General features: G+C 41.3%; 1 long non-coding RNA gene across 2 annotated transcripts; it reads left to right on the top strand.

Moving 5' to 3' along the window:
* The first annotated feature begins 2,457 nt into the window (after positions 1 to 2,457).
* Positions 2,458 to 30,177, top strand: LOC135321596 (uncharacterized). Of its 2 annotated transcripts, none has more exons than XR_010381464.1 (3): positions 2,458 to 2,498; positions 28,616 to 28,700; positions 29,493 to 30,177. It is a non-coding gene; the product is annotated as an uncharacterized LOC135321596 (long non-coding RNA). The 2 variants fall into 2 exon arrangements; XR_010381465.1 differs by lacking the exon at positions 2,458 to 2,498 and adding an exon at positions 15,383 to 15,513.
* The last annotated feature ends 30,771 nt before the right edge of the window (positions 30,178 to 60,948 follow it).

The following is a 60,948-nucleotide window of genomic DNA, read 5'->3' as shown; positions in this document are numbered from 1 at the left end:
ATGACTCAAGTCTCTAGAATTGGCACAACTAAGTGTTCTGCTATCCAAGGAGATGGGCTCTTGAGAGCTAAATTTAATTTCAGGCGTAGACAAAGAAAATTATATCCCTGCACATCTGGACTCCTGTGCTGTGGAAATGTATTCTCACCATACCTATTTAGATTACTCCTCATTTAATTCCAAATTATACATATTTTGTGTCATATATGCATTTAATTGTATAAATTACATACTCTGCAAAAAAAGGAGAGAAATATTCTTTGATTAGTGTGAGAGGGTCCACCCACCATTCTGCTCAGTAAGCATAGATCCCTGATTGAATGTGAGCTGAGACATGTGAATAAGCCATTCTCTAACTCTGCTCAAGTACTCAAGGGCTTCTCATAGAGGGAAGATTTCACCAAACTGAACATGAGTCTATTGCTGAAGACACTTACTTTTTTAAAATCCTAAATGCATGGCAGTAATTTCATCTGGTGCTCAACTAAAGAGAGAACAATCTGTTTCAACACTGGAGCAAAAACCATCTCCGTGGAATTTACTGAGTGTAATGGTCTCCAACATGGAGCCTTCCTACAAGATGGTCAAGGGGAATTTGCCTACGCGTGCTTTTTTCTGTATTTGCTAACATTTGAACTTAACCTCAAGGTAAGGTAAGACGTCATTGTAGGTTCAAGTTTTCGGCTGAAGAACCAGAGAGCAGCTCAAGACACACTGCCTTTAAAGAGCTTACAGTGGCTTAATGTTTGTAGCCTAAATTTTCTTTAATAATTTCCCAGATCAAGTTAAATTAATATTTACCTTTCTCAAAATTTTGGGATGATCACCCTAAATTAAGTTCAAATGTGGTAGTTTAATATCTTCTTGCAACAAAGTCCAAATGTTTGAGGAGAAAGATTGCCTTGTGGATTTAGTTTCATATATACTGGGGTCTCTCAAAGATGAACAAACATTCGGAGGCAACAGGAATTCAACGCTGAGTTAAAGCATTCAGCTAGCTAAGCACAGTTGCCAAGGCCTTGGGCAACGATCCTGAAATGGGGGACCTTGCAAGTGGGGCCGCCCTGTTTCTAATTCTCAATAAACTCTAGAGTATAGCTAGGTATTTCCCCCTCTTCTATTGGTCAAAAAATTCAAAAAGGGGAATTCAGCATTGACCACCGCCCCATTTTTTGTAGACTGATTAGGAAGTCTTTGTTTAAAACTGAAATTTAATTTTTTTAAAAAGTAAATACATGTACATAATTTTAAAAGTACAATACTATTACTGAGCTACGTCTCACTGCATCTCCTAATTCTCTTTTCTAAGAAGTAAAAACTTTCAAGCACCTTTGAAAACAGATAAACTAGCAATTTTCAGGTATTCATTTCTATAGGTTTAAATAATATACTGCTATTGGTTTTTCAGCTTTAGATCTTATCTATAGACTTCCCACTATGAAAATGAGGATTTAGCTATCTTACTGCCCACTTCACCACAATACGTGCATGGGACCTATAGAGAGCTACAGAGGTGGAGAGGTCACCAGGCAGGAGCTGTGGCCAATAGGCCAAGGAACATAGCTGCCACCAAAATGCTACAGCCTGGACGTGAGGATGGGGTAAGGGTGGAATCAATATTTCAGCCTCTCCTGCCCTCTGATTGCTTGCTGTAGACACTGATAGCAGTGGGAGACATCTCACTGGCTGAAGCCATCTAGAAGCCAGAGGACAAAGGGGCCTGGGTCATGCAGTTTACTGCCTGAAGCCAAGATGGAGAGAGAACAGAGAAAAGCTAGCATATATGTTTTCCCTGAAGTTAATCATTGCCTTACTTTTTTGTTGTTGTTTTTTGTGAAGTTTTCTACTGCACTACTGAAACAATTAATGAGATATTTACCTTAGTTCCAATAACACTAAGAACTTTTCCACCAGAGACAATCCCAAAATAACAGGGCCTATCTGGTTCTGGTCCCCCAAATAATAAAACCTTGACTATTTCTTGTAAACCTGGACTCCCTAACAAAAACAATTTTATCTCTGATTCTTACTCTGTGGATGTCTAAAGATAAGTCATGACCTTTGCAAATGAGATAATGATGTGAGAAAATTATTTTTCCTGTCATGAACAGATTAATGTAAACTTGGTACCTTGACAATTTTGTGGGGTTTTTTTTCCCTTTAAAAATATGTGTTTTAATTTTGTGAGCCAGTCCTTATGGGTCTAACTTCCCTGTCTTCTTCACAGATAACATTTTCTTTCCTTTTCTAAATGCTCCAAGTCTTTCCTTTCTGTCTCCAAATCTTTTGATATGACCTATCAGTAATTCATCCAGAAACTTGCTGACAGCAATGAAAATTTATCCTGAACGCCTAAGCACATTTGGTATTCAATCAGTTTCTACCTTTGGAATCTGTCTGATTCAACCTTTCCAGAAAGTAAACAACAGTCTTTTGTCAGGGGAGGGAAAGAGTGATTTTCAGCTGCGCAGGGCAGAGGGAAGTAACGGCGGAGAAGGGTGAGGTGTTCTAAATCTTTCTTATACAGCCTCATGTGATGATCCTGGTCTCTGCCCTACCTCTCTGCTTGCCTTCCACGTTTCCTGGTGTCTTCAATTTCTAAGGCTACCAGGGAAGCTCATTATGGACTCCCTTGCTCCCTCTTGAAAGTTTAGCTTTCAGTTTTTTCACTCTGCTAAATTAGTTACTACTTATCCATTTGTATTTTAGCTTCCAACATTTGTGTTGATCTCTTTTTGCCTGCTTTCATTTTCTCTCTCATTTTCTTTGTTTTTAGGGAACTTTTCTACTCTTTTATTGTCATTTGGTGACACTTTAGCAGGGAGAGAAGTAAAATACACATGTTCAATGGGTTGTATTTAATCAGATGTCAGAACTGCTTCTCTGGGGGTGCAAAAATGTTAAATTCCAGGATTCAGCATTCTTCCACGCACCAGTATTTCTGGTTTGAGTCGATTTGTTTTGGTGTATCAAACATCATTGTTTTTGAACACTTCTGGTACATACCATACATCCTTCTTGGTTCACCTTGTACTCTGGGCACGGCTGTGGTAACTAGTTCTCTGCAGGTTAAGACTAGCTGCGTGCAGTTTTATTCTGATAGTGCCTTATCTCAGCCCCTGGTTCTGCCCTGGAGCTATTCTGATGCTGACAGGGTACAGCCGCAGACTCTCTGGATGTTCTTGCATGGGAAAACAGGAAGTCTGGGGGAGTTAATATCCATGGGGTCATCCTTGACCCATGGAGGATGGGAGCCAATGAGCAAATGCTTCCTCTTTCTGTACTTGGCAAACAGTTCTGAGATGCCTTTTAGGAGATCTCACTCTTCTAGTTCCTCCATCCTGTTCATTAGGACCACTTCCCAAATAACTCCCCGCAGATCAGATCTCCAAGGGAATCTGAAGTAAGATAGTTGGTGTCAGAAATGACACCAGAAAGCAGGCCCTCATGGGATTTTAGAGCTGGGTCACTCACCAGTCAGATGGCAATATGAACCCCATCGCTGGCACTAGGTAGACAGTGATTAAGCCTGGTGTGTAATAGCATCACAGTTACTGACACTCATCCATGGTGAATTGGAATGAGTTGCCAGTGGAAGGGAAAGAACTAATTGTGGTTGTGCACTTGTGGTAGAGGGGCCATGTTAACTGCAGAGACCGTGGAACTTGTATGGACCGCTTTGGAGGCCTTGAGAAAAGAATAAGGCAGGCATGGGCCAGCCAACCATTAACTCAAGGCAAAAGGCCTCCATGACACAATGTAAGGAGAATTTTATCTCCTGCAGTTAGGCGTGGGGGTATACTCTGCTGAAAATTAGGACTAGGATTAAATTGTAAAGGGGGCAGAATTACAAGGGAGACTGAATGTGGGGCTTTGGCTGGTATCCTAGGTCAAAGTCAGGATCCTGATTAAAAACAGGTGTGATGATGAGCTCTATGATAGAGATCAAGACTGATCTTGGATAGACATCAAAGGTGAACAAGACGGAGACTCTTGAATCTTCCAAACCCTCTTAAACGTCTGGGTTGGCAAAAAACAAACAAACAAACAAACAAACAAACAAACAAACAAACAAAATCAACCGAAAAACCTAAAACTCTTATTTTCCTTGCTAAAGAGAGGAAACTTCGCTTGCTTGGAGACGATGCAATTAGCTTACCTGAGGCAGGTGGCTCCGTTCTCATCGAAATCGTCCTCTGCAGGCCAGTAACGCAGGTGAGGTATCAGAACATCCCTAACAGGGAAGCCCAGTCTTTGCTCCAGGAGAAAGTAGCTTATACACTGGGGGAATTCCTGGAGCTGACTAATATATCTGAGCAGAAACTAGGGGAGCATGTGAGGAAGTGAATCTTGAGGGAATTGGACCATGGGGAGCAGAATATGAGTCTGGATAGCTGAGAGTTTATTGAGGTCTTATAAATTTGGGGTTTCAATGTTATATGAAGGACACTTGCAGCTGTCTAAATAGTCTGTTCTGTGCCTCCTTGAACCAGAGTTAACTGAAGTTACCGAACTGCTTTGGCATAACATTGAGGAATGGAGCAGAAGATCAGGAAAAGCCTGGAAAGATCTACCACCTGATTATGTCATCCAGAGAATCCTGAGAAGACTCCCTTTGTTAAGACAATAAGTAATTCATTGGTGACAGGAGACCCATCTTTGGGAAACTCAATTGCGGTCCTCCTCTGTAGGCCACATTACCGTGGAATTATATCTTATAATATCAACGGGATGATGGCATTCCAGAAGGGTAGAGGTCAGATGGTGGTGCTTGACTGTTAAAGGAAAAAAGGCACTTAACTATCAAAGGAAAGCAAGACGAGAGTGGCAGTCACAGTGCCCTGACCCGTAGGTATCTCTAGCAATGGCTGAACTGAACCTGCTCTTCTTAGAGATGAGATAGTTAGATAGCTAATTAAAATGTCACTCAACTTGCTAATACAAAAAAGAATTGAGAACTGATAAGTGGAAGGCTAATTTTAGCCATTGAAAAAGAAAAATATGGTACCTTACTCAGTTTCCAGAATTAAGTCAATTCATAGATTCAGATTCTTTTGTTTGAAAGGGAGGCCAGGTCCTTTTGAGGAAGGATCTTACAATATAGCACAAGCATTTAGGTAAATGTTTTCCCCCTCTCCTTTCCTGGACGGACTCGTAGACATTTGCCAGGGCAGTTCTATACTGAGAAAAAAGTGGAATTCTCAGATACAAAGAATGTTAGCTATAGGATCCAAGTTAACACTGATACAGGGAACACAAACACTGTCATGGACCCCTGATAGAGTGGGTGCTTTTGGAGGCCATGTGTTAAATGGAGTTCTGTATCAAGTCTGTCTCACAGTGAGTGAGTCCAGTGGGTCTGTGAACCCATCTTCTTGTCATTTCTCAGTCCCTGAGGGCATTATAGATACATGGAGCATTGCAGGAATCCTCGTATTGGTTCCTTAATCAGTGGGGTTAGGGCCATTAGCATAGGAAAAGCCAAGTGAAGCCTCTGAAACTTCTTCCTCCCCGCTGTTCTGTCCCCTCAGCCAAGATAATAAATCAGCAGCGTACCGCATGCCAGGGGGAGTTGCAGAGACTGGCACTACTGTGAAAGACTCAAGAGATACAGGTGCTGTGGTCACCATCATTTCCTCTTTCATTTTGCTGGCACAGTTTCTGCAAACTCTGGATGGATCACGTCAGATTATGGACGCTCATTGACTTAACCAGGTATTAATCCCAATTGCACCTGCTGTCCTTGATGTAGTTTCTTTACTGGTTCAGATCAACATCACATCTCGCACGTGATAAGCAGCTGTTGATCCGGTGAACTCATACTTCTCAATCTCCACTAAAAGGGGGGTGGGGACCAAAAGCAGCTCACCTTCATATGAGGACAGCAGTGTACATTCATGCTTCTGCCCCAGGACTGTGTAAATGCTCCTGCTTTCTATCGCAGGGATGTCAGTCATGTGGATAATCATCAGATCACCACGTGGCATCTTGCTAAATGGATCTTGTGAGCAGGAAGTAGAAGGTACCACATACGCCCTAGTAGAATCATGTGTTCCAGAGGGAGAGAGAGGAATCCTATGATTCAGGGACTTGCCACACTGGTGAAGTTTTTAGGGATCCGACATTCTAAAGCATGCCAGGACATCCCTCTAAGATAAAACACAAGAGGTCTCACCTTACACCTCCCACCACCAGGAATGAGGCACAGTGCTGGTCACCCTAGCAGCTCTGCCTTTTGGTGACAGGAGATGAGAATATTCTTAAAAGTCACCTCAGAGGCCCTCTGGATTTCAAGCAAGTTTTAAGTTGGCAGATGGTTGGCCTGAGTCATTTTCTTTTTTCAGGTCTTCCAATTCTGCCAATAGCAGCAAGGCCAATCCATAGTTTTAATAGTTGCAATTACTCCCATGCTTTTCAAGTACCACATCCATTGCACATCCACTGGGTCTCCTTCCATCTCCACCTAATATCAATTAAATTCAGGGGGGAGCCTTAGGTCTTGTGATGCCATTGCATGCCAGGAATTTCCACTCCATTTACTGCCAACAATTTGTGGTATTTGCAAAAATTTACTCTGAAAGCAATTTTCAGATTAGTCAGTAACCTAGTACCCTAAGGGTCTGCTTTCTAGGGCCACTTTGGGTGCCAGCGGTCTCTGAGTTAGGCACAATTTTAAGATGATCTCCAGTGACCCTTGTCTTTGTATAATCCACATCTGTTTGGGAGGGGGTGGAAATCTATGAATATGGTACATTATATGGCCAAAGGAATTTTGCAGTTGGGATCCTAAATCAGTTGACCTTAAGATAAGAGGATTGTTCAGATAGGCCTGACCAAACGAATCACATGAGCCACTTAAATCTGGGTTTAGAGATCAGAAACAGAGGTCGGGGAGATTTGAAACACAAGGACTATCTGACATGCTGCTGTTGGCTTTGAAGTTGGAGGATGCCGAGTGGCAAGGAATGAGGTTTCCGCCTAGTTGCCGAGAACAGCCCCCGGCCTACAGCCAGCAAAGAAAGAACCACAGTTCTTCTGCAACCAGGTCAGCCTGAAGGGGACTCCAAGCTCCTGCTGGGAAAGTCACTTGGGCTACACCTGGATTTCAGTCTTGTGAGAACCTAAGCAATAAACCTAGCCACCTCTGCTAACCTTCTGACCCACAGAACTGTAACCTGGTCAGTGGGTATTGTTTGCAAGTCACTCACTTTGTGGTAATGTGTTACACAGCAATGAAAGATGAAGACGGTCTGAGGCTGTGTTGCTTAGGAAGCAGAGCCTGAGGCCAAGGCTTATGCGCTACTAGTTTATTAGGGAGTGCAATGCCCAGAGAGCAGCAACAAGGGCAAAGGGGAGTGAGGCAGGGAGGGAAGGAAAGGCAATGTGAGAGTGTTTATTAAGAGCAGCTGATTCCAGGTCAGTCCTCCCAGGGGAGAAGGGAGAATTATTTGTTGGCTCCTGTGTTCCTACTGCTCCCCCCCCCCCCCACTTTTTTTTTAATAGAGGTACTGAGGATTGAACCCAGGACCTTCTGCATGCTAACCTACATGCTGTACCACTGAGCTATACCCATTTCCTTGTACTTCCCTTGTACTTCCTGATTAAGTATATACATGTAGGTACCGAGTGTGTCCTGTCGGGTCTCACACCTCAGCACCAATGGGAAAGCCACAGGTCAGGAAGTGAGAAATGTGAGTGAAGTGGGGTGCTATTGGTATGCCCCAGAGTAGCTGGTAGAATTTACACAAAGTTGGCTGCCATGATGTTGGCTGCCACGATGTTGGCTGAGTTGGAACAAGAGGCCAAAGGCCACAGAGAAAGGCAAAGCTGAGAGGATCTGAAGGGGCACATAAGACATGATTAATACACAAGGAATGATCTCTATTCATGCAGAGAAAGATGAAGAAGTGCTTAAAATTCTACTCTATCTTGTTTTGACCTAGTACTTTCTTTGACAGAGATCACCAACTGCACTTGCAAAACCTATCACAATATTTGCTGTAAACAGGCTATCTAATCATGCCATAAAAATTGTTCTGAGCCTCTCTGGGGGAACTTTGATGTCCCAGAGCAGACGATTCACTGTCAACTCTTTTCTGAACATAACAGTTTTCTTTCAGAATTTTAATTTTTTCCATCCACGGTTTCTTATTTAATATGGAGTTTGATTTGGAGAGTGTCTGAAGAGATAGATACAACCCTTTGATCTGTAAAGCATTCTCCAAGAGTAAACATAGATTTCTAATAGCAACCCTTCTGAAATTCAAATTATGCTGACTTTTGTGCATACACACTTTGAAGAGTTTTCAGTTTCTTCCTTAGCTTCTGGACCCAGGGAAGAGAGGAAGCTTTCTTCTTGTGATTATTATTATTATTAAAATTTTTTTTTACTGGAGGTACTGGGGATTGAATCCAGGATCTCATGCATGTGAAGCATGTGTTCTATCACCGAGCTATATCCGCTCTCCCATTATTATTCTTATTACAGAGAAAACTTTTCCCGGAAGGCTGTCGGCAGTTTCCCCCTGTATCTTCTTGGCTAGAACAGTATCACCTTTCTTAGCTGCAAGAGAGGCTGCGAAAGGTAGTCCCTGGCTCTTTCACAGCCTATAATGGGAGGTAGGTTCTGACAGTGGTGAAGAAGGGGAAAGAAATAGCTATTGCAAAGGCAGCACAGCAAATACATTTCCTTGTTTTTAAATTTCCATCAGCTATCTCTTTGAGACTTCCTCTAGATAGCTAACAATATGCGTAGTACAGACCAGTTTCAGGGTAGGGGATTCCTACTGATGGTTCGTCTCATCCATTATGTATTAATTCTCACTACGGTTACTTTCAGAGGGTGACCTTACTTTTAAGTTCCAGGGATACCTTTCTCTCTCCCTAAACATTGCTTAAGAGTCACAATTTTCAAACAGTTGGAGTTTCAATCTCTACTGTGTTTTGGGTTTGAATCCATATGGCTAGTTTACACATTTGTTACTTGTTTGACCCCTGAAAACTCTGAGCTTGCAACTACTTGGAAAGAAATAGATTACAAAAGGCATTTATCCATCACTACTGGGTAAATTGCACATAGAGGAATACAGGTTATTTTCTCAGAATAAAGAGATTTATTTCTTCAAGCACCAAACATTTCTAATCTTGATTCTTTTGAATAGAAATCTTTCTAATATATACCCCAGAACCTACTGAATATAATTTAAACATATGTCTGAAATATGGAGCATGAGCATAACTACCTTTTGTTTCCCATCTATTGTGGGAGGCTTTCAGGAATATTAAAGTGAGGCAGACCCACTGTGGTCTGTCACTTCTTGCTCCTGGGACTGCATCTATGCTCTTTTCCAATTTGCTTCTTCATACTTGCATTGGCTTCAGGAAAGGGATCACTGAGCTTAAAAGATTCTTGTCTGAAAATAAAAGTAAGCCATTTGCAGCTACATGGATGGATCTAGACAATATTATACTTAGTGAAATAAGTCAGACAGGGAAAGGCAAATACTGTATGACATCCCTTATATGTGGGATCTAAAAAATAATACAAATGAATATATATGCAAAACAGAAACAGAACCACAGATACAGAAAACAAACTTGTGGTTACCGAAGGGGAGAGAGAAGGGAGGAAGGGCAAATAGGGATATGGGATTAACATATACAAACTACTGTGTGTAAAATAGATAAGCAAGGTGAATATACTGTACAGCTCAGGGAATTATAGCCATTATCTTGTAATAACCTATAAAGGAGTATACTCTACAAAAATACTGAATCACTATGCTGTACACCTCAAACTAATATAATATTGTAAATCAACTATACTTCAATAAAATAAAAAAGGTAAGTGGCATTTGACTTGTAGATTCTTTTAAGTTTCCCATCAGTGTCTGCCTGGGAGAGCTGCCAAACGATACAGGCTTGCATTTGATTTCACTGTCATCCAGGAGAGGATCTCTGTGGGAAGACCCAAGGGTGAGGGTAACCTTTGAGAACTTCAGTCAGTAACCTGTATTTCTAATACTCTCCCCTCATTTGATGGAGGCCTGGGAAAGCTTTGTCACATAGTCAATTAGTGGCAGACTGGCCACTGGGCAAGAACTCGGATCTTGAGTGTTTTCCTCCATATAAGCGGAGATGGACCTCTTTGGGCAGCTCACCCTGGTTCTCCCACACCAAGTGGACGCCCCGTGGGAGGGAGCCAGGACCTTGTCTCATACACCACCATATTCACATATGTACATACTGGATGTTCAATGAAAATTGAATGATTGAATACTCAATTTTTTCTGTTTCCTTTTGGTATATTCTCAAAAAATTTTTTTTGGTAATTTTTTTTTGTGGGGGGTGGGGAGGTAATTATATTTATTTATTTAGTTATTTATAATGGAAGTACTGGGGATTGAACCCAGGACCTCATGCATGTTAAACACATGGTCTACCACTGAGCTATACCCTTCCCCTACTTTTGGTATATTCTTACTGTCATTATATTTTTCTAAATGGGGTTTTGTTGTGATGGGGAAGGATTGTGTAATAACCTTGCAAGGAACAAAGAACTATGAAAGTGAAAGCCTTTGAAAATGACCATCCCTGTGTGCTGGGACTGAGTCAGTACAGAACACTGGGAGAGCAGCTCTGAACCTGGGGAGGAAACTCAGAGAGTCGTACCTCAGAGGAGAAGCAGCAAAAAAAGAACAAGAGTGAGGAAGGATGTCTTGGAGGAAGAGAGGAGTTGAAGTGTTTTGGCAGAGCAACCTCAATAAGAAAAACCCATTCTTGTAGGGGGTAGGGCACCATGAGAACATTCTCCCTATTCTTAATTTTTCCTTGGGGAGGAACTTCAGTTAGAGTCATAGTCCTGGCCTCTGCCCAACCCGCAGAGGGAAAAACTGAGTGTGCTCTGCACAGCCCCTTCCTTTCTCTTTCAAAGACCCTCCTGCCTCTTCTACTCTCTGCTGTGTTTTAAGGGGGTGTATCCTTGAGGGGAGGCCTGTGGTGACCCAGCTGTGCTTGTCTGTGTTGGAGGTAAAGCCATACAAGCCTATTGTGGTCGCACATCAAAGCTATGTCCAATTATCCCCACTTGTATCAGTCATCAAATTGATGTTCCAATCTCCACCCGTCCGACCTCTCTGTCTACATCTCACTTAGTTCCAAACGTGGGAGAGGGAAATAAGCTGTTACAAACTGACCCTTAACATCCCTGGGTTTATGTTTTGGTGGCTGGCATTGATTTTTTTTTTTTTTTTTTTTTTGAGGAGCCGGAATTTCTTGCTTTGAAAGAGAATTACAGTAATTATTACCGTTTATTGAGAACATACAGGTCAGGTACTGTGTTAAAACACTTTACGAGTTTATGTTGCTGCCATCCTAAGAGGAAGGTAGCATTATCATCCCATTTTACAGATGAAGAAGCAGGTTTAGAAAGTTAAGAATTTTCCCATCTTCAACATGGCTAGTAAGCAGTGGAACCAGCTTTTGAACTCACTTTTATTTGATTATTAGTCTTGCTCCAAGCCACGGGGTGATCATGTCTGCCATAGCTATGCAAGTACAGAACTGTGAGAACAAGGAGAAAAAGCATGTTTTGGAAGGGAAAGGAAAGAGCCTCATGAAAGGCAATTGGGGATACTCTTAGGGTGCTGTCAAGCAAGAAACTTTGTCTTCTAGAAAACACTGGCCCAATTTGGTCCATTTGTATGAGTACATTATCTGCAATAATTTCAAGGGAGAATATTCTATGTAAAAAACCTGGTCTTATATTCATTAAAAAGAACTAGTCTTATATTTATTTTAAAACCCTGGTCTTTTAGTCACTTCCAGAGGGCAGTTTAGATTTTAGAATGGTTTTTTTCCACATGTATCTCCCTGTCTCTCTTTTTTTTTTTTTTTTTTTTTCTTTCCACAGTCCTTTGTCTGGTGTTGACCTCATTAAGCAATGCCTGCTAATTCATACTGGGTCTTTTTGGACAATTTTTAAAGCCTTACTGTGGCTAAGTTTTCCATATGAAAATATATGGAGATTGTTAATACTGACGACAATCTGGGTGTGGGTTAAGATTAATTTATAAAGTTCACAGCGTACTCTGAAGGCATGTGATTAAGCCCTAAGCTTTCGAGTCTGTTCAGACTTAAGTATTTTTATATGGTATGCACATTTACACTTTAGGAATATTGCTTATTTTTCTCATGGCTTCTCTGAAATATCTTAGGGCTGGTTGTGTCATACTGAAAAGTGGGATCTTCTAAACTAATCCCAATTTCTCTTTCCCACGATTGTAAGATGTGGAGCATTTGTAATGATCTTTGCTGAGTCAGTCTCCTTGGGGGACAGATCAGTTTCATCATTTCAAAACATCCTAGCAAAACTCCAGCCCATTCACGTGTGGTAACTTGCAAAATAGGGTCGTTCCCAGGCAGCAGGGAGGGTAACACAGGCACGGGCAGGAGGAGAAGCGTTGGAGCATTGGGAAATGCTGATGGAGGCTGCCAAAGATAGACACGTTGGGAAAACCTCACAGCAATTCACACACCTTGAGCAAATCCAGCAGGCGCTAGGAGAGAATGAAAAGAAAGGAAGCCCTTCCAGGAGTAGGATGAAAGATGGATAGAAACAAGGCTGGGAAGATTGGTTTTTTAAAGATTGGGACTCCTGCCTGGATTCTTGTTTTCTTACCTAATGCTCTGTTCAAGAGCTGAGCCTGGTCCCCAGGATCGCTCAGGGAGCGAATCAATGGGGGGGGGGGGCAGAGGCGGGAGAAGTCACCTCCGCACTGCTGGGTTTGTGGGCTACCTGCGGGCTTCTATAAGGCTTGTTTAACAAGCCTCTGGCTAGTGTAGAGAGGTCCAGTGGGGAGCAACGAATCATTCCTGGGAGCTGTGGCGAAGGTCATCTCTGTGGCAGTGGGGAACCCAGGAGATGCAATATCAGCTTTTCTACAGCGCGACAGCAAGCATCGTATTCCGCACCCCAAAACCTTTGTTTTTCGGTGCACTTGGCATTCCAGCTAAAGCTACCCAAAGAAGACCTCGTCCTTTTGCTAACGTTCATCCTAACCTTCGAGGCTGCTTTGCATTCTGCTCAAGTAAAGCTTTGCTGAAAGCCTAGAGGCCAGACACAAAATTCCTCCAGATGCCCCAAATACCCTTTAGCTTCTCTAAAATACTTAAGTGTGCTGGGGTAGTCACCCTCCTCACAGCCAATCTTCACCTCCCCCTCTTCACCCTCACTTCGCCCAGCATTCTAACCCTCTGGGTCAGTGCTTATTTAAACTTATTTTCACAAAGGAATAGCATTTAATTTGTTATGGTAATTTGCATGGTAGTTTGTTCCAGCTTTTGGGGCATCTGCTAAAATGTCGTGGGAGGCCTCGAATAATACGGACTCATTGTTAGTGAATGTTGAATAGGAAACGATCTGTCAATATATTATTATATATTGTTCCTTTCTGAAGAGAGGCATCAATTTGTCATGTAGAGTGCATCCTCTCTTTAGCAAGAAAGGGAAATAGATGAGCAGAATGCTTTTTTTTTTTTTTAAACATGCTTAATACACCAGGAGGCTTGGGGTTTTTAGATTCTTTCCTTCTCCGTCTTCTAAGGTTTTATCATCACAACTTGCCCCAACTGAATTTGAATGAGTTGCTTGTCAGCATTATTTTTTATCATTCAAATGTGAGAAGGAATTAAAAAATTAAAGAAAGAACAAACTGATACTGTCCAGAATAAAAATGGGGAGGAGTCAGGAGCAGTGGGGTTAGCAATGCTTTTGGATTGATTCCTTGAGACAAGTATTGTCAACAGAAACATAATGAAGCTACACCCATAATTTCAAATTATCTAGCAGCCACATTGAAAAACAAAAAGAAACAGATGAAATTGGCTTGAATAATATACTTTATTTAACTCAGTATATCCCGAACAGTACATTTCAACATGTAATCTATCTAAAAACAATTAATGAGATTTTTTTTTGCATTGTTTTTTGTCCTAAACCTTTGAAATTTGATGGGCATCTTCCATGTACAGCATGATCTCATTTGGACTGGCCGCATCTCAAGTCTCAGCATCCACAAGTTGCTAGTGACCAGCAGATTGGACACCCTGACTCGAGGCTGTTACCAGTTGCCCTCCATGTTGATGTCTCCCTGGATTTGCTTTAAAACTCAGCCCAGATCTTCTTATGAAAACCCAGGCTTTGCTCGTGTATTTTATTTTATTTTATTTTTAAATTTTTTCCTTATAAACATATGTATAGTTGGTTTACAATGTTGTGTCAATTTCTGGTGTACAGCATAATGCTTCAGTCATACTTGAACACGCATGTATTCGTTTGCATGTTCTGCTTGTGTATTTTAAAAACATGCTGTTGGTTTTCTTTATAGCTTTAATCTTCATTTCCTTTTGGCTCAGCCCACTTGGAATCATATCCTAGAAACTGATACTGGGTGAGAGGGGTTAGAAGAAATTGGACTGTGTCAGGGAAAAGGATCAAAGCCACACTCCCTAAATGGGTGGTTTTCTGTTTGGACTTGAGGTTTCTTTCACATGAAGGAGGTCCTCCAGCTGGTCTGCTGTCGAAAAAAAAAATGTTTATAAGTGTAACCAAGTCTGTACTCTAATTCCTAGTCTGAACATGGGAATTCACATCAGATAGTTAATAAATAACACATTCTTTCACACTTTACTTCTCAAAAGCAGTGTTCATTTCCCACATGAAGAAGTACTTTAAAACTGCCAGTGACCACGGCTTAGAAGGCAGGCTCGTTCCCGTGAGAGTTTATGGAGTGGCCAGTAGCACTCTATGCTGGGGAGTTAATCCAAATGGGTGGGGGAGTTAGCTCACAGGTCTTCACAGCTCCCAACTGTCCAGCGTTCAAGAAAGTTAGGAATCTCTGACGCTGCCTCCATTCACTTTTCTTAACTTTAAGGTCTAAGCAGGGAGCTCTAAGTCTTTCTTCTTTCACCTCCCCTGTCACTGGGTACAGGAACCCTGTATCAAATCCTTAGCCACACTCTTGAGCACATCTTGCTTGTGACCTAGGGTATGGCAGGAGGCTGGCCGTCGGTGAATGAGCCCTTCGCTTCAAGTCAGAAGACCGAGGTTCTGTCACTTCTTTGTTATATGACTGTACAAGTTCCTTGACCTCTCTAAGCTACCGTTTCTTTGTTTGTGAAGTGGCAGTAATAATGTTTACCTCATAAAGCTGTTGGAAGGATTACATGAGGTAATGCATGTGAAACCACTTTGGAATCTGTAAAACCCTGTACACACTTCAGTTGTTAAAAGTTATCTGGTCACGTTCCAAGATATAGTCCTGCTGAATTCCCTTACTGTTCCAGCTCTTTTTTTTTTTTTAAGTTCATAGGGCTCTTAACCTCAGCCTCTCCTGAATCTCAGCTCTGCAAGTGTTGTCCGTCTCTTCTCAGACTCTCTAGTCCCATGATCGTTGCAAGGTGGACAACTGTCCTCGTGAGCACATGCCTGGCCACACTGAGGGCTAGGAGCAGGTACCTACCCCAAATTTTCTCTACCTAGATTTGGAAATCGGGACCCAGAGAGTTTATTGCTTGAATTTGAATGGCTTAGAATATCAGTTCTCAAAGTGTGGTCTGTGGACACCTGGGAGGTTCCTGAGACTCTCATGTGGTCCATAAAGTTGAAATAATTTTCATAATGATGCTTTTTTAACTGTGCTTTTTTTTTTTTTTTTTTTTTTTGTGCTGAGGGTATAAAAGCAAAAAAGGTAGCCTCTTAGCGTGAATTAAGGCACTGGTACTTAACTGTAGTCATTATATTTTTTACCATCATGAATTCACAGTAAAAGAAGAAGAAAAGAAAAGCAAGTCAGTTTCACTTAAAAGTGTTCTTGATGAAGCAGTAAAAATTATTAGTTTTATTAAAGCTTGACCTTTAAGTACATGTCTTTTAATATTCAGTGTGATGAAATGGGAAGTTTGCATATAGCATTTCTACTGCATCCTGAAGTAGGCAGCTGTCTGGAGGAAAACCACTTATGTGATTGAGCTGTCAACTAAACAAAGAAAAATTTTTAATAATTTTTTAAAGGAGCACTATTCTCACTTGAAAGAACAAACTGTGGTTTCTCAGCCCCGGGTATTTGGCAGATATTTTCTTGAAAAATGAATGAAATTTTCCTATCACTTCAAGGAAAATAACTAACAGCATTTTTTTTTTTTTTTGCCATTGATAAAATTTGAGCTTCCAAATGAAAACTAGAATTTAGAAAAACTTGTAACTGTCACCATGAGCTCAACAGCTTTTTCAGTACTTGAAGATTTTTCTAGTGGGATCAGTGGTGATGTTAACAATTGTGATTAAAAAAAAAAAAAAATATATATATATATATGAAATGTGTCAACATTTGGAAGATATGAATAACTCAGTGAATTCACATTTTCCAAATAACAAAGACATAGGTAAGATCTATTCAAAGTGGATAGACTAATGGATTTTAATGCAACAAGAAGAAGAGTTCATTGATATAATTTCAGATTCCACAACTCATCTAAACGTTAAGGAATTACTGCTTGTTGAGTTTTGGTATAGTTATCAAAGGTTATCCACAATCAATGGAAAAGCTTATTAAAATACTCCACTCTTATTTTAGCTACATATCTCTATGAGACTTTATTTCCTTCATACGCTTCAACCCAAACAACATATCACAACAGATTAAATACAGAAGGAGGAATTCAGCTGTCATCTATTAAGCAGGTCATTAAAAGGACCTACAAAATGTTGAGCAATACTGTTGTCATCACTAACATTCTTGGTTTGCTTGTTTTTGGAAACTTGGGCAGCTATGTTTGGCCATGTATGTGTAAGTAGAGGAAGTCGTATTTAGAGAACAAGAGAGAAGAGACGGGAGTACAAAGAGAAGCAGAGAAGAGAGACCCTGTGCAGAGATAGAGGGACAGGGGAGAGAGGCACAGAGAAGATGCTCTGACTCCTGATGGCATCTGGATCTGGTTTCAACCTCTCTGGAAGCCTGGCCCTGCCCGGTTCAGAGTTCTAGATTTCTGTGTATTCTTTCAGCGACGCCCCCTTTCTATTTAAGCTGACTTGAAAAGGATCTATTCCTTATGTGGGGGTCATCAGTTTCAGCCCACAGACTCAGGTGTGCAAGAGACAGGACCTTTTAAAATTTTCTATAAACTGACCTAATTTTATCTTTGTGCCTACATCCTGCTGGGTTGGTGAGTCATTCCTGAGGTTTCCCTGCCCACTTCCAGCTTGTGTCAAAGCACTGGAGAGCTCAGTCTGAGAAAGCTGCTCCCTCGAAGCCTCTAAAGATAGCCCAGAAAGACACTGGCCATCAGCCTGGAGTGGCTTCTCCCAGCCATGCGGAAGGAGAGGGTAGAGGCCCCTGCTCAGTCTTGGCGAGGTGTGTCCTGATCCTGCAGAGAAAACCTGAGGCGTATTCACTTGGAATCTTCCCATTTGATTTTCTGTAGCTGTTAACAGAGGGGAAGGGAACTGTGGAAGTTCTAATCCCACAGCAGCCAGGGCAGGGAGAAAGGGTGCAGCTCCCCAGGGGCCACGTAATGCACTTTCACCTGCTGTCCCTACTCTCTGCCACACCTTGCGTTGTTAAAAACTAGTCTCTACAGGGCTCTCTTTTGTCTGTGAACATGTGATCCTTCAGCCCTCCCTTCACTATGTCCCTGGCAGCGATGATGGACGAATCCACATGAGCTTTGACGGCCTGGGGAAGAGTCTGGGGGACACCACTATTCTGGTCTACACACTCTTCATAGTGGGAGCAATTCTTCCACATCTGCTCCTTTCTCCCTTCATATTCCCACAGCCGTCACCCGTGATATGGCCCTCGTTCTTGCCTGCCTGACTCCAACTGACCTCCCTACCTGGGTGCGCCATTCTGCACACAAATCCTCAGATGAATCCTCCAGAGAAGTGATGTTCAGCATGTCACACCATTTGTTGAGCACTAAGTGCATTCAGCTCCTTTTCGCTGGTCATTTCTTTCTGTGAACGGCTTTCCTTCCCTTGAGAGTAGGGGCTATTTTCTCTTTCTGTTCACCCTCCAGGTCCAGCACAACATACAGTGTTTGCTGCCACTGCTGCTTTAATGGGAACCTTAGAGGAGTCTTTGGGGGGTGAGAAGTGAATCATTCGATAACTTTTATTTAGCACCTGCTGTTGGTATACTCTGCGGGGACCTGGGGTCTCAAAGATGAACTGGCTATGTCCCTTGTGTGCTCATGATCGTGCAGCACGATAAATGTCAGACGAGCTCAGAAGTGGAGGGCCTGTCTCCTTTGTCCAGCTGTCCCTAACGGCCTCAGGCTAGTTTAAAACCCTTCCTCTCTGCTCCCCAGGCGCCCTCAGCATCTATCCATTAGTGTACTTAGCATGCAATCTGTATGTTAAAAGACCTAACACTTTATTATGAAAAAGTTCAAACATGTGCACAAGTAGAGAAAAGGGTGTAACAACAGTCCCGCCTGCTTTGACCATTATCCACATTTTGCCATTCTGGTTTCATCTATTTCTCCCAAAAATTGCTCTGGGAGAGAAATTTCAGGCACATCTCAGACACTGCATCACTTCATTCACTAATACTTCAGGCTATATCTCTAAAAGATAAGGACTTTTGGAAAATGTCACTGCAAAACTCTTATCATGCCTAACAAAATTAATAATAATTCTTCAATGCCATCTGATACGGGGTTCATGTTTATTTTCTCTCCAGTTGTCCCAAGAATGTCTTCATTTAAAACAGTTTTTGCTTTTAAAGTCAGGTCTCTAGATGCATTTGATTGACATGTTTCTTAAGTTTCTTTGAACCAATATCAGTTCCCATCACCGCCCTCCACACTCCCCATCCCTATGTTTTTGTTGAAGAAATCAGCTCAATTGTTCTTTTTCCATAAGCTAGTTCTGGCTGACTCCACCCTTGTAGTGTTCTTTTTTTTTTTTTTCACCATGTTCTTCTGTCCTCTGCATTCTTGTCAATTGGCAGTTCGATCTAGAGGCTTAGTTACAGTCAGGCTCTATTTTTTCTGACAGTAATATGTCCTAGTGGCATATCTTCAATTATATCACACCAGGATGCACATAACGTCTTGTTATCCTGTATTCTCACGGTCCATTTTCTTGTCTTCCCTGTTTGACTTGCTTCTGGGGCAGGGGACTCTCAGTTATTTCAGCCCCCACTGTGCTTAGCAACTCCTCAGTCCTCAGGAACTGAAGAGCTGGTGGGTAGCTCTGCTGAGGGAGCTGGGAGAGGTTTCCTGCAGGAATTTGGTCTTGAAGGATGAGCAGGCATCGTCAGGTAGATGATGGGGTGGGCATCACAGGGAACAGACTTGGGTGAGTTCAGGAGTCTGCTTAACCCTCGTGGGCATGGTCCTGCTTAAGACAGAGGAGGCTCAAGGAATGCAGTGGCGTTCACACTAGCCCTGGGAGTTACGTGGGCAAAGAGAGTATCTCACAAAACAGTGCTGAGACCACGTTTCTATTGTCTTTGGGTTAATTTCCACCCCACTAGCAAGTAGCCAACAGATAGTGAAAAACCCATGAACCTCAGGCAGGGGTTGCTGGAAAGCAGTGTTAGTAGCACTTGGGGCATTTGATTATCTTGTAGACACCAACCCCATGTACCCACTCATTCACAGAGAGAGAAGAGCAGGGATCTTGCAGAACAACAGTTTTAGACTCAAATCTAGCTCTGACTCTAGAGGACTGAGTGCCCTTGGGTAAGTCTTCTAAGAGTTTCGAGCCTTGCTTTTTCTCTGTGAAGTAATAACACTCCAGAGACTGATTGTGAGAAGCTATACAATAAGCATCTACTCTGGTAACCGGTATAGTTCAGAGATTAATGTGGGTGGATTCTCTTCCTTCTAGTCTACAAACATTTAGAGGGACTGATGACTGCAGGGCATCGTGCCGGGCAGGGGCTGGGGAAGCGACTGTGTCTTCTGGGTGCCTGCAGCCCAGTAAAGGAGATAAGGTAAGTGGTCAGTTCACAGATAATTGCAACATGAGATAGAGAGTGAGATGCCCCAAGCGACTCGGAGCTAAAAGCGCATCGGGACAGCCATGCCTTTGCCACGTGTGTCTGTGTGCCGACTGACTTTATCCATGGCAGGTGGTGCTCCTCGCTCGATTACAGCTCGTTCTGCTTCCCATGTAACAACACAATCAGAGTCTCTAATGTGGATGTTGAGAGGAAAAAGAACAGAAAGGCCTTTTTTGCTTCTCTGAGAATGGGGGCAGTCTACCGCCTTGACCCGACAACATCCCTGACCTGGGGGTGAGGATGCACCTGACTCCCCCATATTTGCTGGGAGCTCAAAGTACCTTGGGCTGGTTGGGTGCAGGTGCCGTAGAACCCAGCTCTTGGGATCAGCAACCTGAAATCTGATTCATTTCATCTGCGATGCCACAAAGCTCAGCTGAATGATCTGATAGGACAGAAAGTGTACAGCATAGCCAGAGCCTGAGGATAACTGGGAAGAATCCCGTGCTGTCGCATGCTGGGAATCAGAGGGACACATTCTGCCCTGCAGGGCCTGGAGGCTCTGAAAGCAACACTTTCCCAATCAGAAGCACAGACTCTGCAAGGATTTGTCTCCAGGCAGCACTAGAGCCTCCTCTTCTGGCACCATGGAGACCACTCTTCCTTTAGCATTTCTGGCACCAGCAGAGGTGAAAGGGAGCAGGGCCAAGCAGCTTCCCTGTGAAAGGTGCTCGGCCCTCTGCCAGCACCTCTGAGCCACTGAGCCCCCGGGGCTGCTGCTGCACTGGTGGAGGGTGGGCGGCCAAGGGCAGCTTTCTTTTTTGTGCAACCTTAACGCAATGATCCATCGTCACTGCCTACATCGCGCTCACACTTGGTGCATCTGACAGCCTGCGGGTTTGGGCTGGATTTGTAGCTTTATTAGGCAACACAGCAGCTGAGCAGACTTTTCTTTCTTTCTTTTTTTTAAACCCTAGTTCCCCTGAGCTAGTCTTAAATTTCTCAGGCTTTTCTTTCCTTTAGGAAACCCTTTTGTTAAAACTGTGTGGTCCAGCTACTGAAAAGATCACAGAAAAACAAGTACAGCATAAGGAAGGGAACACCCACGTAACCATCACCCAGATCAGGAAGACCATTTCCAGCTCTGAGAAACTCATCTCTCCTCCACGTGTCCCTTCCCCAGCACACTCCTCCCTCCTCCCTGATTTTAATGTCAATTGTCTCCTTGCTTCTTTTTATGCCCTCGCCATCTAACTATTCATCTAGAAACACTATAATGTAGCCCTGCATGCTTTACAATGTATATAAATGGGATTATACAGCATCTATGATTTCCCTGCTGGTTTCTTTCCCCTCTCGCTATGTCTGAGTGGCATTGGCGTGGTTACCTGGAGCCGTAGTCTGCCCATTTTCATGGTTATGTAGTATTCTATTGTTAGGACATGTAACAATGTATTCATTCTGTTGGTGCTGGGTATTTGACCTGTTTCTAGTCTGGGCTCACTTGAACAATGCTGCTGAGAGCATTCTTGCAAAGGTCTCCTGGTGCGTGAGCTGTTCTTATAAGGAAAGCCGTGCTCTGATTTTAAGTCACCGGGGACAGGAGCCTTTGGCTGAGATGCAGGGAGCTGACAGTGGATTCAGGCTAGCGCTCCAGCCCCTCTGCTGCTCACCACTGGGTGGGTGGATGGGGCTGGAGGTTACTCTTATTAGAATTCTTCCCAGAAATCAAGGGGAAAAGAAGCAAGAACTTTCTGGGCAGGATAAACTTGAAAGGGTACTGAACTGGAGATCAAAGAGCCCGCCGTGCTGCGGGCTTTTGATGTGAGCGTCACTGCACACCCTGCAGTAATGAATTAACTTATCTTCAGAGCTTGCTGGGTTCCCTACCTACCACCTCTTAATCAGCAAGCCTCCTCTTAAGGCCAGCAGCAGCATCATTAACAAGTTCTGGGACTCGGATCCAGGGTGCCCTTGGCTGCCGCAGGCACTCAGCACTGCTGGAGCTACTCTGGGGAAGAGCTTTGAAGCCCACTTGCAGAGGCTGTAAAATCAGGGAGAGTTGGAACACGCAGTCTTCAGAGATCGTCCTAGGCAGATTCTGTGGCTGTTTTCAGGCTTGTGGGGGAAAGTGGAGTTCTAATGGAAAAGAAGGTCTGTTTGTTTCCATTCTGTGGAGTCGGTAGGCTGGACATGTTTATAAGAGAATCCCTCTTCTTCTCCCCTTTCCACATCCTTTTGTCTTCTTCAGCCTCATGCCACCTGTTTCAGAAATAATTTGTCTGTTCTGCTAGTGTTGAGGAATAGCTACACAGCTCCCTCTAATAAGCCTTTAGCAGAGATGCTGATCAATACAGCCTGAACGATAACAAGAGGAGAAGAGAGGACCAAGGGGTAGAGGAGGGAAATACGGAAAGATGTTACCACAGGTTCCACTGTTCTGTGGTGATGGAGGTGAGAAAGGTGGCATCAAATGGGGGCATGAGGGAACCTTCTAGGGGAGCTGGAGTGTTTTAAATCTTGATCTTGGTGGTGGTTACATGGTGGTTATGTACATATATATATATACACACACATAAATATGAATATATATAAACATATATATGTGTGTGTGTGTGTATATATATATCATCCAGCTGTGCATTTAGATGAGTGTACTTAACTAAATGTAAGTTGTACATTGAAAAAAGGAAAAGGCTGTCAGGAAGCCTCCACTGCACTGATTGTCTGCACCTCAACTTCATCCTTTATGCTTACAGGTGTCATACTTCTCACCTACACATGTGAAATGAACCCCACAAAACAACGCTATATTTTTACTCAAAACAGTAATACATACTTTGAAGAAAATAAGAGCAGAAAGATTGTTTCTTTAAAAATATTTACCCACATATTTGTCATTTTTGAAGATCTTTTTGGGAGATCAAAATTTCTATCTGTTATTTCCTTTCAGCATGAAGAACTTTCTTAAGTATTTCTTGTAAGTGCTGACAACATTCTTAGTTTTCATATATATGGAAATGTCTTTATTTTCCCTTCTGTATCAAAGGGGATTTTCACTGGATAAAGAATCTTAATCCATCCTTCCTTCCTTCCTTCCTTCCTTCCTTCCTTTCTTTCTTTCTTTCTTTCTTTCTTTCTCTCTTTCTTTCTTTCTTTCTTTCTTTCTTTCTTTCTTTCTTTCTTTCTTTCTTTCTTTCTTTCTTTCTTTCTTTCTTTCTTTCTTTCTCCCTTCCTTCCTTCCTTCCTCCTTTCTGTCTTTCTTTCTTTCTTCCTTCCTTCCTTCCTTTCTCTCTCTTCCTTCCTTTCTCTCTGTCTTCTTTCTTTCTTTCTTTCTTTCTTTCTTTCTTTCTTTCTTTCTTTCTTTCTTTCTTTCTTTCTTTCTTTCTTTCTTTCTTTCTTTCTTTCTTTCTTTCTTTCTTTCTTTCTTTCTTTCTTTCCTTAACTTTAAAGATATTATTCTACTCTTTTTTTGGCTTTCTTTTTGGTCTCCATCAATTGCCATTTCTCTTGTATATGAGTCATATTTTCTTGTTTCTCCTTACGTCAAGTAATTTTAGATTATATCATACACATTGTGAATAGCATATTGTAGAGACTCTGGATTCTGTTAGTTTACTCTAAAGAGTATTAGTTTTTTGTTTTAGCAGGCAATTAACCTGGCTGATCTCAAATTCTAAATTCCCCTGTGGTACGAAGCAACTGACATTTCTGTTTAGTTATTTTAGCCTTAGCTGGGCTTCTTGGTATTTGGTCAACACATGCTTAGTTTAGGGTTGGCCAGAGATTTGGGCAGAGTTTATATGTAGAATTTGGGCTTCCCCTCTGTGGCTCTCTTCTTGCCAGTATTTCTCCCTTAACTTTCCAGCTGCTATTGTCCTGAATTTTGTCTTCTGAATACTGAGCCAGTGAGGATTCTATTCAAGTTTTAGATACTTTCTAGTGGCATCAATCGTGGATTGCCCTCAGGCAAAAGGATGTAAAAAATGGGCAATGCCATGCTTTTCCTATAAATGTTGACCACCTCCCATTTTTGCCTGCTTTTGGCCACTCTAAACTGGCTTCAGAGGGGTTTTTTTTGCACATTTTGTCCAGAGTTTACAATTGTTACTTTGAGAGGACTGATCTAATATGAGCCACTCAGCCATTGCTAGAAATGGAAACTTGTCATCTATCCTAGGCTAATGAGCTTATGGTTTGATTTCTTGTTTTATTAAAATAATATGGTAAAACTGCTGATGAGAAATGTTTTCTTCAGCATCAGAAATGTTTCCAGTGTTAAAAAGATAGATGATGATAATAATATAAAATAATAATAATAATAATAACAATAATAATAATAATAATAATAATAATAATAATAATAATAAACAGTCATTTTAAAGTCATACCTTAATAAATATGCTCTAGACAAAAGATCCAAGGATAATTTTTTTTTTTGAAAATTGGATAGTTTCCACAAACAAGCAGCTTTGGAATGACGGGAAATTTTCAAGAATCTTTTTCTAGTGATTTATTTTTTCTCTTTCCATGGAAGAGTGAGTGAATTCTTACCTTGTTCACTTCTAAACTTCATCCTCCACAATTCTCTTTATAATAATTTATTCAAAATGTGGGTGCTGAAATCGATTTTAATTTTTATAGAAAATGATGGCAAAAGAGTAGAGTTGGGTCTAAAAAGAGAAATTTCATTACTTTAGGGCATGATCTTGGAAGAATTCTCCTTGTCTTTATTTTTGGGGCATACCAGAAATAAATGTTTGTGCATTAAAAAAAATCCCATTCCAAAAATCTGAATGCTCCAATCTATCATTCTATCTGATTGATGAGTACTTAGGTTTTCATGAAACACTAGAATTACCACGATTGTTGGAACACAGGAAAAGAAAACGCTGAAATCCTTGATGGCTCTGCTCAGCAATGAATCCTGGGGTACTAAGGCTCCCAAACTCCTATTTTATAAGATATAAAATGAGCAGCAGCCTCCACCGCCGCCCAGCTACAGCCCTGCTCGGAACCCCCCAGGGGCCAGCAGCTACAACAAGAGCAGCAATATCCCCGGCTCAAACGCAAATCCCAGCACCCCTACTGTATGCAGCAACAGCCCTCCACAGCCCAGTTACAGCCACCCTGCAACCAGGGAGGTTACAGCCAGGGCCACACAGCCCGCCGCCCCCAGCTCCGCCACCACGTGCCTGCAGCTATGGGAGCCACGCGGCTACCACCCAGCCCCGTACCCCACCGCCGCCGCCCACCGCACCGGCCTCCCCTCAGGCCGGCTGTAACCAGTGTCAACAGTATGCCCAGCAGCGGAACCAGTACTGTCAGATCCAGGGCCCGTGGCCGCCATACCACGCGAACTACGCCTACGGGAGCTACTCCGGGAACACACAAGAGAGCACAAGCACACAGTAGCCAGCGTGTCCCGGAGGCCCCTGCCGGCTTCCGCCACCAGCGCCCACCTCGGCCCCCTCGCCCACCCCGTCACCGGGTCCCGTGGGGCCGGGGGCCGGGTCCTCCCAGGGCTGCCTCCCTTCTGAGGCGCTCTTCTCCCACTCAGGGCCGGGCATTTTCCTCTGGATTCAAACAGGCAACAAAGACCTTTTATTTCCTGTTTGTCCCCCGACCCCTGTCCTCTTCCTCCCTTCCTCATTTTTGCCTAAAGACCCCCTCCCTTGGCCTTACAGTGAGGCTACAGGGCTAAGGGGAGGGCCCCCTTCCTGTCCTCTCGGGACCAGCCCTGCTCCATCCCCTCAGCTTCCCAGACCCTTATGCAGTTGGTTGTAAATTCTTCCAGGAGCTGTTTTACTGTCTACTTTCCAGGATTAAAAAAAAAAAAAAAATTAAAAACTTAAAAAAAAGTGTTTAGAAAAGCAAAATGCAGAGGGAGGAAGCAATGACAGATTTTTTTTTTTGGGTAATTATGCTTTATTTTTAATTTTTAGTATTTGTCTTTTTACTGTGGGTCGGCTGTTGATATTTCATCAGGAACCATTTCTTTGCTGAGTTCAGGTGACCGAGGAAGAGCCACACCCTCAAAACAAAACACACACAAAACAAAACCACAGAATCATCTTTAACCTAACTTTTTATACGATGTCTCAGTTTCCCGTAACTTTGCACACAAGCTTCTGTGTTGAGTTGAATTGTACCTGCTTTTTGTATTTGGAGAGAGTGTGACTATTGAACTTGAAACCTTTTATTCCAGTCATCTTAGTAGTTTCTTGTGGGATAAAGTGGGTGAGAGGGAAGAAGGGAGCTGGGAGGCTCCTTCCCTTCAAAACATGAAATTTCTCCCACCGACTCCTCTCCCAGAGTCTCCCAGGTGCCAGACTTAAAGGTTTTTCCTACAGTGATCCTATGATTATTTTTACTGTCCCTTGATCTGTATGTTTTAACAGGATTTTAACAAACTGCTCTTACTAAGAAAAAAAAAAAAAAATTAGTGGAGCCCTGGTATTTTAACCATGGTTAAACTTGCCCAGGAGACTTATGGGCAACTCTAGATCCTTTGCTCTTAGGATTACACTTGCTAATTAGCCTCTCTTCCATGCCATTCTCTAGTAATATGAGACATTTATTTATATTGCATTTTATAAAAGCTTGAATATTAATTCCTCCAGCTTTTTGAATGATTACCATTTTAACAAATAAAATAACAAATATTGCTATATATGATAAATAAAATTTACTAAGAAATATAATAAATTAAAATATTAGTTTTGAGACCTCAAATACATGTTATTTAATTTTCCTTACCCAATATCAGTCTTTTCTTATACAATGAAACAGGAAAGTATGTTCTTGAAGCATGTGCTAGGTGGCTTGAGACAACAAATATTTTTTACAGGAGGCGGTGCATTTACATAAATAAGAAAGAAAGAGGATACACATGATCTTATGTGGCCACTAAACAGTTTTATACGAGTCCTATTATCACTATATCCTGCCAAAACCCTGACCCAGGAGAAGCTGGAAGGAATGGACTCCAAACTATGAAAAGCATCTAACAAAAATGTAAGCCTAAAAGATTTATGAAAGCTAAAAAAATTACATAAATAAACATTTCGTTATTTGATCCAAACATGAAAGTCTATGTAAGTTATCAGTGTGTGCTTTGTTATGCTGCTGATTATTTTTTTTTCCCAAAATATTTTGTTTTATATAATCCTGAGTTGATGTTTTGTTGCATTCCCTCATAAAATTAAACCAAAGGCACTGGATTTTAGTTGTTTGTTTTTGGAGATTTTAGAGTAAAGAGGAATCGAAATGTTTCCTTGTAAAGCTTATGGGAAAGTGCTGTAGAGTAAAAAATAACTGAAGAAAAGAATATTTTCCAAATCAAGTAATTACAACTTACCAAATAAGTGAGTTATTTCCTGGCTCTGTATTATGGCATATTGGGTCCCAGACCTTGGGTCAGTGGTTTGGCAGAATAGCAGAGGAGTAGGATTTGGATAAAACTTATTAGTGGCTACGTAGGATAATGTCTTATTCTCTTCTTTTCTTACTTCTGGGAATGTATTGTCTCTTATAAAAAAAAAATTGTTGTCTTCGGCCACTCGGCATTTGCTCTAAGGAAACACTTTCCTGTTTCATTTTATAAGAATATACTGGCATTGGATAAAGAAAATTAAATAACTGTGTATTTTGTGTCTTCAGCAAAAGTTATAAAATGAGGATGAAGAAAGCTTAGGGTAAGGCAGAGCAGTGATCTGACTCTTATTCTCTTAACTCCTTTTTTGTATATGGGTTGTGACAGGGTCCCCGTGGGCCCCATGAAAATTTTTAACCCCCTCTTCCTCATTTCCTCATTTTCTGTCAGTCTGCAACAGATGCAAATGAAATTTAGATAGAATGGAATTGGATTTGCAGGGGACCAGTCAGAAAGCACTCCCCCTCACCTTTTCTCTTTTAACCAAAAGAGAAATTTCTGTTAAGGCTCCGAGAAGCAAATCCTTTGACTCAAGGTATAAAATAAAGTTTGAGAGTAGAACCAGTATGATTCTAACCAGATTCAATGGTATTTTAATTTTGCCAGCCCATTTGAAAGCATTTCCCAGAATCTCTCTATGTGACCCATCACTTTCCAAGCCAGCCATGTGGATGGAAGGTGACCTCATTTCCTCCAGCATCACTGTGTGCCCAACAGCCATCTTAGCAATGTAGTTACTTGGCATTTTTTCCCTGTGGTGTAGAGACATCTAGGACACAAGATTTAAGCCCTTACCTTTAGGACTAAATCTTCAAGTATAAAGAAAGATTCACCTTTAATGGCTGTGAGCACTGATATGCCAAGTAACAAAAAGTAATAAAAACAGCTAACATACTGAATACTCACAACATGTTGTGCATTATGTTAAGCACTTGACTCTCATTCAGTTCTCACACCGCATAAGTAACTGTCATTATTATGCCTATTTAAAAGTGGCGTCACTGAGGCTGAAAGCGTTTGCCTGCTGTCAGACAGCTAATATATACAGGACTCAGGTTTTTAATTCTAGATCTGCCCTTCTGAAAAAGCTCTTTTCAGTAACTGCCATTTTCTTTTTCTTTTTTTGGGAGGGGAGAGGAAGTAATGTTTTATTTATCTCTTTACTTTTTAGAAGAAGCACTAGGGATTGAACCCAGGATCTTATGCATGCTAAGCATGTGCTCTACCACTTGAGCTACATACTCCTCCCTACCCTGGTAACTGTCATTTTCTATTATCTATTTATCAATGAAATTGATCAAATTCAATTGACTTGTAGATTCATCAAATTAGTCAAAATAATATGATCACTGTAGGGAACCATATTGGATGAGTCAGTTTATATAGAGACAGAAAGAAGTTACTCCTGTAACCAAATTGCTTTGTTTAATTTAGATGTTTACTTCATGCAGATGGTAGATAATCTGTAGTGTAGCAGTTCAAGGTATGGGCTGGGGACCCCTGGAGTTCTTGAGACCTTTTCAGGGGTATGTGTGATCAAACTTATTTTCATAATAGGACTAAGACTTTATTTGTTTTTTTTTTTCATTCTCTCAGGAGTATACAGAGGGCATAAGATGTGTGATATCATGCACACAAAGCAGGTGATGTGAGAATACATTTGCAGTCTATAAAGCTAGACATTAAAGGAGAATTGCAAAAAGATAAAACAATGCCACTCTTCTCACTGAAAAATTTTTGTTTTGGAAAATGTAATTATTTTGCATAAATGTATATAGATATTTATGTTAACATTGAATGGGTTTATTTTTATTTTAAAATAAATATTTTAAAATGTTTCAGTTTTAATGTTTATATGGTGAATACCAATAGATATAACTCATATCCAGGAAAGTTCTTTGGGGTCATTCATAACTTTCGAGAATGGGAAGGAGCCTTGAGATGACCAGATTTGAGAACCACTGCTCTCATAGAATGCAAAATTTAGATGGAAAGGATGTTTAATTGTTAAACATATTAATCTTCTTTTTCTTTCTATTCCTTTCTAGCAGAGTAACTTGTAAGTTACCGAATCTTGAAAGAAATGTCTCAGTGCTCAATGGCCGTGGAATCCCTGGTCAAGCAGACACCCCTCTGATGCTCTTCCCAGCTCATGATCCTTTTCCTGGTGACAGGACCCTGGCAGCCGTGTTTGTGTTATGAATACCAACCCCTGTTGCTGTGGGTGGGAACAGGGCAAACCTAAGCTTAGCCAATTAGATTCTCACTCCCAGAAATTTGGTGTTGGGATTCAGAGACAGCCAGTAACTTTTTCTCTAGGGTGGGAACTGAATTGGTGAAAACTCAAGCAGAGGAAAAGCACACAGAGAAAGATGGTCTGAAGAGAGAGAAGAAACAGGTGTACTGAGGGAAATAAGGTGGAGAAATGGAGAGGGAATACTGGCAGGGTTCCCAAAGGCTGTCCAGGTCTTTGCTCTGGACCCTTCTGAAGCTTGACTGCTTTTATGCCCCTAGATTTTATGAATTACCTCTGTAACCTTAGAATAAAATTTCCCTTTCAATTGAGCTAGCTCAAGTTGACTTCTCTTACTGTTAACCAAACTGATCTTAAGTCAAGTACTCAGTTTCTGTAAAGCCGAAATCCTTGTGAAGCCTGGACACATTACTCTTGTCTCAAGGTGCCATGGGAAATATCTCCAATAAAAAAAAATTTTTTTTTTATTGTAAGAGAAAGAATAGGAACATTAATAAGGAAATATATCAAGTTGTCCCTAAACTTTTAGCAATGTTTATAGACATCACTGTCTTCAGAAGGGCAAGTAAAATGTGGTTAATGGGTAATCTGCCCGAGAAATCCAGGAGTGCCTGTCTTTTGTTGGCTGATCTAGTTCCCCAGTCCCTGCTCTGCTAAATTGGAGTGCAAGTGTTTGAGTGCACATCTAGACACACCTTTGGCCTGTTACTGAGTCCCAGCTTGTACTGCTTGCCACACAACAGGCCAGTCAATTGGGAGACAAGGTGTTGGGGCAAGGGATAGCAACTTTATTCAGAAACCCAGCAGACTGAGAAAATGGCAGGCTAATGTCCCAAAGAACCATCTCCACCAAGTTAGAATTCAGGCTTCTTTTATACTAAAGAGGGGAGGCTAAAGTCCTGGTTCCAGCGGAAACTCGGAAACTCAGAGGGGATGTGTTAATTTCTTCCTTCCTGCGGTGGTGGGTCTGGCCAGGATGTTTCCTGGGAGCTAAGCAAAGGTATTTAAGCTTAATGCTCATTGCCTGGGAGGCAGGGTTCCCAGAGATGGGCCATTATATATAATTTAAGCTTAAAGGCAACATCCTTTTAGTGATTAATTTGTAACAGAATACATAGGTTCTTCCCTATTATATAATATCACCATTTTAATGTTACCACTTTATTTTTTATGTTTTATCTTATTTCTTTTTTGGGGGGGGAGGGAATTGAATTTAATTATTTTTTATTTTTATTTAAAAATTTTTTTAAATGGAGGTACTGGAGATTGAAACCAGGACCTCATGCATGCTAAGCACTCACTCTACCCCTGAGCTATACTCTCCTCACCATTTTAGTTTTTACTAAACTCTGTAGCACCACTTCTGTCATGTTTACCACTGTATCGCCGTGTCGTGAGAACAGTGCCTGGTACAGTGTGGACATTAAGGCAGTGTTTGCTGAGCTAATAAGTAAATGATCATTTTAAATAGCTGTGGAGGAGGTTCACTAAACCAACTATTATGTGGGTAAAATCTTATTAAATTTTTATTTTTATTTTTAAAGTTCAGATTTGAAATGCAATTTTCACTGTGAAAAACAAAATTCTTTTCTCTCATTAGAAGCACTTTCCTAGCAAGCCTCTCTCCCCCTCTCTCTCCCTCCCTCTCTCTCTCCCTCTATCTCTCCCTCCCTCTCTCTGCCACACCACCCAGAGTCTTGCTGCTAAAAGCAGTGTCGTTCATTTCCTTGCCTCTGATCAATCCTAACAGAGTTTTCTTCTCTTTAAATGCCTGAATTCCGTGTAGTTTTCCAATGATAAGATGCCGTTGTGGCTTGTATGATGGGGAGTAGCAGAAGACTAAGATGGAATGCCCAGATCAAAGAGAGATTTGAGGTCCAGGCTGAGGAGTTTAGGCTTTATCTTGTGAACATTAGGATGCCCTAGAAGAGGACTATAAGCTCTTCCACTTCATGTGTTCTTACCGGAAAAAAAAGGATCTTTTAGGAAGATTAATAAGGCTTCAGTGTGCAGAATGGATTAGAAACAGAACAAATGGCCAGGAGATCAACAAGGGGTTATTATCATGGTTTGGGTATGGAATAATAAAGATACTGTTTAGTTTCTTCTGACTGTGACTGTGGTAAAAGGTGCTTCCTGTATCTTTAGCGTACAGATGGAGAAGCCTCAGTACCATGCCTCTTTGTTTTTCTCAAGACCCCTGTGCTTTGAGCATAGTGTAGGCAGGACATGTACGTGGGATTTAGGAATTGATACAATTGTATAGTTTCTGCATTTGTAAGGGTTTCATGCCTCGATGCCATTGTTCCTGTTACTCCAACTTTCTGGAATGCCATCATCCTCATTCTCCTCCAGTCGAAATCCCCTTCATCCTTTAGGTCCACTTCCTCTCTGTCTCCCGCCTTCCACAGAAATGACTAGTTTCTTCAGTAGGCACTCACTCCATTATGCCTTGTATAATGTTCATCTCCCACCGGAATGTGGACTCCTAGAGGGAAGGGATCATGATGTGTTGCCCCCCAGGGCCCGATCCATGGCTTTGCACTTAGGTGAAGATGAATGTCACTCATAGAACATGACCTTGAGGCATTTTGGAAATGAAGGCAGAGTTTTGCCTGTATTCTTGGTAGCTGAGAAGCCATTTGATGAGAAATTTTATTTATTTGCAGTGGTCACAACATTGCAAAAATGTAAACGATTTCAGTTAAGGTGGTGAAAATCATATACTCTGTGTTCCCACCTATAAGTTTCCAACCTACTGAGCAGCCTTGAATGACTTGCTCAGCTCTGTGCTTTCCTGAATGTTAACTAAACACCCAGATTCCAGGGTAAACCTTTAAGTGACTGATTCTGAGCTGAATCCCACCTATTCAAGCTCCCTGCTTTTTTCTGGAGACTTTCTGACGTGCAATTTAACTGTGTGGGTCTAGCACGGCTTACAGTAAATGGTGTGCATGACTTGGAAAGGTTCATTAGTCAGCTCTAACGACTCGACTACACCCTTCAAACTATACGTGATTAGGACTCATTCAGTGAAATGAATTGGTACACAAGAGTAGGTTCGTGACTCAGATGGCATGAATACTTTTTACAAGTTTTTAGCAGAGGAAAAGGAGCCAACAGAGGTAATGACTTTGGGCTTGGGTTAATACAGTCTTTCATCCAAGCATGGTACCTTAAAGCACTTTGTTCCTCCAGCACAATCACTCAGCATTTAAATACAGCTCCCGCCCCTTCTGGGCGGAGTGGAAATGGATGCAGATTTTAATAGGTGGTTGGGTACACAGCGGGACCCCATGGCTGAACTCACTTACCTCTTGGATACAGAGCTCCTACCTCTTCTTTATATGATTGAGGAAAATTACATTGTGCAACATTATACAATGATATTCAAACTTGTTTCTCGGGGGCTGACAAACACAAAACAGAAAAGACTTAAATGGCGAGGTGGGGACTGCAGAACATGCTGGCAATGGGAGGCAGAGGCCAACTTCTCCCTAGAGTTCAAAATTTCCCACCCCAAGGGAAGGGAAGGGAAAGGAAGTCCTGCTCCTGTATCTCCTGCCTTCTGTGGGAGGCTTGGGCTTCTTTCTTTTTTCTCAAACCTGGGATGTTTTAGGGAGCAGACACCACATGAGCACAGAAGAAACCCATTGTGGATGGTCTTTTAGAAACAAGTAACGTCCAGTGGTCCTTGATGGCTTCACTACTGTAAATATGACTCCAGGCGCAGGTTGTGGGCGGTGGGGTTTCCTGTGGAAGTAGCTAGACGAGGTCAAGGGAGCAGGTGTCCACTTATTTCTGCCATTTGGCGACAGCAGAGGTGTCTACTGCTGGGAAGACCCTCAACGTTCCTCTGGGGTTTTTAGCCCAACCACCATTTTGTCCTCAGCTTAACAGGACAAATAGAACTGTTGCTGCTGCTTTTGAAGAGCAATCACTATGAAGATTCTTACTTGAAGTATACTCAGCAAATTATTTATTCCAGAGTGGTGTAAAATAATTCATGGAAGAGGTTCATGAAATATATGTTCATTATCTTATTCTAAGCATCATTCATTCATCTACTCATGCATGTATTAACTCAAGCAATATTTATTGAGGGCTTACTATATTCCAGACAATATTCTAGGTTCTGGAGACATAGCAGATGACACATAAGGACTTAGCCCAGAGGAACCTTGAAGCGTACAGTCCATAAATCAAAGGCAGATGAATGACAGTCTACTTTGACCCCCTATTTTACAAATGAGGAATCTGAGACTGCCCATCCTTTGGCAAACATTAACATGGGCAGCAAGTGGAGTTGGAGGGGAAATCCCAGCCAATAACAAAGTGCAGGAGACAAACAATATCTGAAGAATCGTTTCCTTTAGACTTAAGTTTAGAATAAGAAGAAGCATCTACTCTTATCTATGATGGCATAAATCCTTTTTCAAAGCAGAAGGGGCAAGTTGTATATTAATGTTAATACTTATGCTCAAATAGCATTTATTAATTTTTTATTGAAGTTTAGTTGATTTACAATGTGTTAGTTTCTGGGGTCCAGCATAGTGATTCAGTTATAGACACACACACACATATATATTCTTTTTCATTATAGATTATTACAAGATATTGAATGTAGCTCCCTGTGCTATACATTAAGACTTTAAAAAAATCTATTTTATATATAGTAGTCTGAATCTGCTAATCCCAAACCCCCGATTTATCCCTTCCCTTCCTTTCCCCTTTGGTAACCATAAGTTTGTTTTCTATGTCTGTGAGTCTATTTCATTTGTATCATTTCTTTTCTTGATTACACATATAAGTGATATCATATGATATTTGTCTTTCTCTTTCTGGCTTACTTCACTTAGAATGATAATCTTTAGGTCCATCTGTGTTGCTGCAAATGGCCTTATTTCATTCTTTTTCATGGCTGAGTAGTATTCCATTGTGTGTGTGTGTGTGTGTGTGTGTGTGTGTGTGTGTGTGTGTGTGTGTGTGTATGTATATATATATATATATACACATCTTTTTCCAGTAATCAGTTGATGGACATTTAGGTTGCTTCCATGTCTTGACTATTATAAATAATGTTGCTCTGAACATTGGGGTACATGTTTTTTTCAAATTAAGAGTTTTCTTCAGGAATGTGCCCAGGAGTGGGGTTTCTGCAGCATATGGTAACTATATTTTTAACTTTTAAAAGACTCTCCTTACTGTTTTCTATAATCGCTGCACCAAAGTACATTCCTACCAACAGTGTAGGAGGGTTCCCTTTTCTCCACACTCTCTGCAGCATCAAATAGCATTTAAATAACATCTTGTAAGTGGCTATTAGAAATCTAGTTTTTACCTGTATTATCTTTTTAACCCTTCAACCATTGACTGGAATAGAGATTATAATTCTTGTTTTAGAGATGGCACAAGTGAGTCTGAGAGACTTTAATCTGCTGAATAAGTGATGGAGCCATGCTTTGGAGGCAGGTTTTTAGATGCTATGCCCAATGCTGTTCGTACTATGCTGTTTTGTACTCCTACCACTGGAGATTGGTTAAGTCATTTACTTGACAGTTTTTGAGGGCTATTTCAGGCCTGGCACTGTGGTAAACACTATGACAACATAGATGAAAAACAGAATCTGGCTTCAATTAATCTGAAAAATATAATGCATTGTGATAAGTGCTATGGAGCCTGGGGTGTTGGGGGCTCAGAGGAGGCTCATTGCCCTGGTGCTGAGATGGCCCAAGAAACCTTCTGAAGGAAGTGGCCCCCAAAGCAAGGAGTTATTCACTGAGTGGGAAACAGCCAGGTAAAGAAAAGGTGAGTTTAGAGTTTCACAGGCAAAGGGACCAGTGTGGACAAAGGGACAGGGTCTTGAAGGAAGCTCAGTGCAATTAGGAAATCATAAGCAGGTCGATGAGCGGGAAGCTCAGGGCTTGAGTAAGACTGATACAGAATCCCTTATTACCGGTGAGTTGACTGTTTGTTGAAGACTTTGCTTTCAAATTAGTTTAATGGTCCCAAAGATTTTGTTCCCCCAAAGACCTTTTCATGGCAACATAGCTGCTCTCAGCTTAGAGTTATGGTTTGGCCATTTTCTGATTCCTCTGAAGACGGTGCCAATAGTCTGAATAAGATTTCTTAGTAGGATCAGAAAACCTGACACTAGAATCATCAACGGTCAATTGTTCCTAGAGCCTCGGGCCCTTTCCTGGGGCTTCTCTGATCTCTCTGTGGAAGGTTTTGCTTTGGAGTTGGAGGCAAGAAGCCTGAACCCTTTGTGAGGTGACAGCAAGCTGGTTTCTAACAGGAAGTTTATGATCAAGTGACTTGTTGACACAGATGTCTTGAAAGCAACATTTGTTCATGTGATGTTTTCTATTATTCACCATGGCCTTTTCCTTTAGGATTCGCAGTGTCCAAATGTATTCTCAACTATGCAAAACTGAACATTTCAAACCTTCTAAATCAGCAGGGGATGCTGAATCCTTGCATCCACTCAGGTAGATGAACCAGACAGTAACAACCGGCTTTGCTTGCATCTGAAAAATGCATTCCAGCCTAGCCACAGCCATGGAAGCGTCAACCTAATTTTGGTTTTCTGATTTCAATTTTAGGAACCCTCGGTTGGCCTAGTTGTCCGTATTCCTAATTTGTAAGACAAAGTCCTTTCACACATGATTCCGAGCTCAGCCAGACATTGGGGAAATGAGTAAAATGCTGTTAGAAAAGTGTTAAAAACTGCAGTAGAGCTGACCCCACACGCTTTGTCTCAGACTCTTGTGACTGCGTTGAGATTCAGAATACGTGTGGAATGGAAGTGCTCCCGGAGCTTCTCGGGAAGAAGGTCGGAAGGTGACTAAGGTGACTCCAGGACCATCCATTTTTTTTCTTTTTATGACCCCCCAAGGACTTGCCTGACAAGTCCTCACAGAGAATAGCTTACCTGAAAAAGGTCAGGTGGCAAATCATCTAAACTACTTCTAGTCTTGTGGGAGGGAAGGGCTGGTTGTTCCTCTTAGAGCCTTCTCGTGTGTTTGGTGCTTTTGTTTGGTGACTTTAGGGACTACATATAGTGGCAAATGTACTCTGAATTCTGGTCATCTTTCTGCCATATGGTCTCATGATCCTGGAAGTGATCCTTTAAACTTTCATTGCCTGGATTATCTCAACTGAAAGATGAAGATAATATAATGGAGTCACTTTACAGGGTTATTGAAAAAAGGTTGCAGTAAAAGCCATTTAAGCAAGGGATGTTCTTGGGTTGGAATGACTCTGCTAGTTGTTCTGGACTCTTTTATTACCAAAGCTCTGTCTCCTTTAATGGTTTTTGTCCTTGAAACATTGACTCTATCAGCTCAAATTAGGTTAGGCTGCATATTACAATAAAACCCCAAACAACAGAAGATTCAACAAGTGAAAATTTTATTTCCTCTCTCATGTAAGTGAAATCTGGAAGTAGGCAGCTCGGCTCCACAAGTATCAGAAACACAGAACCTTGCATCTTTCTGTGTCCCACTCTTCTGGTCCAACATTTTCATTCTCAAGATCACCTCATAATCTAAGATGGTTGTGGGAAGGCAAGGCATCTTATCTGGGATGCAGACTAGAAATGAGAGGAAAGACAAGACAAAAAGTCCTGCTGAGACAGGTCCCTTGAAGCAGGATACCGGAAGTCTCACACAATCATTCCACTTTGTCTTACTGGCAGGAACTTAGACATGTGGCCGTACCCAGCTGCAGTGATCCTGGGAAATACGACTTTTCGGCTGGCTGTCTTGGCATCTCAAATAAAATCAGGGCTTTGTTACTAAGGGGGAAAGGGAGAAGGGGATGTAGAGATGGGGAACTTGAACTTTTTGCCTTAGTCTACCCCTTTAACATCCAAACATCCATGTGCATCATTCCTAAATATTAAACACACTCATTCTAAACAGATCCTCAAGAAAATGGGAAGCTAGGATTGGATATATGCTTGGGTTGGATTTTGGAGGCAAGAAGAATCTAATTATTATTAAAAATGGAACAATGGTGGTTCTTGCTATCTGTGGTGGAAGAGTTACTTCAATGATCACCCATGCAAGTCTCTGGGAGTGAGTGGCGAATGCAAGAAATCACTGTGGAGCCACATGGAGAATATAAGACCAGTGGGTTTGACTTACTGCTCCAGAGTATCCTGGAGGAGTTAAAGAAGGAAAATAACAAGTTCAAGTTTTAAATTCTCAGCTTAATGAGTGATCAGAAGACCAAGAAATTTCTAAGGTTGTCCTGAAAATATTTTTAAAAATCTTGCTGTAGAAGATTTTTGTAGCCACAAATCATACTCAGAGTCTAATCTTGTGAGTTGGTGAATTACAGTATAGTTTGAACTGACAGTCTTGCCAGCTCTCTCAAGTAAAAATTAGAACATGGATAAGGAAGAGGGGGACTCATAGAACTAGAATGAAGACATTTGAGATGAGCTGGGTGACTGAGAACCAAACTCACAAACTTTATTTTTGGCACCAGTTACTATCCTGCTCAGTGTTCTTAGCTGTAGACAACAAAAGCCACATGGCTAATAACGCATGACTCACAAGGTTGCACTACTTCTGTTCACAATCTGTTTGCCATGACCTAGCTACGTGACCTCACCTAACTGCAAGGCAGGCTGGGAAATGTAGTCTTTAACTGGATAGCCATGTGCCCAAATAAAACTTCTATTACTATATAAGGCAGAATGAATATTAGGGAGACAATCAATGGCATTTCTGTTAACTAAGTTGAAAAATGCAGAGAGAGGAGCAAGTGGGTAAGGACGCTGTGGGAAGGCAGAAAATAAGTTTGGTTTAGGAAATATTGAGTTTAAAAGCCTGTGGCACATTGAGCATGAGATGTCCATTACGATGGGTAGGGGAAGGGAATCCTATGCAGGGAGAATTTAGAAAGAGAAGAGAAGGCCACAATTTAAGGATGAAGTGGGGGAAGGGGCTTCTCTGGAAGAACAGAGAAGTAAGAAGAGAATCAGGAAAAGGCACCTCTCTCAGAAGTCAAGGAAAGAGTTTAAGAAAAGAGGTAGTTATTTACAGTGACCAGTGCTGCTGAGAAGACAAGTAAAAACAGGGCTGGGAAACAGCCGTTTGGTTTGTTCCTTGTTGACTCCCTAGAGCAATGGGGGTGAAAGACAAATCACAGTGGGACAGGTTGTGGCCTCGAGGTGAAGAAGTGGAGGGTGGAGGGTAGATAGGTGACCAGAAAAGAGCAGCAGGTTAGAGGAAAGTTTATTTAAAGGACGGGGGCTCAGGAGCACGTCTGCAGGCTGGGGTCACGGATCCAAGGGAGAAGAGATGGAAATGAAGAGAAGAGAGGGAATACCAATGGTGTGATGATTGTGTGGTGGGTGGGGTGATGTGAAAACTCAGTGAGATGGATCTGCTCAAGGAAAAGAGTAGGGCTGCCTCTTTCCCTGGGACAAAAAAGAAGATGATAACAATTGGTAAAGGAGATGAAGATACAGTGAGAACTTGCCAAGAAATCAGACAAGTCTTTTCAAATTTCCACCGATACGATACTTGAATTATGGAGCTTGCTGCTGGTGTATATTCGGTGTCTATCAGGCACTCAGATACACATGGAGGCCTGGGTTTCAGCAGCTCGATTCCCCAGCACAAGCTCCAGCTTTGAGCTGAGGCTGATCTCCTTTCTCGAAACTCTGCAAGTAGGAGATACGTGAAAAGAGAGGCTCAGGAGATCTCAGAACAAATTCCAGGATGTAGGAAAGGACAGAAGCAGCAGCAATTAGTTTTTTTTTTTTTCCAGGAGGCACCTTGGTTTATCAGACTGCAGCAGCTGGTCCCTGCCAGGGACTCACTGCCCCTGAGGCTCCTCCCGGAAAAAATGGAAAACCTGGGCTCTTCCCAAGAAGAAATCTCAGCAATGGACTAAATTTGTTAAATGGAACTTAAAAGAATTTCTGGTGTGGATGGTAAAATCGTTATTGGAGACCAGCAGAGAGCTTCCATGACTCAGTGTTTAATGATTTCCAGCAGTATTACAAAGGATTTAAAAGTAAGCTTGGAGCTATTGAGAACAAATAGTGTGCCAAGAATATGAGAGTGGTTTGGGATTTGGACTCTATGAAAACTGTATTGTTAATTTAGGAAAAAAATACATAAAATAGATTCCTAAGGCTCTGGGAGTCTGTTATTTTCCTAGTATTATTTGTCTTGTCTCAGCAAGATATTTGAAATTTTTAAAAAAGGCTAAGCAGAGAGAGGTAGCTGTCTAAAACCTTGTTGACTAGATCATCTCAGAAGAGTTTAAGAGCCAAGAAGTAGAAACTTGTAGAGATTTGGGTGAGTCACTGGGAAGAAAAGGGGGAAAGAAAAGCAGGTGAAGTGGAAGGAGAGGAACAGGAATGGTGGTCCTTTCCTTGAAACCCGGGGGTGTTAGGTGTTTTGTAGAAATGGCCATAATTATTTCTTTCCTTAAATCCATGACCCTTTGCAAAGTAACTCTGCAGCTCCTCTCATGAAGAGATGGTGTCTGTTTCCCTGCCCCTTGAGTCTGGCTGAACTTGTGACTTGTTTGGCCAACAGAATCCGAGGGAAATAAATTCTGTCCACTTTGAGCCTAGGCCTCAAGAGGCCTTGCACACTTCTCCTCTAGCTCTGGACCCCTGCTGAGCCCCCTAAGAACAAGTCCAGGCTCACCTGCTGGATGATGATGCCCCAGTTGTCCCCACAGCTTCGGCTGACAGCCAGTCAGCCCCAGAAACGAGAGAAGTCACCTGGCTAAGTGAGTGAGCTCAACAGAGAACAGAGAGACAGCCCAGCTGAGCCCAGCCCAGACTGCTGACTAGTCCGCAGAACTGGAAATGACATAAACTACACATTGTGTTAAGCCACTGAGATCTGGAGGGGTTCATCACACAGCGAAAGGTAACTTACGCACCCCTGGGGCCTTAGGAAGGTAGTGAAGAAGGGGAAGAACAAAGAAGATGAGGCGTGGAAGCTGGGAATTCATGCCATAGCGAGCTGTGCTCCAACAGAAACATGGAAGCAAGATTAAAGTCGCAAGAGAAGAACTGAACACCCACAGCTGTCTGTCTCTAAGCTTTTCCGTCCTCCACCTTCCAGTACCAGGACGCTTGTATTTTCTGATCATGAGCTGTGTGCTGCTCAGTCAGTCTGACTCGTCATGTGAGCTCCGGGTGGCTGCTGTCTCTGCTATCCTAAGCAGTCTTTTTTCTGGGTGGCTCTCCGAGGTCTGTGGTCAAGTTATAGCTCTCTAAGAAGCTGGTGGCTCAGTGATCTAGACAGTGGTAGGTGCTTTTCATTGTCCATCAATATTTATTTGGGAAATGTCAGTTTCTTTTTCTCAGCCTTCCGTCAGAGACTCAGTCTTAATGCCACTCAAATCCTTGAGGCAATTCATGGTTCTTCTAAATAAACAGGATTTCTCTTATCCCATTTTTCTGCTCAGCTTATTTTATGAAAATTTGCTGAGATATTTCTGAAAGCGTAAGCTCTGCTTCTCTCCCTGGGCTCACAGGGGCTTTTACGTGAGACAGCTCTGTTGGGCGGTGTCTTCCTCCTACCCCATCGGCCTAGGGTTCTGAGGATTCCTCCCAAGAGAGGGGCTCCCTGCCCCTCCTGGAACCCTCCTTAGTGGCAGTTGTAGGACATAGAAGCTCTGTAGACTCTTTCATCCCAGGGCTCTGAGCCCCAGTAACTGAATACCCATTCAAGGAGCTGCACTGGCATTTTCAAAACACTCTGCTGCCATTAATTGGTTAAGCTACAACAGGGCTTTGGGAGTTAGATAAGTCTTTGCCTGACTTTTTCCTCATTGGAAGACGTTTGCTAAGAAAGATGAAGGGGACTACCTGCCTCTCAGATGGAGCTGCGTGGGGCTGAGAAGCAAGGTATGATGGGAAGAGTGTGAGCGATAGAGGCAGACAGCTGGGGGTTGAGTCCTGGCTGTGCCTTCCTTACCACGTGTATAACACTGGGCAGGTCACTTGTCCACTTTGAGATTCAGATCCCTGATGTGTAAGTGGGAACAATAACACACTTTAGAGAATTGTGTGAGATTGAAAAAAATGAGATTATACATGTGTGTAAAATGGCTGGCATACAATACATACATAATAAATGGTAACTACTGTCATCCTGAACAATGATGTAAGGGGCTGGGAACTTCTCCTGAGATACACCGTAGTTCTCTACACTCCTTAGGCAAAACCAATTTGAGCCCTAGTTCTAAGGAGCCCACATCACCTACCCCTCTGCCCCATCACCACCAGCTCTCCCTCAACCCTGTCCACAGCTCTGATGAGTGATTCAGTATATTATTTCCTCCTTCTTGGCTTTTGGTATGGGGTTTCTTCCCTCTCTCCTTTGCCAAGGAACTCTCCCTCCACTCCTGGTTCAGGCAGCTCATTATCATGGTGTCCATTGGTTCTCTTGGTTTCCATTTCAACTGTGGCCAGACTATGACTTTCAAATGTCAAGATTTCCTTTCTTTCCAGCCTGGAAATCACTCTTACTGTGATAAGCACATAGTTTTCTCTTGCTCACGTTGACAAGATAGGCAGTGCCTCCCAACATTTCCTGCAGCATGGCGCATGGAGATGGTGATAATGTTTGTAGACAAACGAGGGTAACAGACAAGGCTGCCTATGGGTGGAACCCTGTCCAAATGCCCTGAGAAGCAAACATTATTCAGGAAACTTTTCTAATGAGGGCTGGTCAACCGCGTGTTGTTGAGCATGAATTCCTTCTTTTAGTAGATTTAGATGCTGGTGCTAGCAATACAATAATGGACAGAACTCATTCTGAGCTGTATTACCTTAGAACATGTGTTGATATGGAGTGTTGATGTGGCAAAATATAGTGGAAAGAAATTGGTCTCCAAGAAACCTGTCAGTCTTGGGTTAAATCCTGACTCATCCACTTGCTAGCTATGTGAACTTGAGGAAATACTTAACTTCTTTGACGTTTAGTGTCTTTTCTTTTTTTTTTTTAACTTAAAAATGGAGGTTATAAATCTCTTTGCAGGCTTGCTGGTAGGGAAGAGGAGACGTTTACTGAGAAATATTAGTTTTCATCCCTCTGTATAAATAGGGACATTTATCTGCAAGTGGTCAGTTGAGTACTTTCCAAAATGCCTGAATGTATTCTGAATGCCTATTACAAATGTCATACTATCATTGATGGGTATTAGAATGCAAACACTGTATCACCTCTGACTCTAATTTGGAGACATATTTGGGATTCCCAGCTAGAATCATCGCTTGTTCTCTTCATTTACACAGAGTTACTCTGTCCTCATTATGTGTCAAAATAAAGCCCTCAGCTTTGAGGACGTCATGCTTTGGGTTAGAGTAAGGGCTCACAGACCACCTAGCTATCTGGAGAACCAAACAGTAGAACTCGGGGAATCTCATTTTCCAGTTTTGTGATTCTCCCAGCAAGCCATGCCGTTATGCTATGAGTTACAGGAGAACCAAGGATAAATAAAATATGCCCTTGCACTTCTGCAATTTGAGAACCTGACTAAATTAAGATAGTTAAGCAACTTTGCTTTGATGAATTAAGTCAACAGCACTAACTTCTTTAGTAACAGAAGGGTATGTTTTGGGGGAGATATCTCAAGTTAAAATGAATAATATTGTGGATTTAGGATTATCTAAACTATTTCTCTGAATTAAAAAACAAAAGATCTGACTTCCAGTTACAAATGGCCAGATATCTCTCCAAGGGCTTGAGATTCCCACTGTCCATCTGTTTCTTTACCTCTTCTAAACACACAGACGTAAATACAGATGCTCTTGAGCTACTGCTAAAGGTCACACACACAAAGTTTGCAGTGAGAAAAGAAAATGTAAGTAAAATACATGCATTCTGTCTTTTAGCCTACAATTTTGAAGGCTAATTCTTTAAGGGAAGGCCATTGCTCTGTTTACAGACCAAGAATTCAAGAGTTTTGTATTGTACTCAAGATCTATGTTCAACAAATTTTCCTTCTCTTCTGTTCAAGGCAGAGATTTCATTTACAGTAACACTTTGTCTGAAGTCATACAGAACTAATAGAAAAATCAGTCTTTAACTTGCAAATTGTCTTTTTCTTGTTACCAGTATCAGTGGACATTTGGTCTTAATGTATGAAAACTTGGGGCTTTGTATTTTCACACCCAAATAATTAAGTTGAATATATGATAATTTCTCTGAGAGAAAATAAGTGAGTTTCACACTGCCAGATGGAGTACAACAGCAGAGACAGGAAGCTGTAGATCTAATCTTTCTTACAAATTGAGGAAGCTTTAAGTGAGACAATTCCTGATTTACGGCAAAGGAACTAAATCTTACATAGGAAACCATGTCTCGATTTTCTCTTCTTTAAAATATGGGCAAGACAATGAATTGTGTTGACATATAATAAACTTAAAACAATGTCCGACAGATAATATATTCAAGAAATGTCAGCGATTCTTATTATGAGAAAGTATTTCCAAAACTACATCTCTGTATGCAAATAAGATACTATTTTATAGAAAACTGCTCCTGAGGAAATCTTATAGATTTCATAATATTTTATATCACACATCTTTCAACGGTTTTATAAAAGTGAAACAACATTCTAACTATGTTTGAAAAAGACATATCTAGCTTCTTAGTTGGTTTCTAAGGACCAATATCATGTTTTTGACCTTAGGATTAGAAATCAGACAAGAAATACAGCAGAACCAAACAGTTGATGATATCATGGGTGACATTATAATCTCAGAATCACTGGAGAGGAGAACCACAACAATTGAAAGTCAGCTTGGTTTGCTAAGACTCCTCTTGCTTTGTTTTGGTCACCCAGCACATCCCCCTGGTGGTACCCGGTGGCCATGTGTGCTGATTAAGGGAAGCAGTTTCTTTGACCCATATTCAGGACTGAACACATAAAGGGCAAAAAATCCAAACTAGAGAAATTTCAATTACATTTGTTTTCAAGTGCATATGTATTTCCTATATGCCATAGAGCAGAATTATTAGATTTAAACAATTTTCAGAAGGTGGTAGCAGAACAGTACTTTGTGGTGTGTTTGTGTGTATGTGTGTGTATTTATTGATAGAGTGAGTAGGTGACTAAGGGTATGGAAAAGGATAGAACTAATGGATTTTAGACAGCACACCAACAGGACTGCATTTTTAGGGCTGATGGACATCTGACAGATTGGTAAATATCATTGGACTGAAATATTTTCAACTAAGACATTTGTGGGAAAGAAAATACAGTAATTCCATCAAACAAAAGAAATATATATTTACTATTTGGGAGCTTCTAATTAACTTCAGGCAATTGGAGGGATTTCTTGTTAGACGGAGGGAGGGGGATTTAGATAATTGCAGTCTGATCTTGTTGTTTAGAATAACTTTGATTTGCATCAGTGGAAAACCAAATTGGTATAAAATTCTCCTTGACCATCACAATTATCAATGGTGTTATTACATAAAAGGCTGGGTTCTTCTCTTGGTTATTTCTTGGTTGTTCCCAGTCCCTTCCCTTATTTTTTCTTTCCTTTACAGGACATCTCTTGGGTTGTTAATGTAGCCATCAAAAGTACCATGAGAGGGAGCTGGAAAGAGAGGAGGAAGAGAAAAAGGGAGTCGGGTAGCTTCTAGAGCCGTGAGAAAAGCTTTGGGCATGCTCTGAAGTCAAACAAGCCTTGTGATCACATCTGTACCACCGAGATCCGAACGGCTTCTGAACTCCACCGTCTCCTCAGACACCGTGGGCTCTGCATAGACGTTTATTGATGGATTAAGCAAGGAGTCATGAGAGCCCAAGCCCATAGTGTGAATAAAAATGAAACTTTCTGGGGATTTCTGCAGTGCAGGGCAAGCTGAACTGAAAGGCCTCAAGCAGTCATCTCACTCTAAGGTTTTACGAGTCTTCCGTTTCAGCCATCAGACAACACTCCCTGAACTCTTCTGCTATTAGGGTCAGAAAATGACTTCTAGTCCCAGTTTAGCCGTGAAGGCAAATCTCTCTGCTTCCTCACTGTACAAAGAGGAGCTTTGATTTGGTTAGCATTCATCCAGCTCTCAGGTTCCGTGGGATTCTGTGAGCTCTGAATTCCAGCATCCTTGCATGATGGAGGGAGAGTCATCAGGACAGAAGAACGAGCCTCTTTTCTGATGCTCGTGGGCATTCATTCTAGCTTAGATTGGACAATCAGTACTAACAATACAGAGTAAGCTCTCTCCTTTGCTAAATGCATCTTGGTCCCTAAGTCCTGGGAAGTCCACACGAACCTCTTGCCAATTATTTTAGAGTTTTGAGTGTCCTTGAATACACATTACCAAGCTCTTGTCCTCATGTTTTTAAATGTGGTATTGTGTGCTTTGTGAGAATAACAAATAGGGGAAATATGTGCAGTGTATGGGTAGGAAGTGGTTTCCCTAGCAACAACTGCAGTAAGAAAAATATATCAAAGGATGTGGGTTTCCCCGTACTTTCATTACCCCCAATTCTAGTCCCTGGCCTGTAATCGTCCCTTTAAAAAAAAACTGTAAGATAAAACATGGAATCATGCACTCCTATGAGAATCTATTATAACTTGGGGTAGACCAAGCTTCTATATACGCACATGCTACGGTGGGGCCTTAACTGCTGCTTGGGTGCTATATTTAAAGCACATGTGTATGACTATTCAGAAATCTAAATGACCTGTCAAAGTTGTTTTCCTTTACCTTTCCTGGATTTCCATGCTGTTTGTGCCTATTTCTTCTTAGCGTCGTCTTTAAATGCAAATACCCATAATCATAGAAACCATCATGTGTAAATGTTGAGTCAAATCAGATGTTTACTTAAAATCATAAGGATGAGGAGAGTCTATAAGTCTTGTTGTCATTTTATAAAGTAATATTCAGCCCCCGGGCTGGGCTGCCCTCTTTAATTTTTTTTTTCAGATAAAGCCTCTGCAATGTGACTTAATCATTGGAAGCCTCTTGAAGTTTCTTCTATTAAACTTTTTTTTGTGATGGCGTGGAGACTTACCTCAACTTGCCAGAATTAGTTTACTAAATTTCAACAAACACTCATAAATGTAACTTCCTGGTGTGACTTGGCATTGCCTAAGTTCGGAAACTTAAAAAAATTAACTTAGTGAAAGAAACCAAAAGAGTTTTCAAGAACATTCTGGTTGGAATTTGATTCTGGAGACGAAGACTTGAGGCTAGTCCCTCCCATGCCGTTGCTTCAGGGATGAGAGCACGACAGACTGGGAAGGCGGTATTTCTGGTCTGTTCTGGGCTGGAGAAGAGAAACACACTTGACCTCAACTGAACATGTGTGTGTTTCTTTGGCCCCGGGAGCTGAGATGTATAATCCCCTTTTCCATTTCTAATCAGAGTGCTGTTTTTAAAATAATAGCGAAACAACTAATGGCTACGAGGTAGAAAAAGAGAAACAAGTTGATACCTGAACACTGACGTTTCTGAGATTCTGATGTGGCAGAGAGATGGGGCAGGCGAACCATCAACCCAATCCCAGGCAGAAACCATGTGAAGAGAGGCTTTTAACCATGGACCTGGGGCGCACCCACCGTCGGGCCCCTGGTGAGGGGAAGCCGGAGTGGCGGAGGACAGCGCTGCCTGGTGATGGGAGGCCACGGTTGGAAATGAGAAGCATGGTCTCAAGACTAGCTGAGAGTTCTGCCACTCCTTTTCACCCGCAAGTAACCCCCACTTGACCTTGGCTTACTGGTGTCTCTGGAAGCCTATAAGGTTTATGGAGCTAGCACAAATAGGCATTTCCAGGGAAGCCCAGTAATCTTCAGTGTCGTATCATCACTGAGGCATTCCGCTACGTCTGCTGTAATGTGAGTTGAGCAAAGACCCATCCCAAGAGTGTGAAAGGGTAGAAACAACTGGTTTTATTCCTTCAGTTATTACTTATGTTTCTGCATTTTCAAAATGTGCTTGTTCAAGCTCTTAAAAATATCAACAAATCAAGGTTTTTTTGTTTGTTTGTTTGTTTGTTTTAAGAGACTTTACTGGCCACAATTCTTTGCTTCTGTCTCCCATTTGAGTTCCCTTGGGCATTCCCACAAACTAACAAGAGACATAGTTGTGCAGAAACTGACCAGTAAGGGGGTTTGGGGAGTGTGTTTTAAAGAGCTATGTGAAATTTTTTTAAAGCCTGTTTTGAAAACAGGCAGCTTCTGCAGTCCACCTGTCCACTTTACAATTCCTTTCTCCTGTGTAATGTGTTACTCTCTTTTCTGGTTCCCCAATCCTTGGCATGTAGTCTGACATGGAGATGCTTTCTTTATTTTTTCCATCTGGTTCTGTGTCCTCTGAGATTGGCAAGTGGTTCAAATTTCATCACAGGCTGTGTCTCAAGGAAAATGTCCCTCCCTAGTTCTTTCTTTTCCTATTTATAGCTTCATCTGTCCCCAAGGTGCTTCCCCTCCCAGTTCTTTTTCCCTCTTCCTTGTATCTTCTTACAGTCTCTACGTCAAATGTATTCTTCCCACGTTATTTTCTTCTTTCCCAGCTTCCCTCTACTTCACCATCCAGTCTGCGGAGAAGATGAGTTGTGCCGTGAAATGGTTGACAGCCCAGTTCTAACATCTAAGAATCCCTTCCCTGTCCATCTTGACTCTAAAAGGATCCAAAGAAAAGTGAGTCCAGATTAGACATCGAGTATAAATTAACCAATGATCGACACAGACCAACCAAGAGAGTTCCCATTCTTTGCACTAATGGCTGGTTCCTTTCTGCCTTGCATATTTGCTCTGGGAAAGAACTGTTTAGGCCTGTATTTGGCAAGTGAAAAAAAAAAGAGGGGCTTCTGTCCCTGTCACTCCACTGAAAGGGCTCTTGTCAAGGTCACTTGTGACCTCGGGGTTGCCAAGTTCAACAGTCACTTCTGTGTCCTCATCTTAATGGACCTCTCACCGGTGTTGTCTGTCTCACTGATCGTCTCCTGCTGTCCTTCCTGATCCTGGCCACTTCTGCTCAGTCTCTCTGGCTGACTCTCCCTTGTCTCCTTCAAATATCTGTGCCCCAGAGTCAGGCACAGGTCTTGTCTCTTCTCCATCCAACTCTCTTCTTGGCAATCTCACCTTTAAATATCATTTGTATCTTGAAGACTTCTAAGTATAAATCACCAGTCCCAAACTCTCTCCAAATCTCCTGACTTCTAACAAGAAGAGATGTTGGAGGGGGAGGGTCTAGCCCAGTGGTAGAGTGTGTGCTTAGCATGCACAAGGTCCTGGGTTCAATCCCCAGTACCTCCATTAAATAAATAGAAATAAACCTAATTGCCTCTCTCCCCAAAATAAATAAATAAATATATAAGCCAAATTAAAAAAAGAAAAAGAAGGTATGTGGTTGTTCAGACATATCTGAACATTTCCTCTTGATATCTCCAAGAGATTATGCAACACCTCCTCTTGAATAGGCATCTCAAGTTGAACCACGACCAACCCAAATAGAGGTCTTTATTCCCACTCCCACTGCCATTCACCTCCTCAACATGCTGCTCTGTCATCCTTTCCAATTCCATTAAGTGGTATCACCATCCCAGTTGCTCAGTCTGAAGCTACCCGCTGCTCTCACCCACCACCATTTAGCTCTATTTCCAGGATACAATGGAAATCCATTCACTTTTCACAACTTCACTGCTACCACCATCATCATGTCACTGTTTTATTGTGTGCCTGACTGCAATAGTTTCCACAGTTTTCCCTGTTTCTGCTCCTGTCCTTGTTGTGGGGCTTTCTCTATACAGCAGCCAGAATAATTTTCAAAAATGTTAATCAGATTGCAGCATTCCCCTTCTTAACCCGCCTCACACTGTCCCTTATGACTGCTCCACCACCCGGTCAAACACTCTGTTTTTGCATCATCTAGGACTTTACTTTCACTGTAGTCCTGACCTGCTGAAAAGGTTAAGTCTCTTTATGCTTTCTGGTTTCTTTCTCATAAGAAAAATGAAGGCAAGAATATTCATGGATCTGAAAATCCTTTGTATTTTTTATTTCTTTTAAAATAAATATTTCATTTTTTATTTTAAGTAAAATAAAATTTTTTAATTTTAAAATAAAGAAATGTTTATTGCTGTGCAAGTAGAAAGCTTCCTGTGTAACCCGCCCCCCCCTTTTTTGCGGTGTGGAGGGTGGAAACTTCTGGGACCAGGGCTGTCATTTGCCTCTATCATTTGTCCAGGGATACTGGACAGAGGTGAGAAAAATACTATGAACTTGGGGAGACAGAGATGGAGAATAAAATGGGAAAGTAAAACATGGCAGGGGAGTTAGGAAGAGAGGCACATTTAATAAATTTCTTCCTTTACAATTCATATTATAGTAGAATTTTATAAATTGAGTTGTAGAAAAAGGAGTAATAAAATGATATTAATTAGCATCATACTAATAATTATACTATTTCTCCCTGATTTTATATAATCTTTCTGCAAGGAGCCAAAAATGGTTTAAAAAGCTCTAATAATATTATATTATTGGGCAATGTGTCTATAATAGACATTAATTATATGGTATTAAAGCACTCCACAGAGCATTCTAAAGGTACAATAGGCTAATAAAACATCAGAAACCTAATTGCTGCTCTAAGAGTTTAGAATTAAAATTAACTTCATGGTGGAAAAAATTTTAATAGGAAAAAATATCCACAGAACATTTGCTCTGATGTAATTTTTCACTGTAAGGAAAATTAAAAAGATCAATAAAAGCAAAATAAGCACTCAGACCTTGTTATACAAATATCGCTGTTAAATGTCTTCTTTCCTAAGCTATCTTATTGTGTGGTTTTCAGAGCCTTTTATAAATCAGCCACTAGAGAGCAAACTTCTTCTTTTTATCAGGCTGTCGTTTTATTAAAAAAAAAAAAAAAAAAAAAAAAAAAAAGCCCACGCCACATACATATCAGTACTCTCACAATAGCACATTATCCCAGACTGTAAAATCTGATAATATAGCTTCTGGATGCCTGGAGCGGTGGGCATGGGGGCTGGAAGTGGGGCATTTTAAGGCCTTTCTGTTAAAAACATAAGAAAGAACAAAGTAAGATGTAATGTAGAACTACCTTCCTGGGGTGAAAATGAAACCTGCTAATGGAGCATAAAGTCTTAGGTTTCATCCCATGTAATAAAATATGATAGGCATTGTTTGGTCTGACAGGCATCCTGGGCCTTTTTTTCTAGGCGAGGGTCTCTAGGGAGCTCAAAGAAACGAGACTGTCTCCAGGTGAAATGTGGGTAAATTACATTGTTAGCTACCTTCACAGCCTTTAGTCCAGAGGTCTGAGCCAGGCAAAGGAAAGCTGCCAGCTGAGGAAACTTCCCATCTACTGGACAAACTCCCACTATTGACATCCCTTCCAAAGGTCAGGATGGTCCCCAAAGATCAAGATGCAGGCAGATCAATCCACTAAAGGGTGCCAGGGAACAGAGGAGCGGATGCAGGGAACAGTGGGGAATTACTGCATCTAGAAACCCCAACCTATGGGATCCCAGAGGGTATGTCTCAGCCAGCTTTTTTCCTTTTTTTTTTTTTTTTTTGGCTTTAAAGTTTTTTATTGTGGTAAACTTACATAACATAAAATTTCACATTTTAATCACTTTTAAGCATCCAGTTCAGTGGCATTAAGTACATTCACATGGTCCTCCATCACCACCATCCACTTCCAGAACTCTTGTCGTCTTGCACAACAAAACTGTCCCTGTTCAACACTAACTTGCTCCCCCTCCCCCAGCCCCTGGTGATCACCACACTACTTTCTGTCTCTATGAATTTCACGACTCTAGGAACCTCCTATAAGTGAAATGATACAGCATTTGTCTTTTTGCGACTGACTCACTTAACATGATGCCTTCAAGGTCCATCCATGTTGATATTGTGGCAGGTGTCAGAATTTCCTTCCTTTTTTTTTAAAACATCTTTTTTTAATTGAGTTATAGTCATTTTACAATGTGTCAAATTCCAGTGTAGAGCACAATTTTTCAGTTATACATGAACATACATGTATTCATTGTCACATTTTTTTTAGCTGTGAGCTACCACAAAATCTTGTATATATTTCCCTGTGCTATACAGTATAATCTTGTTTATCTAGTCTACATATGCCTGTCAGTATCTACAAATTTTGAACTCCCAGTCTGTCCCTTCCCACCCCTCTCCCACTCAGCCAGCTTTTTGGCTAAGCTTGAGAGACATTCAAGTGAGTAAAACCACTTTCTCTTCCAGGGGACTGTTAACAGTTGGCCTTTGACACACGACCTTAGGAACTCATGGCTGAACAAAGCTGTTGGAGTCAGAGTTCATCTCTGTTGTCTGGGCTTTGGGATATTTGAGGATTTACAGTCTAGAATTTGTACTTTTGGGGTATTTTTACAAAATAATATTTAATAGCCATAGGTAGATTATAAAAGATATTCAAGAAGGGAGATTTCAAATTCTTCCAAGTGGAGGGGCTGGGAATGTGTGAGGGGTGTGCGGAAAGAGGGGGAAGTGTTGGGTAGGGGAGGGTATAAATTAGTGGTAGAGTACATGCTTAGCATGCACGAGGTCCTGGGTTCAATCCCCAAGACCGCCAATAAAATAAGTACATAAGCCTAATTACCACCCCCACTCCCAATAAAAGTCCAAAAAAAACTTTCTGGGGTTTATAAGCTATTGCAGTTAGGAATATATATATATTATATATATAATATATATACACACACTTATATATTATATAGAATGACTCACGTGAAATTGTCAATATTTGAACAATTTGGCCTACAAAACGGCAATTTCACAGGGTCTGACATAATACTTTATTCTACAGGGCCTTCTGTGGAGAGGCCTCCACGAGAACTGCTCATCATTCAGTCAGTGGTCCTTACACGCCCACCACGTGCTCAGCAGAATCCCAACGCTGCTCATCAGAGATGTGCATGGAACGCTTCTGGTGCCAGGTGCCGAGATGAGCACCATCAGACATTAAGAGCGACCAGACCGGTCCTGTCTTTACAGAACTCTTGTTCTAGGGTGAGAAGCTGACACGGATCGCTCACTCTAAGGAGAGTGAGACCCTGCTAAGTTCTCTAGGGTTGCAGCGCAGTGGGACTACGAAAGGGGATGAGAGTGCATCCCGTCTGAGACTGGGGATTTCAGGAAGATTTCACTGGGGAGGCGGCACTTGTGTTGGGGCTGATACTTACCTGGAAGAGGTGGTAGTTTAAGTGGGACTTAAAGGATATCTAAGACTGTTCTTACAGTTTTTATCCAATGTCTGCAGCTGTGATTGTCATTAGCACCAGGTGGCTAGGTCTCTGAGGGCACTGGCCTCTCTGGAATCACACGGAACCAGGCACAAAGTGGAGGGTCCATTCCACACTTGGGAGCTGGTGAGGCGTAATGGGTGCGAACACTTACCTGGAGTCAGACTCCCCTGAGTGGCTGTGTGACCTTGAGCAATTTATTAAACTTTCCTGTGCCCCAGTGTCCCTACCTATAAAATGTGGGTAAATAATAGTACCTACTTGTGGTCTTCTCTGGAATTCAGACACATCTGGGTGTTTCCACGGGTCTGGAGGTAACCTAATAAAACTCTTTTCACTGACACCCCAAGGGAGCCCTGAGGAAAGAACTCCAGCGAGGGAGACTTGAGGCAGAGGGAGTCAGGCTGGCAGGTTGACTCAGCTGAAGCCCCGTGGAATAGGGGGAGTCAGGGCAGAACATCTGTCTTGTGAAATATTTTCCTCTGGCCCAGTTCTGTGCATTGATCCTTGTGGTATGTGTGAGTGTGTATGTGTGTGTGTGCGTGTGTAAATTTTAGGTTTACAAGCAAATAAGTGAAATTCCAAAAGATCTAGTTTTACCTAAATCTCTCTAAAACCCCAGGGCCCTGGTGGAATTTCTTTCACAGCCCTTAAACAGATGGTAACTCAGGGCAGGAGTAGGGGAGAGGGTAGCTCTGGTGGACTGACAGTTTCCGAGGCCACAGGCCAGTACCATCACCTCCTGGGCCCCCAGGGTTCTGCTGGGTGCAGAGGTGCCTGGCAAATCCTCACCCAGGGGGAACAGCAGCTTTGTCTCATAGCCCCTGGGATTGTTCCTGAGTATACTCAAGACAGCCTCTGGGAATGCCCAGAAATTCGGTGGGGCAGGGCAAGTTCCTTGCAGGAGAAGGGTCCTATAACAGCAGCCAGGGTGAAAGTCAGCAAAAGGAAGGTCCTGACCCACTACCGCCCAGTTTGTATGCACCAGGCTCCTGGGACTGGGACACATCAGTTACATGGGACTCCTGCTGGCAATTCAGCAATATCCACTGTAACTGAAGGTCAGAAAAGTTTTTAAAAAGTTCTGCCCCTGCCTAAGAAAATAATATATCTTACTGTGGATAGTTAAAAAAATATAGAAGTCTGCAAAGTTATATTAAAACTACCCTTAGCTTATCATGCAGTGATAACTACTTTTGATGTAAATATATTTGAATGTGTTTCCATCCAGATTTTATCCCAGCAAAAGGCATGTATATTTGGAATTTGCTAAATTTGGTCAATGTATTTAAATACTTGTATATTGCTATAAAATTTTTTTTACCAATTTTTATCCTCCCTTTTCCACTGAACATTATATTTTGAATATTTTCCTACATTAATTGTTATTAAAAATACTATTTAGTATATATTTCCTTATATAGGTTGCCATAAATTTTTAAAGTCATTTTTATTTTTCTTAAAGCACAACCTGCAAATAATACATGCAAATACTCTACAAAATGAAACAGTGGTAAATGGCAAAAAAAAAAAAAAAAAAAAAAAGCAATCCCTTCTCCACTCACCTTTACCTACTTTGTCTCAAGAGGAACCATTTTCAATTTTTATGTAGCAGCTTCTTTTGATATTTACCTCCATATTTAAAAGGAATTTTAATATTCCATTATTTCTTCATTTACCAAGTTTAGTACATATAGTGAGGAACTTTACTTACTTTTACCCTCTCTTTCTTGAATCTTCAGGATGTAATTACATTTTAATTTTTAGCTAAATACATATTCAGTGTTTTAATGATTAGTAAGTGAATATTGTCCATTACTGATATAAGCAATATGCTATGATTCTGTTTTCTTTCTTGTGTATTTTTTGTTTTTTCTTGGAGTTAATAATTGTCATTTTCATTTGCTTAAATGTCTTTGACACGTGGTAAGTCTTCCTACCTTCCAACGGCTTTTTGAAATGGCCCTTTATACAATTTTCCACATGATCAAACTTGTCATATAATTTATCAGTTCTCTTTTATCCTGTAAAATTCCTTCCGAAGCCCTCTGACCTCCTGCTGCATCCTGGACTGGTTCTCCCGAGGCCAGCCACCCTGAGATTTTTTAAAATGATGGACTGTTAATCGATTTTTGAAAAAACACATACCTCAAATATTTGTATTATTTGTTTAGAAAACATACGTTTTTCTGTAGTAGTGTGTACATTATGAAACATAAACAAAAGTAGAAATTTTAAGACAAACATTAAATAAATAAAAAGAAGATTTTTTTCTTGTGCCCCAATGATTGCCTTTTGCTCCCTGGGGGCAGGGGCGGGTGAGAGCTCTGCTCTAGGCTCACTCACAGAGATTGTCCCAAGACTTTCCTTTGCCATCAATCTAGGAATTCCTTTTGGCTATTTCTTGTGTCAGGCCTAGTATCTTGGATTCTACATTTCCTCCTTCTGAGTTCTCTCTCTCGTTTGGATGAAGCACATTCTCTTGTACCTTCTTAAGAACACGTGCAATTTTAGACATTGTCTAAAAATGTCTTTATATGAGAGAATGAAAGTACAAGCCACAGACTAGGAGAGAATATTTGCAAAACACTTATCTGATAAAGGTCGTGCATCCAACATATACAAGGAAGCTCTCAAAACTCAATGACAGGACAGCAAATGCTCCAATTAAAAATGGGCAAGTCATCCAAAGAGAAACTTCACCAAAGAAGATATACTGATGTCAAATAAACATGAAAAGCTACTCAACACTACATGTCATTAGGGAACTGCAAATTAAAACAGTAATGAGATACCATTACACACCTACTGGAATGGCCAAAATTCAAAGCATGACAAGACCAAATGCTGTCAAGGCTGTGGAGCAGGAGGAATTCTCATTCACTGCTGTTGGGAATGCAAAATGATACAGCCACTTTGGAAGACAATCTGATGGTTTCTCACAAAATTAAGCATAGTCTTAGTATATAATCCAGCAGTTTCTCTTATTGGTATTTACCCAAATGGGTTGAAGATTTACGTCTACACAAAATCCTGCATATGAATATTTATTGCAGCTTTATTCATAAATGTCCAAACTTGGAAGCAACAAAGATGTCCTTCAATAGGCAAATGGATAAACCAACTGGGGAGCATTCATACTGTGAAATATTATTTAGCAATAATAAAAAGTCTATCATCGTGAAAAGACATGGCAGTAACTTAAATGCATACTTCTAAGTGAAAAAGCTAGTCTGAAAAGGCTACATACTGTGTGATTCCAACTATATAACATTTTGGAAAAGACGAAACTATGGAGACAGTAAAAACATCAGTGGTTGACAGGTTCAGGTGGGAGGGAGGGATGACTAGGTGGGGAGCACAGTGAAACTACCCTACAGGATACGTAATGGTAGATAAATAGCATTCTACACTAGTCAATTCCCGTGGAAGTGTACAACACAAAGAGTGATCCCGAATGTAAACTAAGGGCTTTAGCTGATAATAATGTGTCAATGTTCATTCATCAATTATAACAAATGCACCATACTGATACAAGATGTTAATAACAGGGGAAACTTTATATGGTTGGAGGCGGTGGGGAAGGATGGGAAAAAAAGGACGGGTAGGAAGTCTATAATTCCTGTTTACTTTTTCTGTGAACCTAAAACTGCTCTAAAAATAAAGTCGATGAATTAAAAAAGTCTTTATTCTCACATTTGATAAATAATTTGATTTGGATAGAGAATTCTGGACTAAAAATAATTTTCATTGAGAACTTTTGAGACCCTGTTCTGTTGCCTTTTATATTTTGTGTTGCTGTTAGAAATCTCATGCCATTTTATGTTATGATCTGTGAAATAAGCTGCTCCCCCCACTGCTGATTCCATCCCCCAGAACTTTTCAAAAATCTTCTCTATTTTTAGTGCATTAAAATTTCATAATGATGCAGGTCTTTCTTTTAATTTTATTGGCTTTTTCATCTGGAGACTCATGCCCAGTAGTCTTAGGGACTTTTCTTGTATTATTTCTTTGATAATTTCCTAGTGTGTTTTTTCCTTCTTTCTTATTAATTTGGACCTCTGGATTGATTCACTGATTTTATCTTTTCTCTTCTAATACCAATCCCTGCTTTGTTGTTGTTGTTGTTATTGAACTCCTTGTTCTTTCCTAGATCTTATTTTCCAATCTTCTAATTGAACTTGTCATTTTTGTTATCATTTTCTCTTCCCTGAAGCTATTAATTATAGTATCTTTGAAATTTTTGTCTGCTCTCTGCATTGCCCCGTGTGTCTCCCCTCTACCCCACCGGCTAATTTTGGTCTCTTGTGTTGGAGGCTTTCCTCAAATGTCTGATGTTCCTCATCTGTCCATTTGTGGTTAAGAATAGGACACTAAAAAGCTAATTGGAACTTTGTGTGCATATGTTGGGCTGACTGACTGGCAGGTGGTGCTGTGGGACGATTGGTGGGCACGGAGGCTTGTAATTGGACTCCCAGCATGTTACCATGTATTGTCTCCTCAGGTTCATTTCCCCCAGGGAAGGGCACCACCATCTCTCGCCATGGGGATAACACTGGCTGCTTGAGCTCGAGTTGGCAGTGGGCCGGGCTGGGGTTTCAGCATCTAGGATGCAGGTTTACTTTTGGTCCCTCTGTTTCCGCTTAGTGCTGTGTCTCACTCTCCTCTGCGCCTGGTTATTCTTGTCTGGAGACTTTCTAGCTCAGATTCTCCAGATACTGTAGGGTAAAGATGCTTATATTTTTCCATCTTTGGCCAGTGGGATCCTCTTCAGATATACTCCTGAGTCTGTTTGCCACTGTGCTAGTGTTTGGTAATATTCTCTCTGTCTGTTAGGATAAGCTACTCCAGCTTCTCTCTTCCTTGGCCCTGGAATTAAACATGGTTCCTTTAGTTGAAAACAGTATTTGGAGACAAAACCCTGGTGCTAGGATACTCCTCGCTACTGAAATAACCATTGTGGTGGCCTTTCCATGGATGGATCTAGGAAATATTTATTTTTTAAGGTAACATTAGAGGCTCATAATGCTATTTTCAATTCAAAATCAGGATAAGGCTTTTACTTAATATATCTGATTTTACACCTATACTTTCTTTGTTCTACACTGAGAATCCTGGCTCTCAGTGTCATCGGAATAGCAGAGTTAGAACATCAAATAATTGCACATTTGTTTTTCCCCACAGTGCACACAGAACAGTGTCAAAATATCAATACCAACATTACTACCAAAAAAATGATTACTGAAAATAGTTTAGGATTTTTTTGGTGGTTCCTTTTGTTTTCAGAGTCTTTCCCGCTGTGTAGGGACAGTCATATTATTGTGCTTTAAAGTCATTTGAACCAGTTCCTTTCTGAATGGTTATGTCGCCAACCAAACACACATTTGGGTTCATTTTTTTAACTTCAAAAAGTGCCTTTTTGAAACTTAATTTTGTTTTATAGTTTGTAAAATATTTACATGGTTCCAAAGTCAAATCTGCAAAACAAAATACATTCAAATAACCTTGGAACAGAATGATGCCCCGAACAGGTAGATATTTAAAACATGCTTGGTGATTTAAATTAGTGGGCTAGCTGGCTGAATCAGAAGTTACAAAGGCTAAACTCCAAGCAGCATACTTTTAAAAGTACACCTTTTTGTATCTTGCCTTCTCTGTGTGTGCAAATTCATTTATGATTTTAAGGACAGATATATTTCCCTTTCTTTTAGAGTTCTAGAAGCAGGATCAGAAATCACATACTGCCAACGAGATCCTTTAAGGAGGGTGGGTTTCTCAAATTTAGAGAAAGCTAGATCTTTTCAAATGAAGCAAGTTGAGAAGGGAGGAGAAAAGTCTTTTGTTGAGACACCGACTGAAATACATGATAACTCCTTTGTAGCCTAAGTGCCCCAATATCCAAAGTGCTTCTGTTTAGTACAGATCAGATCAATTTTGCCCAGGCTCTTCTGTAACTGATGAATACCTAATTTACTGTTTTGACAGATCCTCAATTACTGGACCCTAAATTTCCACTTAATCCGAAATTGAAAGTGGCTTTCCAATCAGGGAAGGAGGAAACAGAATGCTCTTCTCACTCCCTTAATGTCTGATGATGAATTGTTTTTTCAAATATCACTGTGGACCTAACCTTCAGCAGGAAGTAATCATGCCTGAGTTTGCTCATTGCAGAGCAAAGAAGGGTCACCCACCTGGGTGTCCCAGATAAAAGTCCAGTTCGTCTCAAAATAGTTCTTCACAGAGTAAAGAGAAAAAGCTTTAGCTCCAGAGCGCATCTTCTTTCCCTGTGATTAATTGTATTAACCAAACAGTGTTAATTCAGCCTGAGAGAAAGGTTAAGAGTTCTGTTCCTTTCTGTCTCCCCGCCACTCCCTGAATGTCTACGCATCAGTCTTGTCAACAACCAGGTGGTTTCCTTGTTTAGCTGGACTTCAAAAGCGCTGGTGAGAATTTAAAAAACAAAACAAAACAAAACAACAACAAAAAAACAGTCTTAGCGGCAGCTGGCAGCCAGCCAATATAGAGTTCTCTGGAGAACCGAAGACATTTTTATTCCCATCTATAGACCTGGGGATTTGAAACAGTGTGATCATTCCCAGAAGAAGAGCACAGGTTTACAAAATGCCGTCTATCATAATAGTGCCGTATTACATTTTAAAAGCTGGATAACGGTTGCTTTATTCACCTTTCTGTGAAAGATTTATCTGCATAGACCAGACTTGGCTGTGGATTATTTCCTATTGTGTCCAAAATGATAAGATTAGTTATTTTTTTGTGTTCAAACCTTGTGGGAAATTAGGTAGCCATCCCTCTGCCTCTTTGGTTTCACTCTCCTTAATTCCCAGGCATTTACTCTCATCCAAATTGTGTTTGATTAGCATATGCTAGATTTCCCCCAAGAGTTTCCTAATACATTTCTTCTGCAATCCAGTCCCACTTGGACTCAGTAAGCCCCTCTTGTTCATCCAGGATGTCATTCAAATAGATACTAAATAGAGATGCACAAGATCACTGGCACTTGGCAATGACAAAGGAGTGAGGCTGCAGGATCCGGTTCAGAATCGAATGCAGTAACAGTAAAGATAACGGCAGGAGAGGCGACCGAGCCCTCCCTACTGCTGTCCTTATGGTCCATGCTGTCAGCCCTCTGTTTAGGGACAAAAACTGATAACAAGGGAGCTGTGATTTTTTTTTTTCCCAAAGAACAAAGTCTCTTTAAAATTTGATCAAATAAAAGAAGACTTTATTGCCACGTTAAAGAGAATCTTTTGGCTATCCAAGGGCGGGGAGTGCAGTTCTTTTTCAACCGCTGCATGGCCTTTTCCCCTCGTGGTGTCTCCTTGTGTGTTTTGTAATTTTTGCCTGAGAATTGCATATTTTTCTGAAACTTGATCTGTGGGAACCCTTTGAGACCTGGTTTGAAGTTGGGACTCCCAATGCAGGCACTCTGGGGGTTGCATTCTCTGTTTGAAGCTTTTCAGACTGCACAGCTAGCATGAATCTGGACTGCAAGCCATGTGAGGAAGCCATGTGGCCTATATGGCTATGAACACTCAGGGGAGATTGCTCAACCATCCGTTCAGCACCAAGATCCGGAGAGACATGATCCTTGCTGCCACTTTCTGTAGAACAAGGTTTATTTCTCACTCGTCCATATATACACGGAAGCTGTAGCCCTGCGCGGTTCCAACATTATGTGCGGGGTCTTCAATCAGATTGCCCATCTTAGGTGGGTCCTCTGCCCTGCGCAGTCCCCACTGCAGAAGCTCAAATGCTCTAGGGTTTGGCAGAAGCTTTCAGGGTGACAGCCAGCTTTGTTATTCATTTACCAACCAGAGTCTCTGCACTGATTGCTTTTTGGGGATCTACAGAAGACTTTTTATTTTATGTCAGCTCATTTAAGAAATTAAAAAAAAATTTTTAGCTGATATTTCCATTGTCTCAGTCAGGGGGTTTTTGTTTTGTTTTGGTTTGTTTTGGAAGTTCAGAAATTAACC

This window comes from Camelus dromedarius, chromosome 6 (genome assembly GCF_036321535.1).
Source record: "Camelus dromedarius isolate mCamDro1 chromosome 6, mCamDro1.pat, whole genome shotgun sequence".
In the NCBI taxonomy this organism is placed as follows: domain Eukaryota; kingdom Metazoa; phylum Chordata; class Mammalia; order Artiodactyla; family Camelidae; genus Camelus; species Camelus dromedarius.
This window is presented reverse-complemented; position numbering and strand designations above follow the sequence as displayed.